Consider the following 70,700-nt stretch of genomic DNA (forward strand, 5'->3'; position numbering starts at 1 on the left):
ATGGGAAGTGACGATTGCTGCCTGCTTTGATGAAGTCTCCTGTGATCTACCAATGAAAAATGCAGTGTAAATGCAAGGAATGTAATTATTATTATCACCAAAGAAGCTGCCTGGTGACCTCGGAGCTGGGTTATAGATTCATAATTGCTTTGGATTGAAACAGCGATGAGGCAACACGTTGAAACACGCCATCACATTCTCACTGTACCCAATCTGGTCTTGGGGGACAGTAAATATTGCCAGCATGGTTAACCCGTGTTTCAGGACATGGCAATATCTTTGCCTTTGATAATCTTCTGAGCTCCAGCTGCCCCAGTGATGCTGGGATTTGGAAATTCCCAGTCAATACTCATTCTGGCACACAAGTCAGGTTAGTTTTCAGCCCGTGTTTTGCTATAACAAATTGTGTGCAGGCCTCAGGAATGAGAACCAAATACTATTTGACATATACAGAGAGTATTTAGTTTCAGAAAGAGCCTTTGTGCATAGCAGAATCGCACAGCAATGAGGAGCCCCTTCCAGCCTGAAGAACAGCTGCTATTTAATAGTGTATGATCACTTTATGCTGCCTTTGAAAATAGAGGGTGAGGATTCGAATGCTGCATCCTGTTAAAATTACAGGAGAAGCCCCTATAGACTGAAAGCCATTTTCCAAATGGGAGTTTAGCTCTAATTATGGCTCAAACAACTCCTCTTAAGTAAAAAGTCCCCTTATTTAATGATGTGACACAGCATTGCTTTAGGGGCTTTGCTTTTCAGCAGTTTTTTCCTACCTCTCATTTATTAACCTAATCTGGCCAGAAGGACGAAACAACACAACCATAGGGAGGGCTATAAATCTTCGTGCTTTTGGGTAGAGCTCAAGCCCTAAGTAAAGAGAGGTTGGGAAGCCACTTCCTCCATCAACAGGTTATTCCATAATTATCCTCTCCTGGGCTTTCTCCACCTTCCCCTGCAGCCTGTAGCCAGAGTTAGAGCCAAGATCCTGTGCAGAGTGGACACAGCACCAGGTCCCCTGTTTCCCAGCGTTGTGCAATGCAGGCTCTGTTATCAGTGTCCTCAGGATCTTCCCACAGCTGAGACAAAAGGTCTGGGGTTATTTGCAGATGTCTATAATTTGCAGGGTCCTCCCTTAGTTTGATTTGCTCTTAAATATAGGACTGGGAACTCCTGTGCAGAGTCGTCCCTCTTATTGCTTGTTGTTTCCTGTGTACAGGGTGTGCTGTCAAAACAAATATTCCCCTATCCCTGTTTACCACGTTCAAGTCTTTGGCATCTCGTACATCAGGCCCAGCTTCCTCCCAGCTCCTTACAATCATGATTGCTTGAATAGGACCTCAAAGGCTTTTAGCTGTTCTTTTCCCCCCAAGAAAATGAACCTGATCTCTAGGATGTGACATTCAGCTTCTTTTCATGAAAACAGTGGTTAGAAATCCACTTAGCCACTTGATAATATCAGGATCATCTACCATTAGCTTCCAGCCCATCCCCCTGTAGCCAAACTGGCTCCTGGCTGGTTTCCTCCATGGATATTTCAAGACTATCGTAGTATTTATCTCTCCTTCCTTTGCTATTTGTGTGCTAGATCCTCAGCTTGTGTTTCATCACTGTTTTCGTTGCTTTTCCCATGTTTCAGCAATAGACAGTACTTGCTCCCAAGGCTGGGACTAAAGAAGGGGACCCATGTGCATGGTAGGACTGGGACTGTTGCATCCTGTGACATCTTCCAAGGTCCCACGTAAGGTGGGGCTGGGGTTTACATTTCACACCAGACCACAACCTCTGTGGTGGAAACTATTGAGCTTAGGCTGAGTTTTCTCTCCTTTAGGACCACAGGCTATTCTGGACTTGTGAGCTGCAAGGGGACAAACCTGATGATTTATCCACTAAGCCACATAGGCCCCTCAAACGGCTCCTTAATGTGAAACATGTGCTGCTGAGCCCCGGCAGTTAGTTCTCACTTTAACTTAGCCCCTGTTTGCTCAAATGCTGAGCGCATTCGGACAACAGAGGTTTTTTGGTAAGGAAAGCAGCATTCCTGGAAATCCCGTTGCTGTAAGAGCATGTTCTGTCTGCTGGCACTTATTTTGACTCTGGCCTTAGTTATTTACAGAAGGCAAAGGATGTTTCACTTGACTTTTATCTAATTATGATGGACTTATGCAGATTAAGCATTATATGACTTATGCTATTTATGGCAAGCATAGTGTCTCGGTAGCAGAGCATGGGAGCGTGCAGGGCTCATGCTCAGGACATGGGGCCCTTGCATAAAAGGTTATTTAGACCCCGTGCTCCCAGTTTTAGCACCAGCTCCTATTAAAATCTGCAGGATCAGAGCACCTACATAACCTCACAGAGCAACACTGAGATTCCCAGACCTTCAGGTACTTGGCAGGTGCCACAGAGCAAACTGCATTGGAAACCAGAGCTGGGTGACTTGCACCACTGGAGTCATTTTAATCCCCATACTTCATTATTGTTGGCATATTAACGCCCACTTCACCTCTCTGCATTGCTTTAGAGACAGGATATGGGTTGTTACAACAAATATCACTTTCCTCTGAGGTTTTAGCCCAGGGATGGCTGCATTACTTCTAGCATCCTCTAAGCCCTTAGGAGAGATTAGCTCCGGGTGTCTGCACAGCTTGGGGCAAGGAAGGAGACAGGTAAGCTCTGGTAAGAAACCTGGCAGCTATGCCAAGAGGACCAGTTTTTCTGAGCTCAGGAGCAAGGCTCCAGGCAATATCTCACAGGTTGGGAAGCAAATGCACTCACACAGATGCTGTCTTAGTGAACACAAGCTTAGCTCACCGTACTTCTCCTTCTACCCAAGCTGGTGGGCTGGCCAAGAACAAGCCTATGCTTACTATGCTTGCTTAAGAAGAATAAATCTCCTTTTGCTGTTTGTACTATGTCTTGAAGTACTAAAGAAAATAAAAATATGCTCCTTGAATGCTCTGACATTATAAGTGATAGAGTCAAGGACTCTTCTTCTGTGCTTAGTGCCTACAACTATGTAGGGCTGCAATCTCGATGGGCAAATAGATTTGCACAAAAATGTTTAACATTTCCTTATGGAGCTTGTTTGGAATTTCCCATTCCAGAGGGGGGGAAAATAAAATAAGAAAAATCAAAATGAATATTTTGATTTTCTGTCTCAATTCAGAAGGAAAATACACAGTAAAATACTGGAATTTCTCAAGGGAAATCCCAAACTCAAAGCTGCCTTAAGAAAGAGAGGAATGGCTAGGAGAAACCCCAAACACTTTTGATAACTAGAAATACCAGCAAATTGGCTTCCTTTGCATAAGGTTACCTACCTTGGCTGATAGTGTAGATAAGGGAAAATACCATACTAATGTCCCTTGAGGATACACTTCCCTTCTCTGTATCCTTGAGGATATGCTCCTGACAGCCGCCCCAAATTCCTGGAGTACCTAAACCCAGCCACGAAAGGTTTTTCCATAGGCAGAGTGACTGCTTCAGAACCAAACCCATCTCCATGCCCCAGCCTCACCCCAATCCTGTACGTGTTGGTAACGTACAATGAGTTTGTCTCTCTATGTTCTTAAGCTACCTTCTCTTCCATAAACCCCTTGATTGCCTGGGTTTTATCTGCAAAAATGTATGTATTTTCCTTCATAACTAAACATAAAGCACAGCAGCTGATGTATGGTCGTGAACCACACCAAAAGGTCTCCCCTTCCCCATTGCAGCAGTGAGCGCAGGGTCAAGTGGAGCTCAATCCAAGCAATTTTTCCCCCCTTCTGTACTTAAGCAAAACTAGCTGCTCATAAATATAACCAAATTGGGAGAAAACATCCTGGGGCAAACTGAAAGCTCATTACAGGTCCGGTGCTGGAAATGTTTTTGTTAGGTTCCCATTAAAGCACAATGTGCATTTTGGGAGGTTGGCTACAGGCAGCCTGTTCTCTCCCCACCCCTCTGGCTCCTTGCAGAGGTGCCAGCCTGTCGAAGGCTGTACCGCTATGTGCTAATATCTCCTCCCAGAGAGGTCTGACGGGTGGTTCATTAGCTTAAGCACTAATCCATGCTGCCTTATACTTAATTTGTATGGGGACCTGCTCTGCAAGAAAGCTACTTTCCATGCTCTTTCCTCTGAATGGTTAATCCACCTGCTCAGTGCCCAGCTTGGCCCACTTCCGTGAGGAACAACTCCCTTCATTGTAAGATAAGACATTCATGGCTTAATGCCTCCATTAAGCTTGCCTTCTTTATTCAAATCTTCCTGCAGGAGCTTAGAAAGGCAGCTGCCTTCCTGTTTTCAGTGCCAGTTCAGACAAGGAGCAGGCACACAGTTATCTGAATATTCTGTCCTTAATGAATAGGAGTGAAGATGTAATCCTCTGCAGAGCATCCCTTCTCTTACCTATTAGCATGCGGTGGGTGGAAAGTCTTCTGCAGCCTTTTGTTCAGCTCACGTTCGCTAGTGTCTGTGCAGTTATTTGTTATCAACTGCTGTCTGCCTTCAGCAAGGTCAAATCTGCATTTGGCTTTGCTCTGGCTCTACTGGTATGTCAGCAGCAGTGCAAGAATTTAGCATAGAGGTAACTTCTAGCTCCTTTGCAGCTCCCTTGGAAAGCTGGAAGGGTTATAAATGTCGTGCTGTGTGAATTTTAAGGTACGTGTCAATCCATGATGAAATCTTTCCAAGACTTCTTAGCCCTCCAGCTTCACTTCACCCCAAGAAGTCATCTCCAAACCTTTAAGACTTTTGCCATATGTTCTGCCATGTTGGCCCAGTTCAGAGGCCCAACAGCATCATACCTCATTTATACCAAGCATCAAGTGACTTACCCCTCACTCCCAAGCTTGGAAATGCTGCCTACCCATCAACTTGGCTTGAAGAAAAGCATCTTACACGTTGTTACGGAAGTCATGAACGTTCATTTTGAAAAGAGGCCTCTTCTGCAGCTACAGACAACCCCTTGAGAGAGGATTATCTGTTTTTCAGAAGTACCCTGAGGTCTAGCAGATAAGGTGCCTGACTGAAGAAGGCACGACAGAGGGCAAATGCTATCAAGCTGCTCTTCTCCTGGGGCCTGGAAGGTGGAGGGGTTAAGGCCTGATAAGGAATCTCTCCTCTTGGAGAACATCAGATTAAATCTGACCTACAAGCAGAAGGTGCTCCTATCTAATTGCTTGTACAAAGCAAAATTGGTCCCCAGCTACTCCCTTCCCCGCTGATTTAACTTGCAGCTTTTCTTATGTTCTTGTAAGGGAAGCAAAAGCCTGAACAAAAACTGAGCAAGCTTTAAACTTAGAAGCATTATTTATGAGGAAACCCCATGGAAAGTTAACCAGGGGATACAGCTATGGGAAAATGGCATCCATTTAATAAGAAAAAGCTTTTTTTGATAAATAAAAGTAAAGGGATATGGGGCATGGGAACACAGAAGCAGTTAGTAATGAAAAACAAGGGAAGCATTAACAAGATATTTTTAACAGTGAGACCAATGAGCCAATGGGATAGCTGGCCAAGGGATGTGGTAAGTCCAATATAATTTGGCACCTTTAAATCAAGCCTGGATGTCTTTCTAAAGGACTTGTAATATCTTAGCCATAGGCTATAAGGCTACATGTAAAAGCTACTGGCTTGTTTCTGAGTGAGGGATGAAGCATCCTACACCCTGCTGGACTTGGCATTGATTCATTTGTTTATGGGCAGTGTTGGACGTGCCATGTCTAACCAGCCCCTTCCCACACCACATCCATTCAAGGGGATGCTTGAGCTGGCTCTGCCAAAAAGAACTACCTCTCCTGAATTAAGTAGTACATTTTCAGCTGCAATCATCTCATTATTTGCAAGCAGAAGTTTCATAGACTTCTTATAGTTTTTATTGTTTTCCCATGGAAAGAACAAAAAGCTTCAGTGGTCTTTTCCCCTCATCTAAGCCTTGGTAGCTATTTTTCCTTTAATTTGAGCAGGGCTTATATCAGTTGGAGTTATACTTGTGCTTACTTGGCTTGAGGCGAACAGGACTAATCCTGCTTAAAACCGAACTAAGTGTGTTACACTACACAGTGTAATGGAATGGATTAAAATTTTACTTCATATTAAACATTAACTTTTCTTGTTCAGACAAGCTCCGTGAGGCTGGAGCAATGGTACTAATCTGCCTTTGACAGCACTAAAATTTCTTTGAGAATAAGCAAATTATGCACTTGTGCAGCAGACAGGTCCTTTTGAAACAATGGTGCTCATGGGAGATCTGGCTCCCTTCCTCCTTTGGATAAAAAAAGGGTTTCTTTTATTTTAGATTTTATTACATTTTCTATAGTTCCTTATTAAACCAGCACAGTTCTTCCCGTTCCATTCCTCATGTTTCTCCAGGGGAAAAATCAGCCTAGCATGAATTAAACGCTCCTTTAGTTAATTTATATCTCAGGCTGACCTTAGCTAGCATGCACTCACACCACACACCTGGAAATGGAGATGTCAAAGCACGGCTGGAAAGCCAAGTTTTCACACCAGTTTCTGTACAAGCTAAGTGATGGCTTTGTTTCATTTTGGCCATTTTTCGGATGGGAAAAAAAGTCCCATTATTTCAAGCTTTGCTATAGTTTGAATCACTTCAAAGACTTCTGGAGCAGGCTGAATTCCCCTCAGCTCCCGTTTCTCCCATCTGTAGATGTGTGTGTACACACATATTTTGGTGTTTTGGTGGTTCTTTTCCTCACCTTTCTGCTGACACGTGGAAACACTAAAAGGTGTTTTCCTTAAAGAATAGCCCATTGTTCCCGCTGGTTATGAACCCTGAGCGTGAACTGAGATCAAACCCTGGAGAGTTCATGCCTTCAATCACTGCAGGTGCTGCTGCCTTTGCCACCAGCAGTGAATGAGCTGGCAGCCTCACACTTCACATGTCCCAAAACACGGGAGAGTCACCTGATGAGAGATAAACCAGCAAAAAACAAAGACCCGAGACGGTTGTTTTCTGGATTAAAGACAAAAAGTAAATGCCACGCAAGGCTGTGCCACTATATATTAAAAGCAGCGTTGCCTGCGAGCTACAGCCGCGGTAGCAGTCGGCGGCTCTAGAGCAAGGCAGGAACTGGCAGAACAAGACTTTCTAAGGAAAGCTAAGGAGAGCTTCCCGGTGACTTCGCTCCCTTCTAGCTACAGATAGGATGGGGCGGGGACTCATCACAACCAGTCTGATCACTACTACCCAAACACATACATAGGTGTAGTCTGTGCCCCGAGGAAATTATAACTCAAGACAAGCTAACGCAGGCACTCCTGCGCCGGCTGGTGCCAGTGGGGGTGGCGTGCAAAGGTGATAATTGAAAGTTGTTGGGGTTTGGGGTTTGTTTGTGTGTTCTTTCACCCCCCCTCCCCTCCGCTGAGTCAACAGGAGGTTGTTTTCTACCTCCTGCTTTCCTCTGTGAAGGTGGCAGCTTCTGTTTGACCTCGATGGAGGTTGGTAAGACAAGCAGTTGGCCACTGGAGTTGTGCCAACTTGTGACCATCACTTGGCACCGAGGGAACAAGGGTGGGAAAGTCTGGAGGAGACGGGCAGCAGCTCGTGTCTGTGGGCAGGTAGATGGACCATGTTTAGAGAAGCCGGGAGGCAAGTGATTCACTTCATTCATAAAACCTGAACCTCTGATCTGGTCTCTAGAAGTAAACACAAGGTAGGAATCACTTGCCTTTTGGGAGGAGAATGGTGGATGAAGGCAGAGGGTGTGTCAAGAGAAAGGGGAGGAATGCAGCTGACATGGGGTGATGGCTCCAAGGGTGGCTGTGCTGCACCCCAACCATGGACGTGGCCTTGACATCAGCCCTCTGGTGCTGCAGGACCCCAACCCAAGACATCCTCTGGCTCCAGGACTGAATGCTAGTTATCATTACAGCCAGGTGGATGAAAACTTTGGACACCAAAAACAAGGCAGGCTTGGAGCAGAAGAAAAACAGGTCTCTGCTTGCGGGACGAACCTCCTCCCTCCCCCTTCCTTGACTGAGACCTTCATATCCAAAAACCATTGAGCAGAAGTACAACAGCTCCAGTCTCTGAAGGCTGCCAAGCATTCTTGCTGAGTGAAGCTGTTTAGGTACACTGAAACACTGCCGAACCTGGGGCTTGCGTAAACCTTTCTTACCCTGGAACAAAAGACCTGCTCCCATGGCAGTCAGGTGCACACACGAATCCCTGCCTGTGAAAACACGCTGAACCGGTCTCTGTGCAAAAAAAAGACAGGTTTGACCAGAACATCCCCTTGTACAGAAAGGATCTGCCAGCCAGGCCCGAGCATCAAAGGAAGACGGGTGCTCCACAGCCTCCGATTAGCATCGCATGAGCAGAGCCCAGAGTTTGCAGCACTAAAGGCCACAACCAGCATCCAGCAACCAGCAAGACACTTTGTTTGCATATGAGTTTGCTCATCCATCTCCTTCACTGGGGTAGCTGCAGAGAGCTGCAGCGTGCAGAGCAGCATGTAAACCTCCATCCCCAAAGTCTCCCGGCCCTTCAGCGTCCCTGCTGATGCATGTTTGTGTGAAGAACCAAACATCACAGCCGTGCAAGGTGCAAGCTTCAGCTGCATACACAGACAACGCTCAGGCACCACCTACAGAAGTGGTTGCTTGGTATCCTAGTGCTCGTATGGGTTTGGGTTTGGTTTCTTTTCCATTTCACCTGTTTCTCTTTCACTTCCTTCCTGCCTTGCAGGAAGCGATGGCAATAGATACACTCTGTCACCATCCTCACGGCTTGTGGACCTCTGCTCCTTTGGCTTTCACTTCTCTATGAAGCTACATTAAAATGATCATTTAATATCAGTGCTCACTCTTCCTGTAGCACCAAAACATGTATCCCGTGCCTGGCTAACACAGAAAGACTTCTGTGGACCATGTCACCGTGTATTGCCTTCTTCCATCCATGCCTCAAGAAATAATCACTCCCTTTTATTTCCCAAGCAGTCACCAGGGGTGAGCCCTGGCAAAGCTGCACCCCTCTGGGCACAGGCTGCAGCGCAAAGCTATCCTTACCCTCCCAGCATGAGCGTGCAGATGAGACTGGACAGCACCGGGACGTCAGACAGGAAGCAGAGGAGGAAACACCATTGCTCAGCCAGAAATAGGACTTGGCACTGGTGATACACAGCCCCACACTGTACTGTTTCTTTAGATTTATCTTCTACAGATTTATCCATGGCCTTTTCTCCCTCTCCCCAACCTGACCCACACATCCTGAGTGAGGTCCCATGATTTGCCATCCGCACAGCCACTGGCTGTGCCCTGGCTCTTATCGCCTCCGGTACCATTTGCCCTCTGACACTTCTCCAAGCCCTCCTCTTTCACCCAGACATCTGTATTCCTGTTTTCTTCCAAGTAGCTGGGGGTTAAGGTGCAAGCAAACATTTTTCTCAACCCAGCACTTGCTGCATCTGAGCCAGCCTCGCACGTGAAGGGGTCCATGAGGCTCCTCCCTTCATGAGTGTTTCCTCCTCCCGCCATACACCTGGACAGCAGATTTTGAAGATAATCATGGAATCATAGAACAGGGTTATAGAATCAACTTGGTTGGAAAACAACTTTAAGCTCATCCAGTTCAACCATTACCCCAGCACTGCCAAGGCCACCACTAACCCATGGCACTGATGGCCTTGTCTACACTTGTGAACACTGGTGACTTCAGCCCTGCCCTGGGCACCCTGTTCCAATGCCTGGGCACCCTTTGGGGAAGGAATCGTTCCTACTATCCAATCTAAACTTCCCCTGGTGCAACCTCAGGTTGTTTCCTCTTGTCCCATTACTTGTTCCTTGGCAGCAGAGACCAGCCACCTCCTGGCTCCGTCCCCTTTCAGGTAGCTGTAGAGAGCAATAAGGTCCCTGCTGAGCCTTCTCTTCTCCAGATTAAACAGGGGATTAAGAGTCTGTCCCCACAGCCATTGCCCTGAAGCTAAAGCCTCACCTCTATAACACACGCAACCCCTAAACACTTCCAAATCACATGCAGCACCATGAAAAATCCCTTTGCATTTAGGACAGGTGCAGGTCTACAAAGTTCTTCCATGTGTAACAAAACATTGCTAGTAATTAGGATAATAATAGCGAGTGCGAGCTGAGTTCTGCTTCCTTCATTTCCACCTGCTATTTATTTGCAGTTTGATGTGGTATTTGCTTCCTGTCACGCATTCTTGCAAATGACTTCTGTGCCACCTTATCTCGCTGATGTGGTGCATCCAAGGAGTGGCCGAAACGCAGCTCTGGCCATGTGTCACCACCGAGAAGCTGCTTTTTGTCTGCAGGAGGAAGAAAGAAAGGACTTAAAAAATCAAGGCTGCCTCCTAACTGTGTGCGGTGCACACGTGTGGATCTCAGCACATGTTGTTGTGGGCTTCTTTTATTTCCCCTCTTTTCCCCCTTCCACCCACATCTTTGCAAACCAGCGAGCTGCAAGTTTGCTGTTCAGCTGCAAAGTGCCTGTTTTTCATGGAAGAAGTGTTTGTGCAGAGCATAGCTGTGAGTTCAGTTAGGCAGGGGCTGGCCAGGACACCCGGCAGCTGGGCTGTGGCTCTTCAGATTCTGTTTTATTTCAGTAATATTTCTTGAAAGCTTATAATATTGCTAATGAAAAAGGGATGCCCTCAATAAAAAGGGATTTGCTCAAAGACGGCATAGCCAAGAGCAGTCCAACGCAAAGCCACAAGCGTTCCCATCCTTCCTCTCCAGTAGGGTGATTTGGAGAGAACTCCATCAAAAGTGGCATTGGGTATTTTACCCAGATGTCCTCATATTATCCCAGACTGGTTTGTGTTGGAAGGGACCTTAAAGCTCATCCAGCCCCAACCCCTGCCACGGGCAGGGACACCTTCCACTAGAGCAGCTTGCTCCAAGCCCCTGTGTCCAACCTGGCCTTGAACACTGCCAGGGATGGGGCAGCCACAGCTTCTCTGGGCACCCTGTGCCAGTGCCTCAGCACCCTCACAGGAAGAGCTCCTGCCTAAGAGCTCATCTCAGTCTCCCCTCTGGCAGGTTAAAGCCATTCCCCTTGGCCTGTCCCTACAGGCCCTTGTCCAAAGCCCCTCTCCAGGTTTCCTGGAGCCTGCTCTAAGGTCTCCCCTTAAGGAGACTTCTCCAGGCTGAACAAGCCCAGCTCTCTGCCGGTCATGCATCATCAAATCCCAAAGGGTCACCCCCAATCATCCCGCTGGGGAACGGCCCTAATTCCTTTAACTGGGGAAGGTCAACCCAAAGGCAGAACACAACTCCCACTGGGATGTTTAGTTGTGTTATGAGCTTTTATTTAAAAAGCACATTTATACAGCAATAATTTCGCAGATACAAACTTCAATTTTGTATTCTACAAAAGTCTTTGAATATTCTTCTCTTTACAAAATGGAACATTACAAAAATACAGACAATTTAATATGAATTTTTTTATACAAATGTCTCTAATTGTAGTTATTTTCATTAAAATATTACTACCACAGAACTACAATATTTTAGTCGACTATAAAAAAATTAATTCAAATGCTTTTTTAAGCAGCAAAATGTAAATAACACAGGTCAGGACACAGTTTATAGTCATAGTGGATATATCTAAAATTGTTTCAGAAATAATATTTTACATAGTTAATTTTTAAGGTTTTATACATTATTTATATAATATTTATATATAAAAAAAAATCATAGCTTGCTATAGTTGAAATGATAGGACGGATTCTGTGAGAAGGATGTGCAAATGGCCGTTCTGCATGCTTTGCGGGATCCCTTTGCAAACACGCTTTGTGAAAGGGCTGCAAACCGAGAGCCCGTGGCTTCTGGGCAAGAAAAATAAACTTCAAAATTGGGGAAAAGAAGAAGGAATCGCGTTCCATACAGGCACGACTGATTCACCACCGGGGTCACCGAGCGCAGCACAGGACCTGGTACCTGCTTGGCGCATGCCGGGGTGCCCAAGGAAGGAGGAGGAGGATGAGGAAGGAGGGATGCACAAACCAACTGACACCCAGGCTGGGACGTGCCGCCCAGCAGCCCGTCCCGAAACCGCAGAATCAAAGTTACCCCAGGACTCAGCCCCGAGGGTGTAGTGCGAATGCGTCTTCAGCAGAGCCGCTGCTACCCACTTGCCAGCTCGTGTGGGCACACAAAATCTGCTGGGATTTGAGGGAGGGATGACTGGGGATGCTCTTTTCATGAAGGGCCATTTGTGGGTGCTGCACAGGCCCAAGGGCTCAGGCAGGATGAACCCTCATGAGTGAATAAGAGGAAGAAATGTGGCTTCTCTACACAGAGTTATTCAGTCTCACTGCATGTCTCAGGACTGCTCGTTAAACGTAGTGTGAACAGAGACCCTTGGACTGGGCAAGCTTCTTCTAAACTAAGTCACAGTATGGAATAGAGGAGGCAAAAATATACTAGTATCAAAAGAAGAGAAAAAAAAGCAACTCTTACAAACCAATCCCAGATCTTTACTCAGTGCTGTTTCTCGCATGTAGTGCTACACAATTTACTTGTGAGTTGTTTTTTTCCTCGCAGGCATTGGAAATCTTCATAGTATAAAAAATACCCCTAAGATGGCCAGCTTTCCAAAAATCCCTTGGCGTTCATTAGGCTATGAACAATTTGGCGTTCACTACAACATGAACACTCAAACCAATTGCACATCCAGAACTCCGGCACCTCTCTTTGTTCAGCTTTTGTGGTTTGTGTGTTTTTATTCCTTTCCCATTGTCGCTTTGACTTAGTTGACCACCAACCCCTTTCAATCCAAATGTTGCAAGTTGTGAAGACCACAGAGTAAGACTTTACTGGTCGGGCAAGAAAGTCTCTCCCTACATTCTACTGTCTGATGAGATTTGAGAGCAGCAGGTAGTTGCTGTCAGCAGTCATTTTTTTTTTTGCAAAAAAAAAAAACAAAAAAAAGAAAAAAAATAAAATAAAATACAACACCCATCCAATTTCTCAAAGGTCTACACCATGTTGTGATGGTTATTCCGTTCAATGATGTCCACAGGTGAAAGGATCTCCTTCCGGATGGGTGGTGGAGGCAGGCAAGTCTTTGTCTTGGGCTTGAAGAGATCTGAGACGTAAAAGACCTATAGGGATAAAAGGAAAAAGCAAATTCAGTCACATTGGGGGATACTTAATTACAGAAGATATTCACATCTTTAAGCTGCAAAACCAGCACTACTTGTGCTATTGAAGGTCTGTCCGTAACACTGATAGCAGTGAAATCTCAGCGCCTGCTACCACCATAATAAGGAAGAAGACTCAGACCTTACAAAACACAGCCTAAAACCATTACAGCACAATTTCATTTCTCATTGTGTAATCACCAAGTGAAATGCCCAAACCTCTGGCTGAATGGGTTGAAAAGCCAGGAAACAGATACATGGCCCCACGCTCCAATAAAATAACAAAGGTCTCCAAAGGGCTGGCCTGACTCATTGGTGAGTGGCTGTAGGGATGGAGTTGTCATGAAACAACTCATTCAGCCAGAAATCAGGTAGGCAATTAAGAGCTTTCAAATCAAAGCTGTCCGAAAAGTTATCAGCAGTGAGTCAGTGGTGAGTGATGCTCTCCTCATGCCCCACCAAGGTACTGGTATAGAGCCAGGGTCTGATCCTGAGACTAAAACCTAAGGAAAAGAGGAACTATTCCTGACTAGTTCTTCCTAAATATCCCATGATGTAACCCCTCACCCGGATGTGAAAAAGTCAGTACTTGGCAATTCGGGAGGTAGCAACACAATAAGAAACAAACTGCTGGGAGGAAACTTCCACATCCTCCTTGGCAGCCGCTGCACAAAGCTTATCAGTCCTCCAGGACTGGGACGCTTTCTCCCTTGCCAAACTTCAGCCCCTCACCAGAGGGGAAAAGAGTCAGACATCACGGATCCTCTGCATGGAGCAAGAAGTGGTGAGGAGTCATCACTTCATTAGCTGGCACTAAAGCCCCGAACTTTGGTCCTGCTGCTGAATGCCAGCCCTAATTTCCCAGCGCATCTCAGACATCCTCAAGCACCAATAGTCTGGACCAAGCTGTGGGCTGGCTGAGCCGAAGCCCCAGGAGGAGCAGCACGTGGTTGTAGGAATTAGCAGTACACTTGAGTTTTCTCCCACAATACTTGGATACAAGATAAATCAGGTTAAAAAACCAACAAACCAAGTCCATGGTGCTCAAAAGGAATAATATCAGCTGAAAGCATCCAGGCTGGATAATGCAGCAAAGGAGGAGCAAAGGTTTTCCCCATCTGCATCTCCACATATTCTAAATGCCCGCAGCCCAGCCCAGCAGGTCAAGTCGTCCTTGGAAACAACTTTTGCAAGTCCCTATCAGCACAGGCAGATAAGGAGCTGAGCTGAACACAGCGAACCTGCTGTAAGTGGCAATTTACTCCTACAATTATAACCGGGGATGCAGGAAACTGAGCTGTTGTTGCTTGGCTTTTATTGCTTCATGGAAAAGCAGGGAAGGAGCTGACATATAAACCCTCTCTTTTTTTCCATGTATATGCCGGTGTCTAGCTGCCTAGTTGTATAACAGAGCCACTGAAGCTGTTTACAGAGCAACCAAGTGGCAGCATTGGTACCTTTGGTTAAGTAACAGGATTCAGCCGATCCCACCAAAGATCACAAGTTGGAGTCTGGCCCTTTGCTGCAGCATTGCAGTGTAAAAGCATCTTGTTTTGCTCTGGCAATGATTTTCTTTTGGTTGTTAATAACTGTAAAACCCCTGCTCGGCTCACTTGGCGTGTTTCTGGTGCCATCCCACTCGCTTGTCCACCTCAGGGAGCTGGATTCAATCAAAAAGATGTCCAATTTCTGCCCCGAGATAGCCATGACAAATCAATTTATGGGAGAAGACTGCAGAGCACAAGAAGCATATGGGGATTACACCGAATCTGGTCCCTATTTTGGACAGGAATGAGTTATGGCGGAGTGTCATCCTGCATAGTTCAGCTTTTACTGTGCTGCTCACTGCTTTTCAGGGTTTAATGCAGGGGTTGGGTAAGAGTTTTCATTTCTCTTTAAACTGTATTTCACTTTAACATGGCTGGAGGTTATACAAACACTTAAAGGAATCATGAAACGTGATCTTTGGGGGTTAAACAGTGTGTTAAATCCTCCTAATGCTTGAACTGTTTAACGCAAAAAAGGACTAATAAACGTGCAGTTTTTCACTTGGATTAGCTCCATTTCCTGTAGAAGGTGCTCTCCACCCATAAAGAAAACTTGACAGCAGAACACTGAGTGTGTATTGTACAAAGTAAGCCAATATCTTATATTGCCACTGAATTCCTATTCCTTTTCATTATATTGAAGAAATACTTAATCAGATACAAAGAGGTTAAAACAACTCATTTAAGCTAATCAGAGCAACACCAGGAGCAAGTCCTTCCAACATCTCCCCTCTTCTCTCTCACCAGACAAGACAAACTACACAACACATAACAGGCTGCCTAAAACACGCATAAAGACTATTTCCATTTAATAAATCCTCATCGTATTTCACCCTGGATCAGGGTCCAAATGTCTCATCAGCTGGAAGCACTTGACACTAATGTCTTCTGCTTGTTATTTCAGGCACTGAAGGACAAATGTGTCTGCAGCAGCACAACCTGGATTTAAGCTCTGTCAGCCCTTGGAGATGAAACTTCCAGTTGGTTCCTACTGGAAATTGCACCTTGAAAACTATGGTGCTTTAACAGCCCTTGACTATCAGAGTGGACACTTGAAGACTTAGCTGAGGGAAGGCGTGTCTGGGAGCACACATGGTGAGTTGGAGGTGATGAGTTTCCAGGTACCTCCCTCTGCTTCGGAGCATCCCATACACAAGACCTGGATCCCAGAGCTGAGCAACAACCCCCAGGACATCGCAGCATAAAGCTGCTAAACTATGCATTCAATGCAAACTCCAGGGAGTCTTGGGGTGACTCTTCCTCTTGTCCCTTGTTGCAACCTCCCAAAAGGGAAGAAAGTCTGCTGGTACCTCATACCAGCAAAGAACTTACTGATGGTTCTTTGCAAGCTGATGAAATAAGACAAGGGCTGGGTTTAAACCCTGCTCTGAGTCCTGAGCTGCTGCCTGAGAAGTCCCCAGCCACCAAGCCATGCCTGCAAAGGGTTTGGATACAACAGCCATCTGGGAAGAGAAGCACAGGTTGCCCCAGGCTTGCAGGCAAACCTGAGCCTGCCTGGGAAACTCAGGCAGCTGCTTCCTATGTCACTTTACCTTGACACAGGAAAACAGCCTAATGCTGCCACAGCCTCCCCTTCCCACCACAGCTCCCAGCTGCTGGAGGGCCGGGAGAGGACAGCCAGACCTGCTGCTTGTCCTGGCCAGGAAGCATCCGGACACCCATCCGGAGCATCCGGAGAGCTATTGTCTTTCTGAAACCACTGCTGGGATCCAGGGATGGATTGCCTGATCCTTATTCCTCTTATATATAGCCGTTATCCCACCTCTCAAGCAGAAAGGCAAGCGGAGAGGCAAACACCCCCTTGTAAAACTGCCTGGTGATGTGCATTTGCGACAAACCACATCATGCAAACGGCAGCATTCGGACTGAGACAAGCTCCTTCACTGTTCCCAGTGTGGCCCAGGGTCTTTTCTCCCAGGACTGCCAGCTGACTCCTGGGATAGGAAAATACTGCCAGGGCTTGGAGAAACACCCTGACAATACTGGAATGAAGGACATGACCTATAGCATGCATTAGAGCAGCGGCAGCATGCATCTGTGCACAGATACTTTGCTAGTTCCTCCCTGTGAATTTGCCAGCCCCACATGGGATATCGGCATCAGGCTAAACCCAACAGCGAGTTAATAATACTTCATGAGAGCTTCCCAACAATGACATTTTTGTTTCAGCTTTGGAATATTATCAATGAGTAGGAAGTACATAAATAACCTATTTTTCTCCTTGCATACTATAACATTAGGAAACTTAATGCCTTGCTTAAAACCTTGCAAGACTGCTTTATTTTTACATCAGCTAATAAAAAAAGAGGGGAAAAAAAAAACCACCCAAACAAATCAAGCAAGTGGTGTGCTGCTCAAATCCTGCTTTCAGGAATCTGGACAGACAAAGGAACAACCATAACCCCCAGCTCCTTTGTTTCTATGCGAGGCAGCCACCCGACCCGGTGCCCTCCTGCCCTGCCAACTTTAAGCATCTATATGTGTCACTTCGAGTTATAGGGCCGTGCAATCAGGCCACACTTTGGAAAGCAAATTGCATGAGAACAAGCCTGGCAGCTGAAGACACGCGGGCATGGCTTTCGTTCACCGTGTTCTCACGAGTCCTTTTGCCATGTTAAAAACCCACCACCAAAAGAGGCAGCCTGCCTCCCCTCACTGGGCAGACACCAGCTCCCACCCCCAGGGGATGGCTTTCGGCTAAATGGTGCAGGGAAGAGCCATAATCCCAACCACCCCAGACTTCCCGCTTGGGTCCTGGTGGAAAGCCTTGCAAATGAGCCAGTGCTCATTACCAAGAGCAGCTGGAGGAGCCAATGCTGCTGGATGAAAGGGAAATACCCTGCCTTGTCTGAATGTCTTTTTATCACCCTGAGCTGTCTGGGTCAAGGGGCTTTTGCTCAGGAGCTCAAGGCTGATGGGGAAAAACCCTAAATGTGGTATTTTTTGCTAACTATGCAGTTTGCTTGGGGAGGGAGAAGAGAAGCTGCTTCACCCTTCCAGTACAACAGTGGTGTTTGCTCGTGGGGATGAGAAGCGATGGTGGGTGCACCCTCCTCTGCTAGGTCCCCATTGGAACACCCACCATTGTGCTGGTAGGATGCTCTGCTCTTGAGCCATGTTCCAACTGCAGATGAGGCTTACACACACTGCCACATGAGGATAACACCAGATCAAGCTCCTGGAGTACACTGCCTCCTGCCACATCCTGGCTGTAGCAGGGGTTTCCAAGAGCTGTTGGGTAGGGGAGATGCCTGCTATTCCCCTGGGACCCCCACCAGCACCCCCACTGCTGTTCCTTGCAGGGTTGGCCATACTCACCACGCAGTAAGCCACCAGGGCTCCCTGTGCAAAGCCTGCCAGCACGTCAGTGGGGTGATGCTTGTGGTCTGACACACGGGACAGGCCGGTGTAAAACGCCATCATGATGAGGGTGAACTGGAGGAGGGGACGGAGCAGGCGGGCTCCCTTCCACGTGAATCTGGCCTGCAGATAAAACTGTGGAGAAGAGAGGGAAACAGAAAGGTTGGGTTGATTTGAGGGCAGCAAAGGAGAAGTCTTGCCCTAAATGTGCACACATGGCAGCAAGCACGCTGTGGGGCTGGTCATGGGGCACCTGCACCCCTGTGGCTCAAAGGAGGAAGGAGTTACCAAGGAAGGAGGATGCTCTTTGCAAATGTGTGGCCCCCAACATGCAGAGAGAAGTGGAGCTGGAGGGGTTGTAACCCATGGAGGGGATGCAGGCAGAGGCGGATGGGTACACCCCATCTTTGGCGAACCCAGGTTAAGGGATCCCCTGCATTCCAGCTCACACCACAGCCCCGCTTCAGCCTCCACAAGACATCCCATCGGGCCAAATAAGGGAATTCCTCCCTATGACTATTTAGTGTGTGACAGAAGCAAGGTCCCAAATCTGAGACAAGCAGAACCCACAGCATCTCTCAGGTGAAAACCAGGAATCAGTGCAGCAAGCCACACCTCCAGAGCTAGCCCCAAGGATCCTCAGATGCAGCCACAACCTGTGTCAACATGCAAAATACAATCCTCTAACATTGCTGTCATGTATCCCAGCCTGAGCCCTGGGGTTTGCGTGGATGTAGGAGGCAGCCGCTGCATCGCATGGCATGGGAAGTCATTCCTATCCAGAGAGGGAAAAGCGAGTTCCTGGCTCGACCCAAAAAGACGAAGCTGACGTGACCTCAGTTGGACATTGTCCCTTTGCCGTGACTGTCTCAGGCCTGTTTCCGTTTCAACCAGTGGGCACGGCCGGTTCCTGTGGGAACCGGGAAGCGAGGACAGGAAAATGGCAACCCACTGCCCACAGATGAGCAGGGAGGAAGGCTGTGGGAAGGGAGGGGACGCTGCATCAGCCTTCATGCTTGCAAAGCAGAGAGGCATTCAATGGCTCCAGGAGTGTAAAAGTGCCTGGAAAACACTGCTAGGCTCCTGCAGCTCAGACCTACTGCCTGTGGGCTCATCCGCAGCATGCGTGTTCTGCCTGATCCTAAATGAAGCACTGGAAGTCAGACCCAGTATGCTTTATGGGACTCTGCAACATCAGAGGGCTGGAAAGGGGTTTAATACCCATTTACGATCCCTTTTACACACCCAGAGCAGTTTACACTGCGTTGATATAAAAGGGAATGAAGCTCTTGTTGGGTTCCCACAAATAACTTAACGACTCCATTTACCTATAAAAGCAGAATTAATTGGAAAACTGATAAGGGGGAAGCATCATTTTGGCCAATTTAGTATGTTTGGCTGTTGCATAAATATCATATTTACCCCTCTTTGGAAAGCAGGCTGGGCTCTCAAGATGAAATGGAACATCATGTCATTTCAATAGAGCAGATGCTCCAAATTATCCAAATTGTTAGCCAATTAACATGGAAGAGAACAGTACCAAAACAGCTCAGTGCTGGCTAATGCACATTATGATTCTGGAAAATATATCTGCAAACCAGCCAGAGTCTGGGAACTGAGCCACGTCACCACGGTGCACACCCCACACCATGCAAACTTGTGTACACGATGCTATGGGATGAGTTACAGCTGTCTAGGTCCCACAGCAAACCCATGCTGATGCAGCCCAGCGAATGGACCACTGGTCTGGTTGTCTAGTTTGTGATAAAACCCCGCCAGCAATGAGGAGGTGCTTTCCCTCCAGGTAAAATGCTGCCATCACTGAACTGGAAAGCTAGAGCTGTCAAATAGCACAACCGCATCCTGCATAGGCACTCGCAGTGATTTAACAGCAGATACTTCACCCTGCAAGCAAATATCTCTGTGGTTCATTAGCAAGGAGCTGTATTTTCAGTTTGCAATGCTTATACTGCCTGAATTTTCACTGCCATTGTGCACCCAGTGATCTGCCACTGAGATTAAACTGCAGGGAAGGATACTCGTGGGAAGTATTCAGGGAAGGTGGTGATAGAGGGTGCTGGGAGCTCCCATGTCTTTAAATACAATTTCTCAGTCTAGAGACAATGTACCTTGAAAAAACTATTTGTGAAGAGCATTTTTCAAGCACACAAAAGACAGAAATATAAGCTTCTATTGCCATGGCTTAGATTAAGGACTATTTTCTTGTTCAAGAGTCTCAGCCCAGCCCAGCCCAGATGACAGTGCAAAACTCAGGTTCCAGTATGTTGCTGCAGAGCAAAATTATCTCCAAGTATTAGAGCTTATAGACTATTACGCTCAGTTCTACCACAAAGACTTAAACCCTAATGTCATATTGTGACTAAAGACATCAGGATTAGACATTTTCCAACCAAGCTGAACCACAGAATCAACTTGGCTGGAAAAGACCTTTAAGATAACAGAGTCCAGCCATTACCCCAGCACTGCAAAGTCCACCACGTGGCACTAAGGGCCTCATCTACACTGTTTGTGAACACTTCCAGGAATGGTGATTCCACCACTGCCCTAAGCAGCCTGTTCCAATGCCTGAGCACCCTTTCAGTGAAGACTTTTTTCCTAATGGAAGTCTTGAGGCTCTGTCACATCAACCTCCTTAAGAAAGAAACTTGATGCTGGATAATGTGACATTTATTCCTTTTGCATAGCCTTGACATCCTCTCCAATCATTCCATCCCACAAGCTTGGCCTAAACAGTTCCTCTGCAGGTGGGGATGTGATAGTACCAATTAAAAACTAGCAATAAAAAGCAAACACCAACTTTGAACACACAGTAAAGCAGACACTGCTGGAGCTGAAGCGATTGAAAACCAGCCCTGTTTGTATATACTGACCCATTCCTTCCAAAGCACAGCACCAAAGTGTGCCTAATGTACACACTTTAGCCCTGGGAAACGAGTGCAAAGGCAGCGTGGCACCATATGGGCTGTGCTGGGGAACACCCAAGTGCCCAGCACCTAATTCACACCCACACTTGTATATCCTGGAGGAGCAAAACAAACCAGAATAGATGCACCTCAGACACCACACTGTCAGCTTAAGGATCTCGGCTGAGCTCCTTTCATTGCTCCAATCAAAGTCTTGGGAAAATTGCTGTTTAGTTCCCCATTCATAGGGAAAAGAGGATAACAGCAATTTTCATATTCTAAACACCAGGGTGCTGTGCCATAAGTACTTTAGAGGCAAGCCTTGAGGTGCTCTGAACTTTGCCTCTTTCATACTGAGGGCAGAGAAACCTAGTTAATAAGAGAAGATCAGAAAGTAAAAGAGGAGCTCATGGGCTAAAAAGATCAGAATTTCCCTAAAACAGGAATTAGTGCTCTTAAGAAAAAATGGGAAGTTCCTGGTAATTTATCCAAAAAAAAACCTGCTTTTGGTTTTTCTGAAACCTGGGAGCAGATGTGAATTGCTGCCTGCTAAGGACTGCCAGATTTGGTTGGGAATGTGGGGCTGGATGGAGTCCTTCCTGGGAAGGGATGGGGAAGCAAGACCACAACCAGGGTTCTTTCCACCACAAACCATCACAGGGCAGCAAAACTCAGGAGGAGCATCAACAAGAGCAAGGGTGGATGAAACAAAATGGGATCACACAGAGCAGCAGTTATATGGAGCTGCCATCCACAGTCTCCTGGCAGAGGCCGAGTTACCACAGAGCAGATGGCTTGAGGGACGTCACATTGCTCTTCTTCTGCCAGGGGACTTCCACAGTGGTGGTGGGGACAGCCCGTGACCGCACGCAACCCCTGAGTAAACCCTTTGAGTAGGAGCTGGCAGGGGACATGGGCTAAAAGCATCACCTCCAGCCTCCCAGGGCTTTCTGCCACCCAGAAATCCCATCCTCTTCACGCTCTCCCCAACCACGTCCCTTAGTCACACCTTCTGGGAAAGGGCTGATCTTGTTTCTGACTGTCTGACCTGGTGTTACCTCCATCTCCAGCCCCATCTGCAAACAAAGAGGTAACCAGAGTGGTACAGAGCCAAAGCCTCCCAGATCCAAACTCACCCTGATGCAACACAGGGCCCTGGCTGGGCAGAGCCAGCTGGAGGAAGGGGAACAGAAGAATCCAGCTTTCAGCACCAAGCTGGCTAGAAGTCAAGGACAGGGAAAGGGCAAAGACCTCCCAGCACTGAAGGCACATGCTGGTTGCCTCTTCCTCGCCCTTGCTGATCCTCTAACCTCACTGGGAGCATCCCCATCAGCTCAGCAACGCAGTTCACACCTCGACCCTGGCCTCTGATGCAATTCCAGTTTATTCGTTTACTTAGGTCACCGCTAAACTTGACTCCAAGTCCACAACCACCACAGAGTTTCCTTCTCATGGACACATCATTGCTCAGCAGCACCAGAGCTGGGACCATCACCCTTTAGCAAGAAGCCTCACACCCTGATATAAATACATATAAACCGTGTTTGTGTATGTAAAATTAGAGATGGAAGGATAATTCTACATCTAAATTAGTAGAGCGCACTTAAACCTATTCTGAAGTCTTCAGTCTCACCCACCAACACACATTAAATACACAAACATCCCTGTTTTACTCTCATTTTGTCCAGAATCGGCCAACATTGCTGAGGAATATTTAGCTTTTCTGATATTAATTTAGCTTTCCTGCATCCTCTCTGTGGTTGGCTGGGATTTCATGCTGCAAGAAAAATCAGCATTATGGTCTCACATGCTCAAGGGCAGCAGAAAGCATCCATTGCTCTCTACAAAGACTCCCAGCATCCATTAAAACTCGACTGAGAGGTGCAAGTCAGGTCCAGAGGGCTGCATGAAATAAGCTGCTACATACCACCTCTTTCCTCAGCCTGCTATAAATACGTATTATGGGCTCGCTCAGCCAAGGAGTAACAAAGCAAGGAAAATTAAGACAAAGAGGATTACCCAACTGTAATTTCCCCTTTTAAATGTTTTATACAAAGGCCTGATGTTAACTGAGTATTCTTGGTGACAAGAAGGCTGCGAGAAACTTAGCCATGAAGTCTCAGCATTTAGAACTAAATCCCAAGGGATTTTACTGTGTTGCAAATGCCTTTCCCCAGGACTTTTCCCCCAGAGCCCTCTGGGGCTTGGCCTTTAGCCACCTTTTCCTACTGGGAAAAGCCAAACTGCTTTCTCCTTGATGGATACTGCAAGGCACTGCTGCTGTGCCAGGCAACAGGGAAGTCATGGTCACCCATTCACTGGCCACTAAATCCCTAGGCAAATCCAGCCCCATGGTGCAGGTGAAGCCCCATGGGATGTGTGGGAATCAGCTATCTTTTAATAGATCAACCTCAGCTTTCTGGCACCCGCCTCCATCAGGTGAGGCAAACTTGAAAACATTATAATTCAGAATGGGCTCCAAGAATGAAGCCAGGGAGCGCCAGGAAAGACAGGAAGTGACTTATCCTTGAAATATGAAGTATTGTTCAATAGGGAATGCACTCAGGACATGGCTGATCAGCACATGCTCAGCCCCACAGATACCCCCAATTCTGCAAAGACTGATTAAATCCATCTCCTGCAGGTGCTGGCATTGTGGATGCCACACTTCTTATCAGGCTTTCCAAAGCCCGCTGGTTCTTTGAGCTGAGCGAGACAGCAGGGTTTATTCTGCATAAATCCTTTCAGGTTATCATAACCACCTCTATTTTTCACATTATTTTTGGATATTATAGTCCTGTCCAACATGACAGATTTTCTGCCTCCCTTCTTCCATGAGATTACTTTGTTCAGGCTCTGGCAGTGGCCATGGAGCTGAAGTGATGGAGAGCAGGGTGCTGCTAGACAACTGAGAAGCATAGAACCAGTTAGGTTGGAAAAAGCTCTCAAGATCGTTATTTCCTTGCCCTGTTACACACCACATCATTCCGCTTTGTCTCAAGTTGCCTTTTTCCACCTTCAATTTGTGGTGTAATTTGGTATAATTTTTCCCCTGATTTTTTAAGGCACAAGGCAACAGAACGGCTGGTCTAACAGCAGACCGAGCCTGGTACCAGACTTACCCCTGTTTAGGGACAAGGAAAGAAATCAAACCATTCTTAAGGGACTGGGTGTCAAAATCCCTCCATGGTGAAGGATAAGTGAAGTGGCCTGTTGTACCAGGTCGAGAGGGACAGGGGCAGAGGCTGCTGAGCACTGACAGTGCTCCCATATGGGGACAGGGAAGGGCAGCCAAGAGAGATCGGGGCAGTTTTCTGCTCCAAAGTGTTACGCAGGACCTAAATGCCACTTCAGCTGCAAAGTTATGAACAAAATCAGGCAGTAGGCAATGGTGCAAAGCAGTGCTGGAAAATGAGCCATGAAGGTGGAAATGCAGGGAGGGGGTGAATGCTTGCCTAGCTGGGCACAGCACCCCGGGTTTATCCTCTAACCTGATGGATGCTGCAGATCATGCCATGTGCAAAAGGTAAAGCATCAAGCTTAGCTTCCTAAAAGGCCTGGGAGCAGTGCCTACTAAAAGAAACCACCCTGGAAGGACAACCTAAATCTTGCTGAATGGAGGGAAACCACCACTGACTTACGGACTGGCAGTGCTCACTGTTTCCGGATGCCAAGACTGAAAGCATCTCCGGGCTGACTTATCTGAATCCGATCTCCTCAGAAATGAATAAATACCAGCATGAGGGATGGTTTTCCATACTCAGCTTGGAAAGTTTTGCAATGGTAGCAGCAGAGGGCTGAGCCTCCTGCAAAGAGCCACCAGGGTGGCTCTGCATCCTAATGGCTGGGAGGAAACAGCCAGAATGTTTACTGGAAAATCCAGACGCTTTCCAAGAATTATATAAAATAAGAAGGAAAACAAGGAAAGAACACACCATCCCCAGCAGCCTGGGGAGCTTAGTCATTAAACTGCCACAGCGAGGGGGGATCCAGGGCTGAAAAGGCAGGAGGGAGTAGTGGTCACTTATCTTTTCAGAGGGTAAAGGGATGGGGCGGAAGCGCTGCTCAGAGATAAAAAGCTTATGTTTAATGTTTTTATCAGTGCCATGCTGTTTCTTTGCTTTCTGATCTGAGCTTACAGGAGATGGGATGGGGCACAAATCTTGAATGGAATCCAAGCCTTTTTCCCCATTAAAAAAAAAAACACTAAATAATTCATATATATATATGACCATATAATATGACCCCATATATATGGCCATATACATACACATATAAGCAGAGATCACTCTCCAGACCCTCCCAAACGCTGTGTGTGGGTCCAGCCCCTTGCAGTTTGCCTCCTGCAGCCCCGGCAGGAAACACCTTGGCAGCCACCCCAGCCCCGGCACAGGAAGGGTAGAGCCATTTCTCACTGACAAAGAAAAACAAGTCCCAGCCCTCGGGTCCGGATCCAGGCAGGCAGAGGCTGCTCCACCTGCTCCGCTGGCACATTTGGGAACCAGCCTTCGCTCCCCAGTGGCACATCTTTCCCCCCCATCATTGCAACATGCTGGCTCACCCAACACCTTCCCCAGTGGAAACCACGACATGGGGTGAGCAAAATTGCACAGGTCGTGCACAGATTTAATAGGATTCGGATTTAATTGCAGCCTCGGCTACATCCCAAAGCTACACACCACAGGAGTCTTCAGCCCAAATCACACCACAGGGGCTGAGAGCGGATCTTTCCACTACTGGCTTGTTCAGGCTCTTTTTTTCCACCAACCCTTTATCTCTGATGCTCATCGTGCTGTTATTGCTATGAAATGCAGGTGAGTGCCTTGGGAAAGGGGGACAGGGATAAATCTCAACCTCAAGCAAGGCTGAGGTTACTTACCACCAAATACAGCATGGTGTAGAGGGAGAAGGACGCGTGCCCGGAGAAGAAGGATTTCCTGCAAAACAAAGCAGGTGCTAAGAACCAGCCACTATAATCTTCACTATGAGAATTTGATAAGTAATATAGTGATTTATCTGCTGCTACCAAGAGGGTGCCAAAGCAGAACGACCCCCAGCCTTTCAGGTTATAAAACCTCCGTTATCCGCCCTGCTCGCTCGTGAGGCAGAAAGGGAACGGATGGACAGGATGCTCGCATTGTTCGTCCCTTCCTGGTCTACTCGTGGGACAGTAGTTATTTCCAGGATAACCCGCTAACTCATCGTCTCGCCTCAAATAACCAGGAAACCGTAAAGAAATAAGAAGTGAGCAACTTCTGCTGTTGCTTAATTGTAGCGTGCAAAGTGTGGGCCTGGAAATGTCAAAACCGAGCATCACATGGATTTGATAGAGAGCTCAAAGGGGACGTCCTGGCATCCCTGCCTCTGTGGAGCCTCAGTGGAAGAGAAGCCCTCTGCTCTACCGCATGGGACAGCTTGAGCTGCTCACCATGAGCTCAGCTCTGATGGTGCATTCCCACATTGAGCAACTGCTCAGGGAAACAATAGCGTAGGAGTAAAGAGAAAGGGAAAGAAATATTGTTCGGCTGAGTCCCACAATTCCCAAGGGAAAGCGCTTGCCGCTGGTAAGTTACAGCCTTCACAGAAAGCAGCATTTGAATCATCTAGTGCTGGCAGAGAAACCCCCCTGAGATACTAAACATCAGACACCGTTTTGGTAGCAGCAACCCATCTCTTTGATGCGGTGGGCTCTCACCTGGCTTCCTGGACCTTGCTGTCGTTTCCCCTGCAGGTGTAGTTCTGGATGTAAACTCCCTTAGCACAGTTGATGGTGGAGAAATCCAAATCGCAAACCTCCAGGAAATGCGGCCGCAAGCGCCCCACGGACACTTTGGCAATGTCTGTGAAGGACTGGCTGATGGCACAGCCGAAAACGAAGCATCCCACCTGCTTGTAGAGTGCTGCCACGTAGGGGTTCTGGATGAAGGACCTTGACTTCTCCTTCAGGTAGTGGATGCGGTAGAGCTCCCCCGTTATAATCTGTGGGAGAAATGCAACAGAGAGGTTAGAGAGCAGGAAAAACGCTGGGCAAAACTAGTGATGGGTGGTGAATGCAGGGCTAGCATCTTGAACCAGGAATCTGCTTCTATAGTGAGGAAGGAGAGAGACCAGCATCTCTTCATCCTCCTTATGTTCCACTTCCAGCATTATAGTGCTCTAAGTGTTGTTTATTGAAAAGCTCAATAAACAACACTTAGAGCACTATAATTATTGAATTATTGAAATATTGAAAAATTCAATAAAAAAGAAAGAAAAAAAGCTAGATTTTCATTTAGCATGTTGGCATATCTTTACAGAAGTGAAACAGTATCCAGATCTATACCAGCCTAATGGAAAAAGTAATAATTCAATGTAAACCAGATAAAGAATCAGTGTGTGTTAGGGAAGGAGAGGCCAGATCACTACCCTCTTATCAAACTGACTGTAGAGGAAAACAAACAAACATTCTCCTTATCTTCCTCTCTGAAAACCACAAACAGAACAGGGTAAGACTCAGAAAGCCCCAAACTTTGCAGATTCTGGCCCAAAATTTACCATCACCAGACCTAACTCAAGCTGCTCAAACCTCTGTAAACGCCAGCTATTTCTAGGCATTCTTGCCATTGCAGGGCAGCAAATTACATTTTTCTTGGGTCAGGGGTGCTGGGGTTTGACAATATCATCATAAATCACTGTCAGGGAGCAGAGGACCTGGCTGCTCATAATTCCAACTCTGAAAAGGCAGGTTAATGAAAATCGGGCTGTGAAATGAAGTCCAAATGTCTCACCTCTCCCAAAGAGGCAAAGGCTTAAATTGTTCTCCGTCACGTTACACACCTAAGTTTTGAGCTCCAGATTTACAGCTTTAGGATTTTATTCATTACTTTAAATGTTTTTATACCCGAGTAATAAATTGAAGGTTTTTTTCCCCCCCCTCTTATTTTTCAGCCACCCCTTGCCCCCGCCCCTCTCTAGTCACGAGGGCTATGATATGTAAAATTAACTGTCAGGAAAAATGCCTTCATGTTAATCCCTTTCTGGAGCAGCCAGCAATATTCCTCCTGGCGTGGCAGCCTGCCAGAGGCATGCAGGAGACAAGGCTCCCCTGCCTACCTATTTTAAAAGCTTGGCACAACCTTTGGAAAGTAATAAACTGGAAAATGTATAGCAATTAGACTAAGAGGAGATGAAGCTGTATCATTGTTTGAACTTAACTCGTACCCTGGCTTGAAAAAACAAAGGTTGACCTAAGGCAGCTGAAATCACAGCTAAGCAGGCTTTATCAAAGAGAGATACAACTATAATAACAAGAAAATAAAGGCCAAGCTACAGCTTTCTGCCACCATATTTTGGGTGGCTGCACCATCATTTGGTGTTTACATGTCACTGCTCTTTACGTCATTTAGTCCTAGAAATCTAGTGGTGAACAAGAACTGCGTGGGGAGCTGCAGTGAACCAGCTCCGGTGTCATTTTAATCATAGAATGGTTTGGGGCAGAAGAGACCTTAAAGCTCATCCCGTTCCAAGCCCCTACCATGAGCAGGGACACCTTCCACTAGAGCAGGTTGCTCCAAGCCCTGTCTAGCCTGGCCTTGAACACTGCCAGGGACATCCACAGTTTCTCTGGGCAACCCATTCTATTGTCTCACTACTCTTGCACTAAAGAATTTCTTCCTTATATCTAATCTAAATCTACCTTCATTCAGGTTAAAGCCATTCCCCCTTGTCCTGTCACTACATGCCCTTGTGAAAATTTCTTCTCCAGCTTGTTGGGCAATTTAGGTACTGAAAGCCTCTCTAAGGTCTTCCTGCTCCCTTCTCCAGGCTGAACAAACCTCAGAGACTCCAAAGACCATTGTTTCCCTTCATCTTGGACCACTTTCCAGCACAAGCTGGCAGCCAGAAATCTACAGTCATGAGAACTGCAGAGGGAGATTATCCTTGGATGGACATGGAGGTTCCTGCACAAGGACACAGCCACTGCCTGCAGCCTCTCAAGAGTCTAAATTCACAAGAAGGGAAGCTACAAGCCTCAAAACTCATGGCTTTTGTAGAGGGAAGATGAGAAGAATTAAGGATGACACCCAATAGTAGCAGATGTGCTGTTACTCCAAACTCACAAACAGGTCCAAGTAAAACCCAAGGCTCTTGGCTTGGGCCAGGCATGTGCCCATTTTAAACAGGGACCAACAAAAGTCTGGGGATTAATATTTTTCTCTCACCGTTGGTGGTCTGGGTAATTGCACACATGTAGCAGATTGTAAACTGGAGACTTCATTCCCTTGCTAACATGCTGCTGGGCAGCCATGAACCCTCCCCGCTCAGTTAAAGCCATGGCTCAACCTTAATGAGAAGCTAAAAAATTGGGTAAACTTGTGTTTTTGGCAGGGCTGTCCCAGATAAAGCAAGACAGTGAATAACTAATGCAGTACAGATGTGCATGAGCTGAACAGACATCCCAAAAAGAAAACAGGTCTTACGGATATTAAGCTCTTCTTCTGCCTTGCACTGCTGCCCAGCCATCCGTATGGGATATATGCCATACCTACGTGATGGGCACAGCTCCTGGGGCACTGTCACACTTAAGAAGAAGCCAATATCAACCTTTTCTCTCTGTGAAGGCCTTTGGCAGACTTTTGGTTGTCATGCCCATTTTATCATTATTATAAGGTATCACCAGCAATCCAATTAACCTGTAATTACTTTTAGAGCTTTTCTCATCACTTATGTCTCTGGTGTCACGTTCTGTGTCTAACCACGTTGAAGCGTACCACCTTCAACTGTAAAACAACCAGATAATCTGCCTTTGTAATTCAGATTATGCAGGAAATGAGTTTTCTTAGGTGTTTGCCATAGGCTTCCAAAGTCTATCAGGTGTGGGGACACAGGGCCTAGAGCAGTGCTACCCATACGAGGTTCAGGAAGAGGAAAATATCACCTTCCCCCAGTCATCACAGGGATCATCAACATGCTCCTGTGCTGATCAAATTAACCATCTTCCAGCAAAGAAGAGCAGTCATGAGAGATGCAAGAGCGCACAGCCAAGGGGCAAGAGCCTCTCCAGGGTCATCTGCGTGGAAACTTGCCTGAAGCCAGTAAATATACAGGTATTAAAACCAAACGCATACCCTCTCACATCCTGATTGAAGCAAAGGTCTTTGCCTCTGCCGTTTACTTAACGAGCACTCTGGGTGTCCTCAAGCCATTTAAAACATGACCTAGACCTTTTACCCCGGGCTAGACTACCCATGACGCCACGTAAAGCAAGGGCGTGAAATACTGGCTGCGCCATCCGAAACGCCAGCTCCCTGGAAGTCCTCACAACCACAGTCCTGCCTTCCGAAAGCAAACGTTGCGAGCGAAAGGAGCGGAGTCAGTGCCTTGTGGATTTGGAAGGAATTCCTATTATGCTACAGTAATGCTGGTATCTGGGTTACATCTGAAAAAAGAGGTCAGGCTGACTTGAATTTTCCATGCACGCTGCCATAGCAAAGAAATCTGTTGCTTCAATTCCTCGTTAGCCATTTGTATCACTCAACAGCAAATGGCCCAGCTCTTGAATTTACCTTATTAAGTTACATTTGTTGTGGGCACAGTGAAACCAGGGCAGAAACATCTAATTCTTTGGGGATTTTCTTTCTCTTTTAATTGACCTGCTATTTCATGGTAGAAAGTTGATGGATCACATAGGCAGCTGATTATGTTTCCAGTTTCTGTTCCAACTCCTGTATTTGCCACTGCCTCATTACTGATCAGAAGCACACTCGGCATGGAGCCGGCGTGCAGATAGCTCAGGCAGTAATGTGAAAATGAGAGGCTTTTTCATTTTGTTTTTATGGCTTTTCCACACTCGGGGGTAATTCACCTGCAGGGGAAAATTCTGCTGTGTTTATGGAATTGGGGGTCTGCCACCTTTTGGGCTTGTTTTGAGGAAGGAGAAAGCATAGGAACAAGGCAGGTTTGAGGACCTACTTTGCTAAGTGAGTATATGTGATCAGGAAACGATGGAGAGATCAGGAAATGATGGAGATATTCACAGCATGAAGCAGCAAGGCTGAGGATGAGGTATTACCAAAGCAGGCACCATGCCATGCTAGAACACCTATTGGCCTGTGACATTGCTCCTGCAGGGAAGGATGATGGCTAGGAGGGGAACAAGGGCTCCTGAGCTCTCCCATCTTCACCCCTCCCATCGGAATAACCAAGAGGAAGGCAACATCCCTGGGAAAGCACCTTAGCGGTGCTGACACCAGGTGAGAAGCAAAATGTAGGTACTTTTCATAGGGGAATTTCATCTTCAGCTGCAAGCGTTTAGCTAACAACCAAGAGACAGCTCTTGCCTTCTGCCCCAGCACCAGATACAAGTTGGCACAGGGAGGCTCAGCTCCATGGGCTGAATTTTTGGCTGACATATAAAGCTCTCACCGTGCAATTGTTTCCTAGCACAGCTCTAGGAAAGCTGGCAGAGAAGAGAAATGAGGAGGCATTAGGAAGGTGGTGCATTAACTACTTTTTATAGCGAGAAGTGTGGGAATATGCTCCCCTTGGAAGGTTTTAATTGTCTTTTTAAAATGGTTGTAATACACAACCTCTTAAAAATCTAATACTAAGCTGTGAAACTTTTCCAGGCACCAGTTAGCTGAAAAGATGTATCCTTTTTTTTTTAACCTTATAAAATAGGCAAATACCAGGAGTTATTTGAATAGGGACAAACCATGCCAAGTCCTTACTGACACTCGAGTCTTTTTGTTTCTACTCTGAACTCTTACTGGAGGGTGAAAAAGCTCACAGACTTGCCCAAACAGCTTTGGGCCTGTTTATAGGCTTCAAGAATAATCTCATTCCTCTTATTACAAGCTCTCATTTGCAACTGTTTATTGCTCTGCTCTTACACAGAAGCCAAGCAATCGCAGAGATGTGTACCTTGGTAGACAGTGCGGACACACCAGCAAGACTGTGTTAAACCCCATGCCAATGGTGCCATTGGCTAAAGAGGCGACAAAAGCCATCAGAGATGCTCAAGGGATAGGAGAGGAGGGTTCAGAAGTGGTACTTACAGCAAGGATGGCGATGAGGATGCCCGCGGCACACAGCACTGCATCATTGATAGTCTCCATCGACTTCAGCGGGTACCTGATGCTGTCGTCATCGCAGTAGAAGCCCCGCTGGTAGGGCTGGATTGTGCTTGTTTCAATGATGAGGAAGGGTAACCCAGCTAGAAAGAAGGCGAGACAACAACAAAACTCATCAGCAATAGAGCCAAACACAAGCAGCTTGCCAAAAAAAGGACCCAACTAGAAAACCCCTTGCAAGCCACGCAGCACTGTTGCTGATGGTTTTCCTTCCATATTGTTATCTTTCCAAAGAGCATAGCATTGGGATTTGTTTTTCCAAGTTGCTCTTGCGGGGAAAAAGCATCTCCTCTGTTAGGGTTATCAGATGTCTGCACTGCCTGGTTTCAGTTAAGCCTTGTGCATTGCAAATATTAACTTACAGGAATGGACCCCTAAAGGAATCCCTCTGCAAAAAGCCATGAAAATGAATCTGGCACTTTTCTCTGGGGAGGGCCTGATGCTCTGCTGAGCGCCCCATGGCGGGGCAGCCCCAGAGCTGTGCAAACAAACCCTGGAAGATCAAGTATCAGCACAGCTTCCCCTACCTGGTCAGCCCAGCTACACTCCATCCCATTACATTTATGCCTTTGAAGCCTTCCTTGGCTTCCTCCTCTCTGTATTTACAGGGTATGTGCGTGCTTGTACCTACTAATGCCACAAGACTACATGCTTTGAGCACCTGTGGGACACCCACCCTTGACCCATCCATGGAAGGAGAAGCTGAGCACACACCCAATCAATCCATCCAGCACAGATGCTGAACTCCCACCAAAGCCTGTTCACCTTCAATCATATTAAAACCACATAAAAACTGATCTTAAACAGTTTGTGAACCTTCTGTGCAGGAGACCTGCATCTGCCCAGCTCAGCTGGACCTTTGCACCAGGCCTGGAGCAGATCTGCCCCAAAACATGATGTGATAGGTTAGGACACACAGTATGGAGGGGACACTGCAAAACTGCTGTATGTCTGTATTCTTCTGAGCTTCTTAGAGAAATACAGTTTTACCTTAAACTTAGGAGAGCCCTGGGGTATTTTAGTGCCATGATGATACCTTGGGCCAGGCACCCTCCTTTCCTTTGCCTCGGTTTCCCCATCCCTCTGTGCTATTAAGCCCATCACTAAGGGGAGCAGCATATCCTCACCAAAACAAGCCCCAGATTCTTCGAAACCCACATTGAGAGTAAATCACAAACCACAAGGCACAGGAAACCCTCCTCCCACTTGCAGAGCGAAACCCAGGTAAGGGGAAAACAAAGGCATAGTGGTTCGAGCTCCTCCTTGGGCCAAGACAACAGGTCTCACGCCTAGATCCTACAGAAAGCAGTAGGGAATATTTGTCGACCACTAACTTGCTTAAGTATCTGTGGGCTTGTTTACACAGCCCAGAAGTCTAGGACATCAGAGGGATTTTCCCTTCTAAAACTAATAAAAAGTAAGTTAAAAATGAAATGCTGTTGGGTTTAACCTAAGCTTGTCCCCAGTACGTTTGTAGTGATCATGGTCTGCTAGATGTCATCAGTGAGGGTACCATCCAGGTTGTTAAAAAGTGTCATCAAAACAATGTTCCCCATCTCCAGGTGAACCACCTTCTGTATTTCACTTTGTGCAATCCATTTTGGCTCCTTTTCCTATATGTTAATAGGTTTGCCTAATCCAGGATTATTCAGGGGTTTTCTTGGTCTTAAAAGGGAAAGTCTACCTCATCTGTGAGCAGGAACAACCACACGCAGACCCGAAGCCTCCCAGGTACGCAAAAGCAGCCAGGGCCACCGCTCAGGACCCCTTTCAGATCCTCTCTAAAACCCCTGGCAATGGGTTCATTGCAAGTGCTGGGCCCTGCGGTGCTTGGCAAGGCGGGATGGTTTCCACCACATGTGTGAACCAGCAAGGAAAGGTTTCAGAACCGCCTGCCCAGCTCAGATTTGGTAAATAAAGATTGGACATCTTGTGTGAATCCAGTTGATCTTCATTCCACTATTTAACCGTTTTGATGCCCAGCCAGCTTGGCCCCAGAAAGTGCCTCTGATGCCAGCAATCCATTATTAATAGGCCACTTAAAAAATCCTTGGGTTTCCCAATGAAAAATTGCAGGAGAAGAGCTAAAGTCACTCAACGTGATCCAATTTCACATGCACTTGAAGCAGCGGTTGAACTCGGGGAGTAGACATGCCACGGTTACGTGGCTTATTGTTATTTCTCCAGTTCCTCTTGTTAATAGCTTTCACATGACAGGTCTGTAAAACACATGTTCCCACAGACAATAAAATACATCTGAAAGCTAAAACTGGCTTAAAGGAAAGAAAAAAAAAAAAGACAATAGTGTTCCTATACATTATGTGAACCCAGGAATAATAAAGATTTGTTTTCCCTTCATTCATTGACCAGCATGGGGTAGTACTTCCACGTTGCAATTATATGTACACTTGCCACAGCTATAATAAGAGCATAACTGACCTATATGGTACACAATTTCTTAAAGCACACATAGGCATAGTTTAGAAAATCCAGTGGGTTTTGTTTTCTCTCCTACAAACTTGTGGTTCAGTGGGATATTGCCAATCAAGTCTTGATGTTTTTCCAGTAAAACAGTAACCTCAGATTCCCTCCCCCCCCCCCCCCTTTTTCTCTTTTTCTTTAAAAAACATGAGAAACACAAACATACTCTCCATAACTGAACGGGTATTACTCTGAAGACATAAGACACCTTTGTGATTTCAAGGGCTGGGCGAGAGGCTGCTAGTTCAGCCAGAATTACCCAAGGAAGAAAAGACCCCAGCCCACAGTAAATTGTGCTTAAGATGGCTCTTCTTCCACAAGGATATTTCCTGGAGGATGGGTTGTCTAAGTCTCTTTCTTGGTCACCACCCACATTTTTGTTGGCAAGGGGGTTCCAGTCTGTAGTGGTGCCAAAAGGCAGCCAGAGAATGAGTTTTGCAGAAAAACACTACAGAGGGAAGTCTGGAAGAAGACAGAAGATTAAATGTGGAGAGAGATGCCTTTAGGATCCCTCAGCGAAACACCACAGAGACATTATTCACACTAGGAGAGGTGCCAGAGGCGAAGCTCTCCAGAAGTGGGGCTACAGCCCACACACCCTTGGAAGTGGAAGACAAGCAGCATACCACAAAGATCATAGAATCACAGAACGGTTCGGGTTGGAAAGGACCTTAAGATCATCCAGTTCCAATCCCCCTGCCATGGGCAGGGACACCTCACACTAAACCTCACCACCTCTTCTGCCCCAGGTCTGACTCTCTGATTCGGTGTTTTAATAGGAAATTCAGATTATGTATTCTGCAGTAATTTGTATCTACAAATTCTACAGCTGGACCCCAAAAAGATGCTGAGTTTTCAACCTCTACCATTTCCCATCCCTACCCACAGTAGAAAACTACTAAGAATACAGGAGGTACATTTCAGTAAACAGTAACAAAAGCTGACTTGCATTGAAGTAACATGCACAGTAGACAAAAAATTACAATGGTTTTGGGGATGGTTGCTCTTCCCCAAAAATGGTCCTATCTGGCTGTTCCCTCTATGGCTATGGTTCACCTACGTGTACAGACCTATTGCAAAAATCTCTAGTAACACTGTAGAAGGGCCTCACATCCTTCTTAATACTGCTATCTCCATGCTGAGAAATTCCACAGCAGCCTGTGGACCATACCCTAAGGCATGGCGGCAATGCCAGCGCATCCATATAAGACTGTGCAACCAGAGAAGTAGTTATCCCCCATCCCACAGACAGAGGAAACAAAGGCACGGAACAACAAAGGGATTTGCTCATTCCAATGCAAAAAAGGCAATAGGAGCTGAGATTACCTTCCAAATCGTAACATCCTTCACAAGATGAAGGAAAGGTTTTTGTCCTTATATAAAGGGCTGTTTTTCTTTGCTTTAACAGCAGAACAAGGAAATCCCAACCACATGCTTTTATCTAACTATGCTGTAGGAGATCAAACAGGGCTCCAAACCATGAACATAATAGAAATCTCTTGGGGACTGATCCTGCCCCATCCAAATGGGCTCAGCCTTGCTCCGAGCAGCGCAGAGCAGGTGTGGACACTAAAGAATTGTGTGAAGCACCACAGGATGCCATGGGGCTGGACATTGAAAAATGATGTTGCTTTTGTTGGGAGGAAGTCCAAGTGACTTGGTGACCTCTAACTGCTGGTGTCCTACATTAAGTTATTTCAGTGCAGGGTTTAAATTCATTTGCCTTTCCATTTAATAAAGCCAATCAAATTTGGAAATCTAGCACCAATTTAAAAATATTCCTTTCTTTGGTCAGCACCTTTATTAAGGGGCAATTAATAGGCAATGATCCTGGGAAGGCTGGCAGCATGAAAGCCAAAACCCCACCACCAAACCTAAACAAAAAGCCTTGCAAAACCCCTGCGTACTCTCTGACCAGCTTGAAACGTGCATAAAATCAAAGGCAGAAGAAAAAAGGGCCCTGTGCTGGGTACAGCACTTTGAATCTCACTCTTTGAAAAGTTAATGCTTGTGCAGATTTAATGGGGGGGGGGAAGGAAAATGAAGACGGGGTAAGCTTTCGTTGGCCACCCATCAGAAAAGCCGAGGGAGCAGGAGGGGAAGAGGCATTTCTGTAGTGACCCACCCATGCATCTCATCTTCCCAGCCCAACCTTCACCTTTGCACTGAATTAAACACCATTAGGGGCTTTTCCTTCTCTTTTTTCTATGTTTAGTTTTGATGGAGGTTGGGGTTGTTTTTTTACCTCCCCACTAAATCTTTCTTCTTTCAGCCCTGCAGGTCAGCAGGATGTTGCTGGCTATCTCAACCAAGCAATGGTAATTTCTCACAAGCACTCTGTAATGTGTTTGGCTGCTGGTGTCCAGGCCCTTAGGTGTGTTTTTAAGGTTTCAGTAGATTAGATATCCAGCTTCATAAGCGAAAAAGATCATTAAATGATATGGCAGGGCTGAGCTGGGGATCTAATTCCTCATTCAAGACACGCTTTGTAAATATTTGGGTACCTCCAAGAGATGGGTTTTCTATTTGAAATCCTTAGTGGCTGATCTTAGGTACATATAAACCTAACTCAATTTACAATCACAGAATCATAGAATGGTTTGGGTTGGAAAGCACCTTAAGATCATCTACCTCCAATCACTATTTGTACATATTTTAGAATGCATAAAAGCTAGATTAGCCTATGGGAGGCTTTTATTAGGGCTTTAGAAGTTGGCTTCCCCATATTATAGAGAAGAATTACAGCACTGCAGATCAGCCCTGGAAGTGAACAGCTCTCAATGCCAGTTGACGTTACACACACACACACACACACATATATATGTATGTATGTATGTACATACACACAGATATAATTGAACAGCACAAAGAATAGAAGTATATCCCCATTTCCATCATATAAGGCCAAATCACAAGGTCTGATCCTGCACTAACATCAACAAAATCGGTGGCTGAAGGAGTTTGGTCAACCAAAAAATAATCTCAACAGGCCTGACCCACAGCCCAGTGGCAGCCAAAAGAAGGATCCCACTGCAGCCTGGATTGGGCCACTCTGTTGGGATTCTTAAAGGTCTTGAAAGCATCAGCTATGTGCCTCCTTCCCAGTGTTTTTCACTGAATCTGGATACTTGAAGCCTATGCATTCACAGGGGACAGCTAGGCTAACATCAGAAATACAGAGTACCATCAGCTCTTATTTTATTACCTTCATAATCTTAATTGTTCTTCACCTTGGTTCCAGCAGTCCAGAAGACTGCTCTGTGCATCTGCCTGTATTTTGGAAACACATCCAATATCTCTGTTTGCAAAACAGATTCCCATTCAACTCTATTACAGTTCCACTAGTCTCAGCTACACAAGACCCATGAGGATAGAAGATTCTCCAAACACACAAACAAACCCCAGACTTTACTGCAGAACAGGTACCTGCTTTAAACTACTGAAGAACCCACAAACAAGGATTGGCATATAGTGCATTTCTCTGTTTTGACCTGTTTGGAAAAGCCCTAGAACACAATGGGTTGATTTCCACAAAAAAACCTTAAGACACAGCTCATTTTCTACTTGCTGTAGGTTCTCCCATGTAACCCACACTAACCTATGCATCTCATTCTGTCTCTGGTCTCCTTACCCTCACGAATGTGGTATTTCGGTTCACTTGATTAGGAGTTTCATTTTAGCCTAATCTTAGCAAAATCAACATAAACCTTTTAGGCCCACCAGCTGCTAGTGGGCTCCAGGTTCATTTTGACCTGGATGGTATTTTCTTTTGGAGGGTTTATTTTTCACTAAGAACTGGTTATTCAGGAACGCTGAGCAAAATGCTAGCACAATAGCAAACAAGAAGAAAGCCAAGAACATTCACTTTCTATATGCACAACACTATAACACTGATGACCCCAAGCTGAAGAGGTATTTGAGAGGTGCCTCTAAAAGGAACCAACAATGATGGCAGGAATGACAGGTATCTGCTGCCCAAACCCATCATCCAGTGGCATACCCATCCTTTGCAGTAAATACAGCCCTGTGCAACCTAAAGCATTCCTTATTGACCCAACCATCCTGGGGGAATATCATTATAGAAAGGCTCTTGGTCACAGATACTTGAAACCAAATGTCAAATTATTCTCACGTACTGAAAACTCCTCTGCATTCAAAACCTCAGCAGAAACGCTTCCTCGTGTGCTGGAGCTCAATGTGCCAGCTCCACGCTCCAAGAGCTCCAGATGAACAGAAGCGTTGCCATTGGTTTTGATGGGTAAAATACTGCTTTTAGAGAGTATCTCTTACCTATTTGCAGAGGTAAACACCACCTAAAAAGGAAGAAAGAGGAGAAGGGAATGCTAAGAAGTTGGTTAAGTTGTTCCTCCTGGGAGCTTGGCATGAGTAGATGTATTAAAAGAGCTTTATATTAAAGTGCACATATACCTTTAACACCTAAAAAGTGCATTAATAAGAACAAAAGGTCTTATCCAAGCCACAATACCTAGATGCACATGAAATTCTGCCTTTGTGGGGTAAGGCAGATTTAAGCCAGACTGGCTGACCAGCAGAACTTGGAGAGGGTGAACATAAAAGACATTATCACCAGCAATCCAGAGCCAACACAATGGAAACACAGCCATCATTTCACATTGTCTACACCGAGGAATAAAGTGCAGCACACTGTGAAAACCCAAAGTGTCAGCATCTTACAAGGCACCTCTACACATCTTCTGAGACACCTCTATACATCCAAGTGCTTTGGAAGGTCTCATAGATACAAAAAGTCTGACCTAGAATGATCCAGCTCGAATAAAGGGAAGAGGGGGAAAACAAGATTGAAAATGTTCCTGTGAACTCTGCAATACTGAAGGCAAACAGATCGTGTGAAAAAACAAACTGTGGCAACTATTATGTTTCCAATTACAAATAGAGCGGACACGGATTACACTGCCGGTCAGCAGGGTTTGGAATAAGCCCTGCTTCACCACAACTCCTCAAGCTCTGCCTTCGAGGAAGGGCTCGGACCACTGCCCAGCCCCAGGAACACTCATGCTGTGGGAAAGGGGCACGATACCCTGTCTCCTTGGGAGAAATCTAGGAGCTTCCTTCCAAACTGATGTAAGGGTGAGCAGAGTTGTTGCTCCTCTTCATCCACATCATCCCACTGGCATACACTAGTTGTGTGAACCCTGATAATTCCCCCTTATAACAACTCTGCTCCACTCCATCAACTTCTATTCGAAAGGAAAGTTCCATGGGCCATAGATATTGCTTTAATATATAACATATCAGGAAGAGATTCCATATCTTGGCTTGCTGCCCCTGAACACCACCACGTATAAACCCTGGCTCCTTCTCTTTGCACAGCCACACCAGACCCTAAGAAGAACGACTGGAAATACATAGACCTGCAGCCAACCTGATACGGTCGACAGAATTACCTTGATTATTGTTAAATCAATCAAGGTGCAAAGCTTTTGGAGCAAAACTAAAGCCAGTTAACCTGGCCAGCATCAGGCCTCTTCAGAAACATACAGCTGCTGAACTTCCCAAGCTTCCTCTCCCCCTTCCCAGAGCATCCCAGCCAGGCACTGCAGCTGTAATTAAGCACGTTTTGGGGTGCAACTGCCCCTGGGCAGGAGGCGGCAGAGCCCATGTCTGCAGCACTAAAGGCTGCCGTGAGTAGCTTTCTGACCCAGTTCTGTCAATGTACCTATTGTAAATGCAAAATCCTTCTTCAGATTTGAAGCAGCAGCCACCTGCACAAATACGGCTGGGTTATAACTCTGTAACCGAATACAAGCACTGGAAGCTTAAAAAGTTTGTAGTCCAAAAGGCACTTCTGACCTCTTCCTTAAAAGTTCACTAATCACTTTTAATTCATAATTTATATCCTCTTAATATACTTGCTTTATATAATACCCCCCTTTTCTTCCCCCCTCCCTCTTCTCCTTTCTTTTTTCTGGAAGTTCCCCAGGAGAAAATGGTATTACACAACTCCCTTGATTAACTGGAAATGAAACTTTTCCCCCTCGGTAGTCGAGATTTGGTAGAGTTTCCAGGATATAATGCATCGTACACAGTGCTGAAAGGCAAAAAAAATGTGTGCAGAGGTGGAAATGATCCAAAGGGCCTGCAAGCGATGGGAGTTTGATCTCAGCACTTCCTAAAGCAGAGCTTAAGGGAATAGGCTTTGCCTATTCACTGACGGGTTAAAAAGATGTAATATTATCTCTTTTCTCCCTCCTTAAGATCACCCAGTTCCAAACCCCCTGCCCACAGGCAGGGACACCTTCCATTAGAGCGGGTTGCTCCAAACCCTGTCCAACCTGGCCTTGAACATTGCCATGGATGGGGCAGCCACAAGTTCTTTGGACAACCTGTGCCAGTGTCCCATCACTCTCACAGTAAAGAGTTTCTCCCTAAGCTTCCTATGTTTAAGTCTGAACCTGTGGTTTTTGAGGACAGCATGGTTCCATGCTGCACACCATTTCAGACTCCAGGATGCTTTTAGCCCCTTTAAGAAACTTCATATTCTGCAAGTCCAGCTGATGCAGCAGTGTCATAGCATCATCTAAAATATCACCACCCTCTTCTGCAAGCACAGGGCCACTACTGGCACAAGGGCCAGCCACATTGGGCATGTCCACCTTGTCAAAGCCCCTTTCCCACACACAGCCCAAACCTGCGTTTTGCAGCCAGATGACATCCCATAGCCCCATTTCCTTAGGACATGGTATAAACCAGGGTGCATCCACATGGCACAGGCAATGGTCGGGTCTCTATTCATACTGGTTCAAGGGACACAACATGTCCTGTGCTTTTTAAACCCCCAAAAGGGGAACTCCTGGTTTCCCTTTCCAGCTCCCCTGTAACAACGCTGTGCCCTGCTGTCAAGGAACATGTGAATAAATGGAAGAAAAAAGGTTAAAGCATCCCAAGGGAATAGCAGTCCCTTTTTCATTATTGCAGTTAATTTTGACAAAGGCTCTTCTGTCCCCATAGCCTCCCCCCATGTTTTTTTGGAAGGGCTTTGTGCCAAGTTGCATTATCCCTCTTCACCATGGTACTGCCATGAAGCCCGCCTGGTATGTTTGCCTAAAAATCACAGGTTTTCATGGAAATTGTTTTTAATCTCAACAACAACTCCCTTTGTCACCTCAGACATGAAAAGAGGAAGAGAAGAGCTCAGGCTCAAATCCCAGCCCAGCAACAAAGCATCCGTGGAAAAGCTCCACAACCTTCCAAATCCAACAGCATGAAAACCTCCAAACCCCTTTTACTACTTCCCTCCTAACACCAATGCATCCACAGACCCATGTGATGCATTGCAGCCCACTTTGCACAACCTCCATCTTAAAACACTTTGAGGCTTGGGAAAAAGCCCATACCATCAGTGGGGTTGTTTTGAAGGGGTTTTTAAATGGGAATAGTTTCTTTTCTTGCAGCTCATCATGGCAACCAGAGCCTGCTGGCTCCTGTCAGCGAGGCAGGAGCTCAGCAGCTCGTAGGGGGGTGTCCTCTATTTCCAGCCTATTTACTGCCCTGTTGAGAAAGGCGCCTATAGATGCTCTAGTTCTCAGATGGGAGTTTGGAGAGGGACTCAGTTATTCAACAAACCAACCCTTTCTAAACGCTGTCAAAGGAGTGATTTGATGCCTTTCAGTGCTTACTATACAAAACGCTGAAAGACCAGCGCACTTCAAAAGCTGCAGAAGCGGAGCTGGAGTTTGGCAGGAGTTCATTAGCTGCCTGTGTCCTTCTGTGTGTGGCTTGTAATTACATGCAGACTCGATGCCAAATCCTCATCTACCGAGGGGTACCAATTAACGTGCTGCTGGATGATTCACAGGTAGCTAATGTCAAGATTTATACAACCGGCGCGCCAAAGCATCCCATGCTTGATTATTATATATTTTTTAAGCTGGAGAGGTTTTTATTCCTCTTTTCAAGTCATTGTACAAGCAAGGTTTTGGCAGCAGAATTGGGATTGTCCAGCCTGTTCCCAGGCCACACACCAGTGGTAGTGATCCTGCTGTCACTATGCAGCAGCATCTACAAGGAGGCACGCATCCCTTTGTGCATGAAGCAAGGGCTTAGCAAGTTCTGCTGTTTTTTCCCTTTGTATAAAGCAGACTTTTCTGCTCCGAGGAGAAAAACTCTAACACCAAAGTACAATTTGCACTCCATACTTGCTTTCCTGCTGCTTGCACCCTCTTACTCCTATAGGTAGTTAAACAATAACAGCAAGAGCTAAACAGCAGCGGAAGAAGGTGAGGAAGCAGGTACCCAAAAAGGATAATTCACCTTTGGGAGAGAAAAGCTATGTCTCCTGATTACAGGAGTTATTAGATCCTCAGACAAAAAAAAAATAAACCCACCTCTTCTTCTCTTACTTGAAGCCTGTATCCCTTTGCAGCCAGTTGGCTCCCAATGCAGCCCTTGGCAATTAAAACCTTGGGAAGTTAAACACAACGGCATGGAAGTGAGCCTTTTGTCTTCCTGCTTTTTCATTCTTCTCCTCTGTTTGATCCCCAGACAGATTTCTTAAGCTACAGGGAAACCATGGGCCCAGTGGAGCATCTTGGCACTGACTTGGAGCAGACCTCCAAGCACACTGGTTTGCCACCACTGCTGGTTTTCCCATGGAGAACAGGAATCCTAGTCCCCATTTCCTTCTTCTGCTTGACTTTCTACCTTCCAAAACCAAGGTGAACACACTGAACTTCTCCCCACAGCATCTCGGTGGCCTCCTGTCCCCAGACACACCATGAAACGAATGCCAAACGAGATGGACATGAGTTCAGATTTACTTGATAATCCTGGGCAGAAACAAGACTGTAAACAGGGGCAGCAAGAGGAAAATTACAGTAATGGTCAGCCTTGATGTAACACTGCTCCCGAAACTACCAGCCAGACAACTACGCACCCAATCATGGCTTTGGATGCTCTACGGAAATACATATAACAACCAGAGACCCCCATCAGCAGTAATTTGATGGCTTTTGCTCCTCCTTTGCTTTTGCCACACAGCTAGTTTCAATGTCAGTTTTTCCTGACACCCATGTCTCCCACTCTCCCCCCTCTAGATACCCCCACCATTTGAATACATTTTCTGTTCTCCATAGGAGAAGCAGTTTCTCCATCGCTCTTTGCTCCCATACCATTGCAAAACGCCTTCAGCCCTGGGGGGGGGGAAACTCACTGCCAGAAGGACTGCAAGCACAACCCAGTGCTCCCACCACTTTATCCTTCTAATAAACCTATCACTGCATTTGACACAATACAGGGCTTGTCCAGCCATGAAAGCTTGCTTGCTTATCAGGAGAATTTTTTAATCAACTAGAAGGGAAAACATGGCCTGACATTTTATTGCTTCCTTGCGCTTTGCTGTCAGATGTCTCGGTTTCTTTCAATTTGTACTCTTGCTAATCTCTTTAACCAGGAATCGGTGGAAACCTCAAGTCTTTCGTGCCCAGCACCTTCTCCTGGGTAATTTGGAGGCAGGACGGGCAGAGGAGTGTAGGGGCAGCATGGGGGTAGCTCACAGTGGAGTGGGAGAAGAAGGCACCAAGCTCTCAGACTCGGTGCAGGTTCTGGGACACAGTTTTGTCCCGGCCACAATTACAAAACAACAAACAACGTCTGTGGGGAAGGGTCATAAGAAGTTCAGCTTTCCTCTATTAAAACCATCTGGTGCCTATAAAAAACCCCAACTGGTTGGTTGGGATGGTTGGTAGCACCTCCTCCCTGCTTGGTTCTTCCAGGTATTTCTTGGAGGTGCCACCACAGGGGACAGAGCTGCTGCGAGGGGCCTGGTGGACACGCACCCCTTCTTTGTGAAGAAGGTCCCCCACCACCCATCTCGTTTCACATCTCCTTATCCAAACCGGACCCTTCTTTATGAGGTGCTTGTCACCTCAGCAACACAGGCTCCTACCATAGTACCCCCTGTGAGAGGGCTGTGCTTTCTAAAGCAAATAAAACATCCCTGCGAGGCCAGTGTGGGACCCAGCAAAGGGTTTCTCCATACTGGAGACACTGACGGGTCCCTCTCCAGGACCAACAGCAAGAAGCATGGCCAAACCTGCAGGGGATGGGAACCTTTACTAAAAGAAAACCAAAACAAAACAGCCTAAACCTCCCCTTTGTTTCCAACAGGAATAAAAGGAGGGGAGAGGGGTAAGAGAGAGAAAAGAGAGGAGCTTTTCCAGCCAGTTCCCTAGCCTGTAACACAAAACCACGCTGTGCTGGGAAACCTTACACCACGCAGCATCCAGCTCATGTACTCCTGCTCCGCTCGCTGCCTCCCGGATGCTTCCCCAAGCCCAAACTGCCCTTGAGAGAAGCCAAGCCTCAGCCTCTGCTGAAAAGCCTCTTTGTTTGGATTCCCTTTCCAAATCAGCGTATCCTGAGATTGAACTCCCTTCCACCCCTCTGCAGGGCTTTTTAATGTTCAGATGCCTTTGGCAGCAGCCAGATTCGCCAGCAGGTTTGCGGTCCTGTAATAGCATTCAAAACCTCGGTGCTGGGGCACGTACAGTGCTAGGGACTTTCTTCACTTGAAGAAGAGAGGGGAGGAAGAAAAAGGATCGCAGAATTACTTCAAATGATCCATTAATTGTGAATTGGGAACAGAGGAGCTAAGTGCTCCTTAATTAAACAACAGCTTTAATCAGCCTTCAGTAGTCTACATTAAGGCACAGCAGTGAGCTGTAGGGGCACTACTTTTCCTCTCTTAAATTGGAATCATTGGAAGAAAACTAGACAAGTCACCAGAGAAACCCAGGCAGAGGGTCTGGTCCATACATGCACCACCAAGAGGGCTTGACTCCAACTGTTGCCATGAGCTTTCCATACAGCCTCAAGCACCATCACTCATTGTACCCAGAAATGAAATGCATTTCCCTGCGCTGCCCACTCTGTCTGCAAGCTCAGGGGCACAAGCCCATCATATATCCATACAGCCTCTGGCATGCAATGTAGTGCTCCCATCTCCATTAGGGTTTGCAAGCATCCCCAAATCCTGCAATCCCACAAATGGCAGGACATATGGTACTCCCATGGCAGGACTTCTGGTCTAGCAAAGCCCCAGCTGAGACCCACAAGTAGTACCAAGGGAGTATAGTTACCACTTAGAGTAAAACACAGTACCTCTTGTAGCAAGGGACTGTAATGGGAACATCAGCCCTTGCTCCAAACACCAAAGGGAAAATCAACCCTCTTCTCCAAAACCAGCCTCAGGCCTAGGACTCGAAGCAGTTTCACTGGGGAAAAGTTGCTTTTCACTTGCAGTTAGTGTCAGCCTCAGCATTACATCCTTCTCTGTGAAAGCAAAACTCTGAGCACTTGAGCAGGTGGATTTTCAGACTGTGGACTCCATCCTGCGTTCATAAAGCAATACCCACTCTTGCAGACAACTTCAGCAAGAGCAAACACAAAGTCCCTGTTGCAGCATCCACAATCCAGACGCATCCCAAACTATCCCGCTTGTCTGGCCGTTTTAAACACACTGCATCCCTATACCCTGCAGTAGCTCTTGGAGCTGTAGGCACTGGAAACCTTTGGGCCCATGCACACGGTGATTTATCAAAATGGGCTCTCTCTAAAACCCTGTTTGACTTTTCCATGGGTTTTACATCTGACAAAGGTTCATACCAGCTCATTCAGAAAAATAAATGCCACAAAACTTCTCCTTTAAGGAGAAAAAAAAAACCCAACAAAGCAAAAAACCACCCAACCCTCACAGCCCAATGCTTTAGAAATGCTTCCACATGCTAATCAGCCTCCTATTCAGTTCCAGGCTGAATAGGACTCCAACAATGACAAAGAAATACGCTGAACCTATTCCACATTTCATCCCCTTCGCTCAAAATGTTGCTGTTACCTTGGTTTTCAGCCTCTCTGTGGGAGCTGCAGCAGAATGACAGCTGCATGCTAAAGCTGCGGGGATGGTCAAGAAATGAGGAGTGCTAGACTTGGAATATATGGAGCCAAGATTATGGGGGAAAATATGGAATTCTGTGATGATTTAAGTCACTGATGCTGCAAATTCTGATAAAAATAAATGTGAAAAAAAACATGACATAAAACCCAAGGCCTCTACTGAAAACAGCTTCTTGTGGTCAAGCAGCAAAGCGAGGTTTTACTTAGCTTGGCAAGTATGAGTAGGCTAAAGCCCCTTGCTTTGAGAATTAGCCATTTGTGTGATGTATTATCAACGGGCAGCTGGATTAATGCATCCTTCCCCACATATCCTTCACCAGAAAAACTTCAGCTCTTAATTTGGGAACTGATGAGCCAGCTCCTGCTGCAATGGATGAGCTGAGGTTGTTTCCCTCTTCTGCAGAACACAGAAGCATGGGAATGGAGCCATCCGGGGAAGCTTTCACAGGAATCAAGGTGGGAAGCTCCAGGACAGGCGCACGCATGTCCTAGGGACATGGTTTGGCCCAAGCCCTGGATGGCGCAGGCTTCTCCTCCACACTTGCACATCGAGGATCTGATTTCAAAGGACACCTTGGGAGGCTGGCGATGGCCTGGCAGAGGCACTGAAGTTTGCAGCTTCACTGAAGTTGCTCAGAATTAGAGGTACCTCAATAGCTCTGAAAGCCTCATTGGGAAATGTGGGTGCATCTGTACGGGAAATGCCACCTTCAAAGCGTGCCCTCACCTTCACCGGGCTCCGTATCCCTGCCCACACATGGAGGTGATGCCCCTGCAGCCTCCTTAAATTAGGAATTCCCAGAGGCACAAACCTCCCCTGTGACATGCCTAAGCAGGACCAGGGGCAGCAGGGCTTAAATCCTGCCCCAGGACTCTGGGGCTTTGGCTGGGCTGCAACCAGGAGAAGGGAGAAGTGAGAAGCAGCTCCCCAAAAAGCAAGGGCCATCTGATCAGTGTTCAAAGAGCAGCTTCAGAAACCTGCTAACACCAAAGTGACTCACAGCTATCAACTTCAAAGGAGTTTTGCTGCCTGCCATCAGCTTACCATCCCTCCAAAATTACTCTGCGAGCATCACTGAGAACATGAATGCACCCAGTGTTCAATAACCAGACCTGCTTATCAGCACCTTGCCACACTCTTTTCAACTCTCCCTTGGGAAACTAACACTTTAAAGACTGGTGGGCTTTGCAGAAAAGTCTTGGAAGCCCTCAAAATGCTTGAGGTGCAGGACTGGTTGCCACATCCACTGGGCTGCTACAAAGACCAAAGACCTTTCTGTCAACATTGGTGGGAATGATAACCAGGGCTTGGGGTGCTCACTCCAGCAGCCTCAACCTGAGCCTTGCAGCCAGGCTTAAAGAAAGGTCCATCACACCACCCCAAAACACAGGTCATAAATAACTTGCTGAGCACCAAGGTGACAGGAAACCCAGCACCCGTTTGGCACACTGGCTTTCAAATTCAGCAGCTGGCCACCTTAGCTTTGCATAAGCGCGTGCTGAATTAGCAGCAACGCAATCAATACCTGCGTGCAACGGTTGTCTCCAGTACATGCTTGACCAGACCCAGAGGAACCGCTATAAAAGCTTCCAAAAGGACTGTCATTCTCACTAATTTACAGTAAAAGCAGGTGAAAGCTAATTGCAGGATGCCATGCAGCTTCTCACCTCCTTCGCACAGCGGCAGAGGGCTACAACCCTGGCACTGCTGGGAGAAGCAAGCTCTCAGAGGGAGCATCATTTGTTTCAAGAGGGATGGCTGCCCAAAACCACCGACCAGCAACTTTCACTTTTCCTGTTTAAACCCACAAGAGGAAGAACCACGCTGCTCCCGGCTCCTCCGACCAGGAAGGGTGAAGCAGCTCCAAGAGGAGCAGCCTGCTGCTTGCAAACTCCCAAAGCTGTGAAGGACACCTCCACATCACAGCTACCTTTGGTGTTCAGGGCAAGGTCTGGGTCAGCCCAGCAATGGCATTCCAGCCTCAATTTGCTGTGTCTTTCAGGCACCACAGAATAAGCCCACTGGTATGTTTCATGAGAATGGTTGGAGGCATCTCCCAAGCTTCTCCTTGCTATGGTCAACACAGCTTTCATGACTTCCTGTACAAGGGATGAAATATTATGGGAAAGTACTAAAGGATTATGCACACTTTCCATTGATTCAGTGTCACCACCGTTGCAGACCAACTGCAGCTTCATTTGGGCTTTGGCTAGCTGCCCCAGCCCAGCCCTTTAGCTCCTAACTGAGAGCACCATGTGCTCAGATAAGACAAGCTCATATATGGATGCAAGCTACAAGCAATGCTGGAACAAGAACACACAGCACAAAGAGCACAGGGCATCAGAAGCTCTGGAGTTAAATTACATGTTCTGCTTATAACGTTGACTGGATGTGCAGAGTCGGTTTTCAACCCTCTGTCTTCAAAACATCCAATGCATGTGAAAAACAAGCCCACTTATGTGACCAACATGAAAGGACAGAGGTGACAGGAATTTCTGACACTTGGAAATCCACCAGGACAAACCTAGTTTTCAAACTCAAATACATTGTCCTGGTAATAGACTGAAGTTTTCCAATGGTTTCATCAAAAGCTATATGAAAACAAGTCAAATTCCTCTTTTTTGGTAACGTTCTGCCTCCTCAGGTCTAACTTGAGGAGCAGCTTCTGTGGATCTTGATCCCACCGTTACAACTAAGCCATGGCGTGCAGCTAAAAGGCAAGAAGGGATTCTCAAGCATGACTTCCCAACAGCTGCTCCAACACCCCCCTGTATACAGATACCCGACCCATGCCTAACAGCTTTCCATCTGCTAAAATTATGGAGCAGGTAGTGCTTCTCCAAAGCAGATGTCACGGGAGACAGCAAAATGGGCATAGATGGAGTGGCTTTGAAAGCGATACGAATGTCCTTCAGAGAAATGGGCCATGTTGATCCATGAGGAGATATGACAGACAAGGCAGCCTCTTCCCAACTTCTATTGGGACCTCTCCCCCAACCAGCTGAGGTATCTGCAAAGCCAAACTGAAGGCACGTACACAGCAGTGCAGTTTGCAGCACTGTGTTAGCAAGGGGGGAAGCACAGAGCGATGCTACAACTACCCGACAGGAGGATGGTGCTGGGAGGAGGCTGGCCTCTTTTCTTGAGTAACAAGAGACAGGACAAGAGGAAACAGCTTCAAACTGCACCAGTGAAGGTTTAGACTGGATGTTCGGAACGATTCCTTCCCCAAAGGGTGCTCAGGCATTGGAACAGGCTGCCCAGGGCAGTGCTGGAGTCACCGTCCCTGCAAGTGTTCACACACCGTGTAGGCAAAGCCCTCAGTGCCATGGGTTAGTAGTGGTGGCCTTGGCAGTGCTGGGGAACAGTTTGACTTGAGGAGCTTAAAGGCTTTTTCCAACCTTGTTGGTGCTATGATTCTATGACTTATCCTCTGCTACACCAAAGGTCTCATGGCTCTGCCAGACCAATCAGTGAAAAAATATAATAATCATTAAGTACATTCATAAAACTGACTTCAGGCTTTCTAATTACAGAATAAATGCTGGTTTACTTTAATTCACCCCTATTTTTTTTTTTTGAGGCTTTAGTCACTTGATTTTCATTTTCCAAGCCTTTTTTTTTCCTTTTTAAATATAAAACCTGACCCATCAAAACAACCCCAACACAACTGCAGAAGCCAGGGCCCTGAGACAGAACAGAAAGAAAGAAGGAAATAATAAATGACAGCACTCATACTACAACCCCAGCTGGCATCCTGCTGACCAGGAGAGAAAGATGCATCTGAGGAGGGCGTTTTTCCCTGTTTCCTACCCCAGCCCTGGGAAACAGCTCCCCAGGGATCCATGAGGCCAGAGGAAGCCGCCGTTCTCAGTGCCGGCTGCGTGGATGCTGGGATAGGAGGGTTTGGAGGCTGCTGCCTTTCCCCACTCTGCTTTCAACAGGCATGCCCTTGTTTGAGGCACAGGCAGACTGGGCAACCACAACGGTCCCTTCTGGATTACCACGGATGAAGCAGGAGCATTGTATGAATGAAACAGAGAGGATGGAGTCTGCACTGCCAGAGCAAGCTATGGAGCAGAGCTGGGGCTTCCCCTCCATCCCCTTTTTAAAGTCATTTCAGACAGAGATAGAGGCATGCAGACACCCTTCCTACCTTAGATACAGGCACTAAAGAAGAGCCCTGGTTTGCAAGCTGGGTTTCCCAGCTGTGGTATGCAAACCATCCTTGGGCGGTATATGGAGGCACAGGCATCTGGAGGATATACTGTCAGCCTGTATCTAGACAAACAAAGTCAGACCAAGGCAGCCTAAGAAAGGCATGCATATTAAATTGAGATTTAAAGGGTATAAAAATAATCTGTTTGATCTGGGAGCGATGTTTATATCATTTTCTGTGCTCACTACAAACAGACAATTAAAAGCAAAATGTCATCTACTCTAATTGTGATTCTCATCTCTCGCCTGTCTCAGCAGCAGGTACACAGGATTCAAAGCACTTCTGGCCATGAAGCAGTTGCACTTAATTCTGCTTTCCTGAAGACACATCTGCAGGCTGGCCAAATTCCACCAACTCGGGAAAGCCAGCAGATTTATACCCCTGAGGACTCAGTCTGCCATGGGTACAGCATTTCCTTGTTCTGCAATTAACACCTCAACTGTAATTGTCATTAATAACCTGCTCTTGATAGGTTTTTCTGTTTTCATAAAGCAAACACACACAGAAAAAGTGCATTTTAAACACCCCCAAAATATTTCTCTCTCTCCTTCCAGCCATCTTTGGCTCCTTTGGTCTTTCAAGGGAGGAGTAAAACTAAGGATTGGTATCATGCTTAGATGCTGACTGTTGCTTTAATAAGAAGCTTTTCAAGGCTCAGAAAACCTCCTTTACTCCCGGGTTGCAGTGGGGTACAATGCACAACCCATGCCAAGATGCCACCTCTGCAAACCTGCCTTTGCCAAAGCACTTCCACACCCGTCATCCCCAAGACGGTCCCTCCTGCCTCGTAGGGAGCTCATTGCCTCTGTGAGATCCTACAGGTATTAAGTGATGCATAAACATGAACAACCAAACCCCATCTAGGGATGGATGCTCAAAACAAGATGACGACTCTCCACCCACACAGCTTCTTGTGTGTGGTATGGACTCGGTCCTTCCCAACACGGAGAAGACACAGCATGGAGAAGACAATACCAAGGCGCTGGGATTGCCTGGCTGGTTTAGTACAGTCAGACCTTGTTGTCTCTTGATGAAAATAATAAATTCTTGGGTCAGCAGTTTCTTCAGGAGCACATAGAAAGATGTTACTTACATGACAAGTGAGCCCTGCACGGCGTGGTAGTCTGAAAAGTAAAATAAAACACAACCCCAACCCAAAGCAAAATTGCTTAGCTCATCAAAGTCAATGTTACAGCATCTAAATAACTCTAACCTCACCCCTCATCTTTAATTCCTCCCACTCCTTACACTTAAAGGACAATCCCAGGCCTGTTTATGTCGATTTTCATGATGCAGTGACAGGGTCCCAACAGATCTCAAACCCCTTTTGCTTCTGAAAGGCGAACGATGACACAATTCTCTACACAGAAGAGGAAAGTCAAGAGTAATCTAAACTGTTAGCCCAAATTATAAGATTATATCCCCACTTACACAAACATGGCAAGGTCCTGCTAGTGTAAATATTTACTTTCAAAGTTCATTTTAGCATCAAGCTTGCTACAGAAGAGGAGATACCAAATTTGTGAGGGAGCTGAAGAGATACTAAGGTTGTAAGAGGCCTATCCATCTGTTGCTTCAAAACCTTCCAAAGGCAGTAAAACTTGCACTGCACGCATTAACCAGGATTGACAGAAGAGAGAAAATTAAATTAGAGAGAGAAAATAAGACAGGCAGTAAATTATATGCAGTTTACATCTCACCAGTCTGAAACATATGCTCCCATAAACCCCATTTCCACGAGCCTAGGAAGCAGGTATGCCAGATGAGATCCCTCTATTTTATAGCACAAGCAGGGCTTTTTGGTAGCTGTTCTACCTGCACAAGCTGCACAAATACAAGCTACCGAAGACCCTCATCTGCTCTATCAGCCTTGCTGACACAGTCTTCCCCTCTTTCAAGTTTAAACGCTCGACTTGGTGCTTGTCAGCAGAGCACAGGTGGCTGCTCAGTTTGCAGAACATGGGGATTCCCTGCTAAGGGATAAAAAAAAAGCAGGTCTAAGAGAAGAAAATTTAACCCTGGATGCTACATCTGTAAGACCAGGCTCCAAAACATCCCACCTCAAGGGTCAGGGCAGAAGGCTTCTCCTCACTGGCCCATATCTCCTGGAGAAAGGGGGTGGCTGGCTGCAGCAGCTCCTTGCAGTGCTGCATCTGGACAGCAGAATCCCACAGCACCAGGGAAAGCTTCACTGTAGGACTTGCTCCAGCCAGTCCCCCCCAGTAACAACTCTATGCACTGGGCAGAAAGTGCAAGAAACTCCTGGCAAAGGGATAGGGCTGCAGCTGGGCTGAAGATGATCAGATGAAAGTAAAGCAAGGTCCTCCTGTCAAACCTCTTACTTTGATGCTCAGACAGTTCTCCCCATCTCTCCAACATGAAGATGCCAACTGGTTTAGCAGGGACAAATTCAGGCCCTCCAGCTGAGCTCCTCAATCACATTTTCAGATGTGCCACAGTGACCAGCAAGACAGGGACAGGGCAGCAGGGATTCTTCCACACCACCAAGATTGCCTGCGGCCCTAACAATTTCAGGAAGCATCTTCTAATGCTCTAAACAGAGTCCTCCTGAGAGGAGGAAGCAGATGGAGAAAGTTATTTTCCCCCCTCGGATGACCTGCTTTAATAAATGCACACTCAGTTCTTTTCTGCCTCTATTTCCGAGTTAAGCACTGACATGAAACGGCTGGGAAGTTCACAGTGTTGGTGATGAAACCTCTTGTTCATGTAAGAAACCAGAGATTTGTCTGGGCCAAGTGCACTCGTTATGGGAGTGGGTTATTGGAAAATATTCAGCTCGCTGCCAACCCAGCCCAAGTTTGAAATGCAGGAGAAATGTGGGGTCTTGTTCAATCCATCAGCCTACTCCACCAGCAATGTACTTCTGCCAATGACTTGACAACTTTGCTTCTCATGATTACGAAGGAAGATACAGATCTTCCCCTTATGCATTTACTATCAAGATAACCACTGTACTTAATCAAGAAAGACAAAAGTGGCTCTTTCTGACAACTCACACCAAATTAAAGCTGAAGGAAGCTCTTGATAGCTCTGCTTTACTTATTCTAACTCCCTTAGATGTTTATGGTAATTGTCTTCTGGATAATTTGTTTAAATCTGAATGTAAACAAAGAAGGGTTTGTACACATCTACCACCTCGCAGAAAGCTGATGTGTGTCATTCCTGAATGATATTTTACCCATAGTTTATTCTTTTCATCACCCCCCCCCCCCCCCCCCAGAAAACTGATTTAGGTCAGAATCAACAGCAGTACCTGCAGGAGAAGCCAACACAGCCTCACCTCTGCAAATCAAATGACTGGTTTGAATCTTTCCTAAAGTGTTCCTCAAATGAGGAAAAGCCTTCTATTTCCCTGTTATTCTGAATGTCTTTGGGCAGCTGCTCAAGAGGCATAACTCAGTTTAACTGCACTGGAGGCCATTGGCCATGTGCCTGTATGCACCAGCAGAAGACCTCTACTGAGCAACTCCACCTTAACACAAGTCATCATACCCCATTCTGCTCCTCATTATCTTACACAGGATTCCGGGCTTTTTTACTGAACATATAAATACCCATCAACTTGTATGTATCCAACTTTCTCCTACACTTCAGTTACAGCACCTTTTTTTCTCCCCGCTTACAAAGTAGGGTTTTTTTCAAGGTCAGAAAAGAAGAAAATGGGAATCAAGTACTTGGAAACAATAAACTCTTAAGTCTCCCCTAGCAAAAGGTAGGGAGAAGAGCAAACCAAGCCTACTGTGAGTGGGGCAGCTGGCTTTCACAGCAACTCATGCCCAGTCATCTACCGACAGGTCCGATACTACTGGTCTGGGTGTATTTGAAAAGCCCATCCCCAAACACACATCATGGGCTATCCATCATATAATCACCTCCCTTACCACGTCCCACCCATACTCTTCACCTGCCAGTGATCAGCCAGATCTAAACTCTCCTTCAGCTGTTGAATTCCTGCTCTTGCATTTAAATGCTCCTCACACTAAAAAAAAAAAACCCAACAAACCCCGAAACAAAAACAAAACCCTACAAGCAAACCAACTCTGGTGTTTACTTTCTGATTTCCACCTGTAGTAATGTGGAACAAAGCAACACTCACAGTTTTTGCTGTCTCACTTTATTCCCAGCTAACAATACCTTCTAGTGATGCTTGATAAGTTCTGTTTACTCAAACTATCACAAGTAGAATACCACATGCCAACTAACTGCTTTTTCATTTAGGACCCTTAAGTCTAAAGAAGGGGAAGAAAAACCCTTTACCCATTCAAATAACACTTACTCATGACAGAAACGCCTTAAGTTAAGAAAACTTGTGTAAATACAAGTTTAGAAGTTCTAACTCGTAAGAGTTGTTTTACTAGGAATCCAACCTTCTGTTTAAATAAGTGAGGTAACCCAAGCAAGTTATGTTTCTACTTATATTAGTTTCATATATGGGATATAGAGTATTCTTATTTTTTCCAGATACAAGATGAAGCTTTCTGCACTGGCCTCTCTTCTTGTGGGAATGTAAAGAGAAAACCATGCCTCCCTTCTTAATGTATTAGTGCCTAGTAATATACACCAGATGATCAATAAACGACATAAAAATTAAATCAAACTGACAGCCTTTAGAAAAAAATGGGCTCTAAGCAGAAACAATTGTTTTAAAGACTGTGGTGTCTGGAGTATTAAACTCACGTGCTGCTGTGTTATTAATCTCTTTGTTGGAAGCCAGTTGATTTCCCCTGCCTGTGTCTGTCAATTAAATATTCAGCATTGCAGCCACAATGGAACGGTTGATGTTTTGGCATGCAAAATCTTTTGGAGACGGCCTGTTGACAGTTTCCTTACATGTCAGACCATTCCCAAACGCCGAGCGGGCTAGCAAACCCAGACCTCTGCCAGGGACTACGGGATGCCCGAGACCTGGGACCAGGCACGCGAGAGAGGTAGACCTGACAGCCGAGCCATACAAAGTAACTAAAGCAGCAAGAGTTTCGCCTTTCCTCCCCCATTTTTAATGAAAACACCCAAGCTGTGCGCTTTGCCATGGAGCACTACCTCCACCTGGAGCTGGCCCTGCCGCTGGCCCTGCACCGGGGGTGCGGGCCCGGCTTGGGGGCTCTATGGGGGACCTGGAGCAGGGGGACATCCCCGAGCCCACAGTGCCCCCTGCGCACCGCCGGCGGCCGGGCTGAGCCCCGCCACCCGCCGGGTCAAGACGTGGGGGAGAAGCGCTAAATATAACAATAATAATCATTAAATCGGGGAGAGAGGGTGCTTGAGGGTGCTGGGGGTGCCCTGCTCCCCCCCCCCCCCCGCCGCCATCCCCGCTGTGACCCCCATAGGACGCGGTCCCCACCGCCCGGCTCCAGCGCTCCCCGGCCCAGCCCCGTCTCTCCCCGGCTCGGCTCGGCCGGCGGCCCCGCTCCGCTTTTGTTTGGGAAGCGGCACGGCCGAGCTCTGCCCGCCCTCCCGCCGCGAAACCTCCCCAAAGTGGGAGCCCGAAGGGCTGTAGGGGGGATAATGGAGGGGAGCGGAGGGGCGCGGAGCCCCGCGGAGCCCCCGCGACTGCTCACCCATGACGAGGCAGAGAAAGTCGAGGCAGATGAGCAGGGCTTTCTTGCTGCTGCTCTTGGCCGGGTTGTTGTTCAGCGCCGGGCTGCCCCCATTCTTGCTCTCCGGCGGGATCGCCTTATCGTACTTGTAGCTCTGCATTATCGGGGGCGAACGCCCGAGCCGTGCCGTGCCGAGCCAAGCCGGGCCGCGCCGCTCCGAGCCGGGCCGGGCCGGACTCACACGCGGTGCGCCGGGGAGGTGCTGCCGGAGCCGCTCCCGGCCTCTCCGGTGGGGCACGGGAGGCGAAAAGCAGGCGGGTCTTCCCTCAGAAAAAGCAATTGGAAGTAGCAAAACAAAACCAAAACAAGCACAAAACCACCAGCGAAGGAGGGAAGGGGGAGAGAGGGAGAAGTTTGCGGGTGTCCCAAGGCGGTGGAAAAGTCCTGGAGGAAAAGCCGGGGGGCGGGATGAAACAAAAAAAAAAAAGGAAATATATGTGTATCAAGAGCTCAGTACGCGGAGGGGGAAAAGGTGCGGAGCGAGGAGCCGAGTGGTGCTGACTCCCAAGGCAGGTGGGTTCTGCGCTGCTCCGCGCTTTTAGCGTTGCGCTGCGTTGGGGGCTCCCGCCGCGCCCGCCCCGGCCGCTCTGGGAGCCACCGGTTTGTTTCTGCACTTTTATTTCGCGAGGTCCTTTCCACCCCTTAGGAGGGGAAAAAAAAAAAAGAAAGAAGGGGAGGAGGGGGTAAAAAAGAACCCGTCACTTCGCCTCGGATGGTATATCCAAGTAAGCACAGCCCCTTTCCTGCAGCTGACATTTTACATAGATAATGAACTCCATATTTTTTTTTCCTGAGGGAAGTTAAAAAAAAAAAGGAAAAAAAAAAAAATCAGGAACTAAAGTTTGGTTTTTTTTTTTTTTTTTTTTTTTTTTCCCCTCGCAGACCAGAAGGAGGGAGCCTCTAGCGTTCACAAGGCAAAGAGAGGATTGCACGGGGGGAGGAGGAAAACAACCAGCCGGTTCCAAGGCTGCAGGGAGGACTCGGGAAGCTGGTAACGGTGTGAGGGGCAGAAAAGGAGTAATAAATAACGTGAAACGTTTTTCTCTTGGTTTTCCCCCTTGCCCTCCAGCTCTGTGCCAAGCGCTGAGACTTTTCCCGGCGTTGCAGTGCTCAAAGACCCCAATGGGGTGATTTTGGTAGGGTGGCATCCTGCCCTGCCTGGTCGGTGGTGAAGGATGGGGGTTGGCCATTAGTGGTACCCCCACCAAGCTGTAGCAGCTTTGCCCTCCCGCACCAGCAATACCAGCTTCAGCAAATGAACATAACGAGAGTGTCTGGAGTTTGGTGAGGGATTAGTACGTTGGTTAATCACCCCTTTGGTCTAATTAAAAGTCAGCAAGGAAGCCAACAATAGGTTTCCCAGGAAGTCTGGCTGGTGGGATGGTGATGCTAGCAGCTCAGCCTGGTGGGAAGAGTGTGTGCTACCCAAGGAGACTGCTCAGGACAGTATCTAACCACTTCTCCTCCTTTTTTTCTTGGTCTTGTATTTGACCTCAGCCTTCCATCTGTGTGCTGGCAAACCACCACCAGGCCAAATCCTGTGCCACAGCATATATCCTGCCACATCCCTTGTGTTTCCCTGCCTGCAGAGCAGGGGGCAGGCAGGACTCCCCCCAGCAAGGACACACTTCCCTGCTGTTTTTTGCATGGGGTATAACCCAAGCGCTAGAGATTGCACCTCAGCAAGGACAGGTTTCCCAGGAATCTGTTTAGACACATACCTGGGCATATTTGGGCCAGGCTGGGAGGAAGAAAGCAAAGTGGCTGTTTTCATATTTTACTTTTGTATGTGTGGTGTAAGGGGAAAACAGACCTTGGACTTTCCTGCAGTTCTGTCATTACACCTTAGTGATGCACTCAGGTGTCATCTCCCACCTTCATTTTGAGGAGATGGCTCTCTTTTGGCTGATATCACCCCATGGCACTGAGCACAAAGCCATCAGTTTGGGCTCAAATCGGCGCCCTGTGGTGATGGTCATGCACCAGGGGGTCCAAGCTTCCTGTGGAGAGCACATGTCAAGGTCTCTCCCTCTTCCCCCTGACTGCAGCAGAGGTGCGGGTGCCTCCTTTAGGCTCCTCGGATGCCTGAAGCGAGCGGAAAGAATCTTCACGTGGGAATTCTCCCCCAGCCGAGGGGCCAGCCCTGCGCCAGCTGCAGGCACGCTGCCCAGTACCCAGCTCCATGCTCTGCTGCGGGGCCTGGCATCCACCTTCCCTGCACCCTTCAGAGCCCAGCCCTTGCGAGAGGAGCCCTTGGCTTTCATCGGTTGGCCTCAGTCTCCCCTCAGCCCCAAATCTGCTGATTGAAAACAATCCCCACCGAAAGTCCTTGGGTTAGAGTCAATTTTGTGTTTAAACATGAGAAAATAAAATGAAAACTAAAAGACTTGTCATTGCGACAGCAAATAAATAAGAACCTTCATGTACTTAAAGGGGAATTGAAAGTATAGCTCTATTTGCATTTACAAGACCCCCTCAGGCTACTAATGTTTGCATTTTCATAACAAAAAGATTGTACTGTTAATTGGTGCAAGCCAGGGCACACAACTAAGTCAGAGTCTTGGACGATTTCTTAAGGGAGCAGCCACCACAATTACCCAGTTCACACTTGACAATGGGTAAGTCAGCAGCACCAAAAAAGCAGCTTCTGTGCCTTTGTCAATAATAGGCAAGAGATTCATTGGTAATAGTTAATTGTTGATTCATAAATGTAATTATTGAATACACCATGCCACAGCTATCCTTTTAGGGCTCAGCTTTCAGTCAGACTCCAAATTCCAGCTATGGACTGAGGTTTCTCTTTACGTAAGTGAACTGAACCAAGCCTATGTTACTAGTGAATTTTGCTCTGCATTTCTGAATACTGATCTCACAATATTTTCACCATCTCAGCTGCACCAGACCTCTGGTGAACAAGGAATGCAGCACTGATATATTCTATGGGAAGCTCGTTGTATGGGAAGAACACTTGTTCTTGCCCACATTTAAACCTTAACTGGGATATCGCTGAACCCAACCATATTAAAACAGGAACTGTGTTTTATTCATTCAATCTTGTCATTTTAAGAAAATAAGCTCTTTAAGAATACTTCTGGAGCTGGAAATGGGGCAGGAACTGGATGCATCTTTAGGACATCACTATGTGGAAACCTGTTCATACATGGGAATAACTTAAAACTGAGAGGAGCTCTTCCTCATTCGACATGACCAGTCATCATGATCCAGGCCAAAGGGTATCGCTTCTGCCAAAAAAAGCCCCCAAACCAATAAACAAGCCACCAGTAAAAAAAGTTCCTGTTTTTACTTTCTTTTTTATTGTCCATAGAAGAGTGTGTCCAAGGACAGTGATATCTGGTTTGAGGAAATAGCCCATCGAGAACTATGTGCTTCCAAGTGGTACACAGGGTTGGTTTGGAGAGAAGGGATGAGAGGTAGCTTCAATTTCTGCTCTGAGGCTCATAGAAGTAACTTATCTCACATGTTATTTAATGTAAAATAACTATTTGTTGGAGTGGGGTGTGGATCTGTAGCCTGCTCTTACAATCCTACTTACCCCATCTCACTCCCAGCTTTAATTGGTCCCTATGATGCACTTCATGAGCCCAACATTACCACTGAGGCAGCAATGGCCCAGCAAGCAGCACTCCCCTTTGCCAGCATGGACCTCATGCTCCTAAGGCAGGATGCAGCCCTGGTGCTCCATACTGCTCTACTTGCAAATGTAGAGAATCATAAAATGGTTTGGGTTGGAAGGGACCTTAAAGCTCATCCAGTTCCAACCCCTGCCACAGGCAGGGACACCTTCCACTAGAGCAGCTTGCTCCAAGCCCTGTCCAACCTGGCCTTGAGCACTGCCAGTGTCTTACCACCCTCACGGTGAAGAATCTATCCTGCTTTTCCTGATGTGCTGCAAACACCAGTGACACTGTAGAAGTTTGATGTCTAAAGCATGCATGGTTAGATGCCCATTTCGATGCACAGGCCAGTGCCAAGCCACCACTGCCCCCTCAGATGTACACATATATGGGGCCCCACTTAGCTTTTCCATCACAGGGAGGATTTGGCAGTAGCTCCTCTGGAGAAGGGACCGGCAGCAGGGAAGGACCAGGCCTATTGTGTTTTTTAGAGCTGTTAATGACCGTGTCTATAGCAATCCTAAAATAAGAAAGTGAGCTGTGTTCAGTCCGTTGATTGTTATCCATGTGTTATCTGAGATTGTTCCCCACCAAATGGAGAAACTGGAGCAAAGTTACGTGCTGTGCATCAGGTGGCCTAAACTGGAGTCATGAGGCCAGAATACCAGTGAGATTCTGGGAAGTCCAAAGCTGAACCACCACTACCCTGTTCAAGACTATTTTTAGCACCATCAGCTGCTGCTGATGGAGAAAACACCATGAGAGGAGCTGCGAGTCATGGGGAGGGAGCTGGGGGCATTGCCAAGCCCACCCAAAAGCAGGCGGTTAAGGGCAGGAGAGCTGCCATGTCCCCTACCTGCTATCACACACTGTGTGCGGGGTCTTCCAACTTGTGCAATCGCTGCTGCCCCATTAAGAACTGTTTGCTAAGGTTGGACTTAGACCCATCATCGCAGAGAGGCAAATAAAAGTGAAATCCAAAGGGGGCCCAGTTCTGCCCTGTTCAATACCACTGGGAAGAATCAAGCCTCATGTATCTTCAGGTCATTAGAAGAAATCAGCTGATAAAATGTCATCCTGATACAGCATTTGCTGCTGTTCAGGAAATTGGGTATCCAGATTGATGCAGGCCAGGAGGGTCATCCCTCAAGCACGTGCCTTGGTGACCCATGAGTTAGGAAGTTTTGTGGTCATGGACCCGTTCCTGGCATCACAAAGCACACTGGGTCAGATGCATTCGATTTGCCAGCAACCTTCAAGTCCAGTTTGTTTTGAAACCAACATATGCACCACTGCCAAGTTTCACAATCCTGGTGTTTCTCCTTAATTTAATTTAGTTCCCCTAGATCTTGCTGGCTCCCGACATGATTAGAGGATTCCACTTTGCATTATTACAAAGAAGGGGGGGGGGAAAGAGTCAAATGACATGATTACAACAAAAAGCTTGAAAATGTGACCTCCAAATCTCAGCTGAAAGACCAAACCCCACAAGCTGTAGGAAAAGGAGGCCTTTTCATTTAATTTGAAGGCCAAATCGCACAGTTCGAAGGAGCCTGATTTATGATTTAGGGGCACTGGGCACTGGTAACACCTTGTGTATAGTCCTCCTTGTGCCTCTTGCCTTCAGCCTGCCGTCTCTGCCCTCAAAAAAGAGAATAACAGCACCATCTACTGCCCTTCCTTAGCATTCGCTTGGAAAAACCAAACCCTTCAGCTCCACCAATGCAGCTCCAGCAGGTCCTGGCTCCGGTTTGCCACTGCCTGGTGATGCAGCCGAGGATTGATGGAGAAATCGGAGCAAACTGGGACTGCAGAAATAAATAGCAAGGTCTTAATTAAAAAAGGTGCGTGTTAATTATTAGAAATCCCAGTCACCTTTTCCCCGACTGGTGGCATTAAAAGGATTTCAATAGAGCAGTATTTTCATATAGTTCCCTCAAATCCTTTCATGTGTTTATTAGCAGAACCTTCAAGGGCTGTCTGTATAATTCCCAGTTTCTACCAGGCAGGCATTTTCACCATCAACAACAGTTAATGAAAGAGGTGGTACATCGCTGCTCCTTTCAAACCTGGTAAAACCTAGGTCTGTGCTCCGTGCTGGCGAGCTCCCAGAAGTTTGTTTGAAAGTCAAGAATGTGCCATGGTTTAATTACGCTTCTAGGTCAGGATCTAAATGAAAGCCCCGTTATAAACAGCAGTCTCCGAGGAAAGGTCCACACTCCAGTTTTTAGCCCCCAGTTGATTACCGGTTAACTCAGGGTAGTTAACACATTTGTAATGTCTGGTCTGGACACTTCCCAGATGTTTGTTGCAGGATACAAACATCTGTGGTTTATAATGTAAACGGGTAGACCTACATTTCTCAGCCTGGATTGATTTCTGGTCGCAAACTGTCTCAATAACTTGGTTGAAAATGTTCAGCATCCAAATGAAGAGTGAAAGAAAAAAAAAGAATATTAATCTTTTTCTGTGTCTAAACCAAACTTTTTATGGGCCACCCGATAGCTTTTGGCATCACCTTCGAAGTGTCAAGGCCCTGACGATGAACACAGGCGCTGATGGGGCAGGTGTGTGGCTGGCCACCGGCACCAAGGGGCAGCAGGGGAGGTGATGGTAAGACAAGGAGCAGCCTTGAAGGCAGCGTACATGGGCTTGCATCTCCTGAACATGAGCCAAGATGCTGCTCTGATGGGTTGGTAACTGAGGGACCTGGGAACATAAGCAGGGGTGCAGGGAGAGGCTTTCCAAAGACATTGTAATCAAAATATAGATGGAGCAACAGTGAGGTTCATCAAGAGATGAAGCAGAGCAAGGAAAAAGTGAGGCCGGACCCCAAGTGTGGGGCCCCTCTATTAATTGTGTCTTGCTCAACTGTATGACATGAAAATGGAGATGCACCAGGGAAGAAGAGCTCCAACATCCCTCTTGCTGCCACCCCACGTGAGTTGTGAGGGTCAGGCCGTGTATTTGTATACAATGCACAAGTCCCTGGGCTTATCTGCTCCCAAGTCTCTATCTCGATAATTCATTGTCAGCGATCCTGAAGTATCTAAATCTGTTTGCAAGAGCCAAGCTGGACCCTCCCCAAATATTTGCTTCAGCACACAGATTGGGTTTGCTGTAACGCCAGCCACACATCCTTTGATCCTGCCTTGCCATGCAATATCCAGGGGAGCATAAAGGGGATACACAACCTGGTTTTGCCACTGAGGGACATTCCCATATGCACAAAAACTGCAAGGGAAAGGGGAGAAAAGAGGTTCTTTAGGGTTAAGGCTGCAGTGCTGTGGCCTGAGCGAGGTTAAGCTACCCAGGAGCAGGAGGGGGCTGCAGGACCTCACCGTCCCCATGGGCTGTGAGTTCTGAGCCTTCAATGGGCACAGCACACACACAAAATCTCAACAACAGCCTTCAAAGCCTGCTCTTTGCTCCCATTTATCTTATCTATCACTCCACTGAAGTATGGATTTACATAATACATACCTAATATATTAATGTTCCTATTCATCGAGAGGATCTCAACACTGTTTTCTTTGGAAGTCTTGCCAAAAATGATCAAGCTCCTTACAACAGAAGATGGTTTTATAGCTCTGAAAAGGATTTTCTCCCCCGTTTGTATTCTGAATACTTTCACATAGGCTGTTTGATACTGTGATAAGAGCCAGGCCCAAGAACTCAAGAGAGGTAGGATCCACAGAGTTTGGGTTAGCAGCACATTACAAAACTACAGCACTCAAATTACTGACGCGGTATGAACCATTTGGTTCACACCCTCTCTCTAGCTGCAATATTTTCCCAAATTATCTTGCAATATAGCCTTTTAATAGCCAGGAGGGGTCAAGCCAGGCCTCCTCCCATTTGTCACACACATTTCCAGTTAGCTGCCTTCCCCCCCCCTTAAGTGCACAACCCTCCCTTCCTGCTTCACTTTTCTGTGCCAGTTTAATTTTGCTTGGGACATTGGATTTCAAAAGGCTGAAGAAATGTCTATAAAGAAAGGCACTAAAACAAATGATGTTCACGTTATGATATTGACCTTAATACGGCTCGAATGACTTTATAAATGCACACAAGCTGCCTGGCAGACCCCAGCATCAAACTACCAGAATGCTGCTATTTTCCCTGTAAAGCCACACAGATATACTGCAATATATATATATAGCTTATCTTTTGCTTTATTTTGAAAGAGCTAAAGAAATATTTACCTTTGTATGAATGTTTGGACATAAATTCTACTTCTAGCCAAAGGCAGACAAAGAAAAACGAGAAGTACATTACCCATTTTATTTCAAATAGGGATAAGGATCAGATCTTGGAACAGACCATTGGATGAGTGGTTGATCTTTCCACCTTCATATTGTGCCTTTATAGAAGACATGCAGTAGCTGAACACAAAGTATTTGGCTCAGTATAGGACAGGATGAAGTTAAGTGGCTTGAGCTATACAGAGACTCAGACTACAGCGTTAATGGCCTCTTCTGGTCTTCAGAATCTGCAAATTTGCTCTGAACCAAGGATTATGAAATAGCAAAGAGTAAATCCCTTTAAAATTGCCAGTAAATGTCAGGAAATACACTTTAAACACACAAAGACACAGGTTCACTGGCAGTTGTTGCACAACAGATCACAAATAACTCGTGTGCTCAGTCATGGGCCCCGTTATCTCCTTTATCCAGCACTGCCAACACCAAACACGAAATGTCAAAACCCTTCTGTTTCCAAACCCTGAGACTGTTTTGAAATACCGAGATTCAAAACCAAAAGACTCCCCAAAGAGATGCATTTTGAGTTCTCATTTTACCTGTCCTCGGCTACCCACCTTTCTCCAGCCGTAGACCTACATCTACAGCCCTCTTGCTTTTAGCAAGGCCTCCTGCCACCAGCTCCTCAGAAAGCAGAGCAAAATACCCCCAAAATCACCTTACAATGGGTAACAAACCCAACACCAAAAGCCCAAATCACACAAGTCTGAGAAAGCACTGTTTCAATTTGGTTTTGTTTTCATCTTCTTCACAGAGTATGGCACAATGTGCATTAATGAACCCAGCCCTGATTTTAGTCTTTCCTACTGGATTTTGATGAAAAGCTCCTGATAACAGTCCTCAAAGAGAAAACGTGATCTTTTCCTATTTCTTGACCCATTCTTGTCATGGTTTCCACACTCAGACAGCACCTTGCTGTTACAAGTTGAGAAGCTGTTGCTTTCTCTATTACCCTCCCCACCTGAAGGCAAGAGGTAGAACAGACTAAACCAGAAGAAAAGCACAAATGGCACAGTACTTGAACTCATGTGAAATATAATTCCATAAAAAGGGAATCTTGCTTCCTAAAATAGCTTGGCTGTAACAAGAGACCCTTTTGCTGACGATGGCAGCCAAGGACAGTGAGCACAACATGATCACCCACCCTTACAAGAACTCAGCGTGGACACTGCAGGGGTCTCTCTGCTGCGACTGCTTCACACAATTGAATTGAAAAGAAAGCAATAAACAGCACCTTGCTTCAAAAGTTTCACAGTCCACAGAAATTAAACGTGGCCAGTCCAAAAGGCTATTATTACTGTGCCTTCTTGTGTAGATATGATCGCAAGAAAAACACACATCTAGGTCTAATACTAACAAATAATCAAGTTATTCATACGGCCCACTGCTTACACGATGGCAATTTCCCCATAATTGCAGGTAGAAGGAATAAGCATACAAACAGCAGTCTGTAGTAACTCTGGGCTACCCAGGGCTTGGGTGGAAGCTGTTTCTTGTAGGTACCTCTACTTTTGGGAAGAGAACCAATCCAAATTCCAACTGAACCTTGATAAAACCCTCCCGCATCCCTGCCTGGAGCTGTATTCACACCGGAATAAAACACACGTGGATAAATCATGAGCATAAATATGTTTTAGATTGAAATGAATGGTGATGACACCCAGCCCCTTTTGGTGCCCGACCTCCAGACAGTGAAGCAACAGTGAAACCCCAACAGCTCCTTCCCCGCCTGTCACGCGAATCTCAAGACAAATTTACACCCAGGAGTGAATGCCTGTGATTAAGCAAGTGGGGAAATCAAGTTCCTGCTCCCATCCTTTCTCCCTCACGGAGCTGTGGGGGAGGCAAGGCGGGGTGCTGCAAATGTTTGCTCTCTGATAAGGTCAGGGCAGCTCCTGCTGCTGCGGTCTGCCTGGCGCTGCCTGTACAGGCAGGGCAGTGGGGTTCTGCGTGCATCCCATGCTGTGCCAGATGGGATGCTGCGTCCCTGAGACCCCTTTGCTCATCTACAGAGAGAGTGAAAAGGCTCAGAAGAGATGGCCATAAAATCACCTCCAGCATGTGCAAGGACCGATAACTTTGCATCTTCCTAAACAGGGACAGGGCACATGGAAATGATGCTGGTAATTGCACAGCACTCATTAAGTTGTTAAACTCAAGGTCACCTGCAGCATGCAACAGGGCAGGGAGGGAGCGTCCTGTCCCTCCCATGGCTCCTGTACCCCCAGGCAGCCACCCACAGCCACTTACTCATTTTGGCATCTTGTCTGGCTCCTCACACCTTCGCGTGCTTGTCTGCACCGTACACATCAGTGCCTCGGAGCCTCAGCTTGGGTGGTGATCCAGGGCTGATCCGTGGGGCCCAGCACAGCTTGTTCATGGGTGCTGGTTATTTAAGAGATGATAAGAGCAAGTATTTTGATAGCCAAGCTGGGGGTCTAATCCTGCCTGGAGCTGGAATTGAATGCTCCATCTCGGGATGGCAGACAGTGGACAGGGAGAGATGCTGAACACTCCTCCTCCTCATCTCACACCAGCAGAAAGATACCTCGGAGTGAGATGTATTCCAACAGGATGGCAGCAGGAGCTGGAAGAAGTCCACCTCCTCAGCCCTTTTCTTTTTGTTCCCCCTCAGGACGGATCCTCATTTTTTGATCCAGCTAGTGTGAGGTGTCCCTGCTTTTAGTGTGAGGTGTCCCTGCCCATGGCAGGGGGGTTGGAACTGGATGATCTTAAGGTCCTTTCCAAACCTAACTATTCTATGATTCTATGATTCTATGATTCTACAATTACAATTGCACAGCCCAGGACTGCATTGAGGAGCCTAAATTCCCCCCTTGGATGCCATCTAGTGCTCAGTGCTGAGAGCAGAGGAGCCTGGCAGGTGCTGGGAGGGAGATCATTTCTGCTCTTGTTCCAGAGGCTGCAGACTCCCTTCTGGCTTTAAGCTCCTGGGAAATGAAGTCTGCTGTGGGCCAAGATCTCACTGAGAATCAACTGTCATTTAGGTTGGTTGATAAAGCTTATTCTGACCATTTCTTTCTCTACCTGTTTGTGTGTCTCTGTAATATTGTGTAATTCCAGGGATAAGCAACCACACTGCAGCACAGACTCAGGAGGTGGGACTCCTTTAGGGGATAACATCTGCCGGAGCCAATGTTTCCCCAAAGTGCTAGTCTATCAGATTTGTAAGAGAGGGCTGCCATAGGGTGAGAAGGCCTGTTTCTCTTCATGTGGCTGTACAGTGAACCAAAAAAGCTCATATGGATACAGCCACTTCTTCCATGGGCAGCGTAGATCCCATGCAGCGCTGTCCTCCTGCTTTTGAGGCAAAGTTTGGGTAGATTTTCATGAGCCGACATGATGGATTCAAACATAAGAACATGAGGTGCAGGGAAGGGGGTAGAGGGAAAACAGGTAGAAAATAGCCTGGCACTTCAGAAATACAACTTGCAGTCAGAACACTAGAAATGCATAAGGAAAAAGTAAAGCTAAAATTTCATATGCATTACAGCTTCTTTCAACTTCTTCATATTATTCTCACCAGAAGCTAGTTTTACCTGTTTCTACTATTTTTATTCTCTTATTGGTGTATGTCCTCATGAATATGGCACTTAGAGCATCAGCACAACCTGCAGCCACAGGTGCTTGAATTGGCCCCTCACACACGCCCATGCACCCCTGCCCCACAGCTGGGCACTCAGCAAGTGCTGCACCCCTTGTCTCCTCTTGCACCCTGCAGAGGTGGTTGTGGTCTCCAGGAGATGAACAAACTGAGTGAAGGATTGATGCTTGTCCCAGTGCCAGGGTATAGGACTGAGAATCCTCAGTCAAATCCTGAGATTCCTGCAGCCCAAGGAAGATGGCAGTGTACTCTACCCAAACTCCAGCACTATCATTGTGCCCACTTCCCAGTGCTGTTGGTCATAGAATCATGGAATAGTTAGGTTTGGAAAGGACCATAAGACCATTTAGTTCCAACCCCCCTGTGATGGGCAGAGACACCTTCTACCAGACCATGTCACCCAAGGCTCTGTCCATCCTGGCCTTGAACAGTGCCAGGGATGGATGTTCCTGCACGATCTTTATAACATGACTATCCCATTGGTGAGCACAGAACATGCTAGTCCATGACATGGTTTAGTGGTGGACTTGGCAGTGCTGGGGAGTGCTTGAACTTGATGACCATAAAGGTCTTTTCCAACCTAAACAATTCTGATTCTATAAGGTCCTCCCACCACGAAGCCTCAGTCCCCATAAGTGTTATAAGACTCACTGAGAAACCTCCCTCCTCCTCCAAACCCCCTTCCCGGAGTTCAGGGACACACACCCCATGAGCCCCAGCGCATCTCAGCCGCATGGCTCCCAAGAGCCAGCTCAGGTCTGTCTCACCAAGCCCAGGTCTTACCTCTGCACTGCAATGTAGACGTATCCTCAGGGCACGTCTATTCACCAGGCTAGAGCTGCTCTGCTCCTGCTTGGAGTTGGCAGGGTGCAAGTCAGGTCTGGTTTGGGAGCTGCACAGTGGTGTTACGGAGCAAAGCGAGCTGAGTTTGCCTGGGCACCGTGCCATGCTGGAGCAGCTCTACAGCATGCATCCAGCTCAGGGCGAGAGGTGGAGGCTGTGCAGACCTGCTCCTCCAATGCCTCCTGCCCTGGCTCCAGCTCCCCATCACCACTGCTGCCCAAGAGCTGTGCTGCGCTCCATCCACACCTAATCCTGCTCTCCTCTACCTTCACTAGCATTTCCCCTCCCAGATGTGGCATGTCCTTTATCTTGCTGCAACAAGGACATCAGGAGCATTGTATCTCAGTACCCCTGGGGGTAACGAGAGGAGACTTTTTAGCAGGGCCTGTTGTGCTAGGAGGAGGGGTGATGGTTTTAAATTAAAAGAGGGGAGATTCAAGCTGGATGTGAGGAAAACATTCATTACAATGAGGGTCGTAAAACATTGGCACAGGTTGCCCAAAGAGGTGGTGGATGCGCCATATCTGGAGACATTCGAGGCCAGGCTGAACGTGGTTCTGGGCACTCTGATCTAGTTGAAGATGTCCCTACCCCTTGCAGGGAGGTTGGACTAGATGAGCTTTGAAGGTTCCTTCAACCCAAACTATTCTATGATTCTTTGAACGCGTGGCTCCTATTGGAGTTGTGCTCCCATTCCAGAGGCCCTGGAACTGAGCCTGTTTTGGAGAAGCTAAAATGATTCACTTGCAGGCTTGCTCGCCTGTTTTATTAATTCCCTTTTTTCATCTGCAATTTCAAGTGGTGTAATTTTGAGATCAAAGCTCTAATGGCTCCGTGTAAGCCTGGCCTTCACACATATCGGAGCCTCTGCCTCGAGGAAAGACATGAGACTCAATCTCAGCCAACATGAGAGAAGGCAAACTGGGCTAAATTTTGCTCTCACTCATACCCATCCAAAGCTAATTGGCTTTAATGTGGGAAGAACGTACCTACTCAACTGCTCTTAGTCAGATGAGGCCCATCCCTGTTGTGTATTTAAGAAAACTCATTGGATGGTGGTGCCTGTGAAATAACTGTAATTAGCTTTGGCCTGAGGCGAGAAAGAGTAGCTGGAGAGTGTGCTGCATGGACAAACAGCCAGCAGGACACAAGGCAAGGGCTGCTGCATCCTTCCACCCGGAGAAGAAGTGTTTGTGTTGGGTTTCCTGAGGAGTACTCGGCTCAATGTTTGATCAAAGATGCTATTTACACTCTACCTGGTTTCTTCAACATATTACAAATAGTTCCATGTGTACCTTTTCCTTCCCCATTTCAACACTGCTATTCAGCAGGAGAGAAAGAAGTTAAATGGGGTCCAAAACGCATAGCTATCATAGAATAGCTTGGGTTGGAAGGTCGTCTAGTCCAACCCCCTGCAACAAGTAGGGAAGTCTTCAAGTAGACCAGGTTACTCGTAGCCTTGTCCAACCTTGCCTTGAATGTTTGAGGCATGGAGCATCTACTACACCTCTGGGCATCCGGTGCCAGTGTTTCACCACCCTAATCATAATTTTTTTTCCCTTTTACCTAGGCTGAATCTCCCTTCTTTTAGTTTTAAACCATTACCCTTTGCCCTATTGCTACAGGCCCTACTAAAAAGTCTTTCCTCGTCTTTCTTGTAGTCCCCAATCTAAAGGAGAACATAGCTTCTACCCAGCTAGAAGCTGGTAAAATGCTGCCCGATATTATTCAACACATCGGGAACAGAAGCTACTGCACTTGCAGCAACTGCCAAAGTTTAACATAAGGGTAGCAGGACTTCATTTTGTTCAGACCTGGCAGGGTAAAGCTTGTCTTAATGTCATTAGCTGTTGGTTTATGATAAAATAGAAGCAAGACCTGCTAGAACGAACCATCATAGCTTGCTGTTCATTGCACTTTGAGCAGTGGGTCTGCACAGCCATGCTAGGCAGAAAAATAACAGGGCAAGGACAGAGCCAGCCTCACCAGTTATATCTGAATGTAAACGCAGTCTC

At 46.8% G+C, this 70,700-nt stretch overlaps 1 protein-coding gene across 1 annotated transcript; it reads right to left on the reverse strand.

Annotated features, from left to right (window-relative positions):
• Positions 1-12,886: 12,886 nt before the first annotated feature.
• PLPP3 (phospholipid phosphatase 3) lies at positions 12,887-56,738 on the reverse strand. The gene is made up of 6 exons (XM_057409267.1): positions 56,282-56,738; positions 31,996-32,153; positions 26,655-26,938; positions 25,839-25,896; positions 17,994-18,170; positions 12,887-13,068 (listed from the first exon to the last, which is right to left on the reverse strand). Exons 1-6 carry the CDS (start codon positions 56,418-56,420, stop codon positions 12,943-12,945), a joined length of 942 nt encoding a protein of 313 aa, XP_057265250.1. The 5' UTR covers positions 56,421-56,738; the 3' UTR covers positions 12,887-12,942.
• Between the last annotated feature and the right edge of the window lie 13,962 nt (positions 56,739-70,700).

Source organism: Pezoporus wallicus, unplaced genomic scaffold (assembly GCF_028554395.1).
Source record: "Pezoporus wallicus isolate ANWC-B61680 ecotype Strahan unplaced genomic scaffold, APGP_CSIRO_Pwel_v1 contig_8108, whole genome shotgun sequence".
Lineage (NCBI taxonomy): Eukaryota > Metazoa > Chordata > Aves > Psittaciformes > Psittacidae > Pezoporus > Pezoporus wallicus.

What these genes read in the sequence shown, in the direction of transcription:
- PLPP3 (XM_057409267.1), bottom strand. Translation starts at nt 56,420, where the DNA reads ATGCAGAGCTACAAGTACGATAAGGCGATCCCGCCGGAGAGCAAGAAT. An exon ending in CTTTCTCTGCCTCGTCATGG is followed by an intron (nt 32,154 to 56,281) that starts GTGAGCAGTCGC and finishes CCTTCTTTCTAG; the next exon opens with CTGGGTTACCCTTCCTCATC. An exon ending in ACACCATGCTGTATTTGGTG is followed by an intron (nt 18,171 to 25,838) that starts GTAAGTAACCTC and finishes TCTTCTCCACAG; the next exon opens with TTTTATCTGCAGGCCAGATT.